General features: G+C 42.8%; 1 protein-coding gene across 1 annotated transcript; it reads left to right on the top strand.

Annotated features, from left to right (window-relative positions):
• Window positions 1–14,474: 14,474 nt before the first annotated feature.
• Window positions 14,475–49,120, top strand: TEKT3 (tektin 3). Its single transcript, XM_019982548.2, has 8 exons — window positions 14,475–14,596; window positions 22,892–23,499; window positions 26,741–26,824; window positions 31,984–32,054; window positions 36,809–36,952; window positions 38,583–38,805; window positions 40,905–41,059; window positions 47,258–49,120. Exons 2-8 carry the CDS (start codon window positions 22,921–22,923, stop codon window positions 47,472–47,474), a joined length of 1,473 nt encoding a protein of 490 aa, XP_019838107.2. The 5' UTR covers window positions 14,475–14,596; window positions 22,892–22,920; the 3' UTR covers window positions 47,475–49,120.
• The last annotated feature ends 22,969 nt before the right edge of the window (window positions 49,121–72,089 follow it).

The following is a 72,089-nucleotide window of genomic DNA, read 5'->3' as shown; positions in this document are numbered from 1 at the left end:
ACCTGTAATTACATCCTGTCCTGTTGCGGTTCTGTCGTGAGAGGCTTCCTTTCCAGCGGGGAGAAAATAGCCGCCTGGGGCTGTGTAGGTTTCCAAACCCACCCCCCAGGTACCTCTCTCTTGTTCCACGGGAATGAGCGGGTTCTGTGGCTGGGAGGCAGGGACTGTTCCACCTGTGTTCTCAGTGAACCCAAGTAAGAAGCTGGGGAGTTGGGATGACTATCCCAACATTGCAGACAGGAAACCAGTGAGGTTTGCTGCATCCCAGAAGTTGTGGACCCGTTGTGCTTTCGTTTTTGTTTGTTTCTAGGTATTCTTTTATTTTCTCTTTGATTTCTTCAGTGATCCCATGGTTGTTGAGTTGCATATTCTTTAGCCGCCACGTGTTTCTGTTTTTTAGAGTTTATTTCTAATCTCATGGCATTGTGATCAGAAAAGATGCTTAATATGAATTTCAATTTTCTTAAATTTTACCAAGGCTTGCCTTGTGGCTGAGCGTGGAGTCAATCCAGGAGAACGTTCCATGTGCGCTTGAGAAGGTGTAGTTGAAACCAGTGAGATTTAAATGGCATGTTCATCATCTTGGACCAGAAGAGGCAGAAACAAAACTGCAGCCTGAGTCTGTCTCATCACTGAGCCCACGTCTTTCCAACACATCATGGGCCCACATCAGACAGAAAGACCTTTTTCATGGTTCTTCTACTGCTGGAGCACGCAGCTCCTGGCTGGGGCAGGTACCAGGAGGGGACGTAGCCAGTCGCTGCAGGTGATGCTGGGATCTTTAGGGATGCCTGGCAGATAGGAGTCCTGAGCAGCGTTACCCAACCCTTTCTACATCAAGGCTCAAAGAGAAAAGGAAAACGTGTATTCTGCAGTTATACAGTGGGAGCTGGCCAAGGCTGGAGGCCAGGGGCCCTACCTTGACCTGGCTGCTGAAGGAGGCACCCTGCCTGCGTGCCGGGTGCTGACCCACCAAGCACGTCATAAGGGAACCACCGCTGTCGACAGCGGGGCCTCTGCAGAGTTGCGCCCCTTCACGGGATGAGCCATGGGTGGTGCCTTCTTCACCTTTAAGAATCCCCAAATATTTTTATAAAGATTAAAGAAAGGGCTATCTGAACAAACGTAAGATCTGGTATGGTTGCCCAAATCCAAGTAAAGCCCTTCTCTGTTACAAAGTTTGCCTGGATTTCCAGGCCCCACCCTAGACTTACTGAATCAGGTCCTCTGTGGATGAGGTCCTGAAATCTGCATTCTAAGAGCTCTCAGGGAAGTTCCGATGTGGCCTGTTCCTCACTGGGGAATGTTCTCCCAGAGTCACAGCGTCCCTGTGCTGTGACTGGTGAGCTAATTATTGGCCTATGTGAAGAAGTTAGTATTTTTATGAGCATTCCGGGGAAGTGTGGGGTGGGCGTGGAGGAGCTGATGTTGATTCCAGGCGAGCACAGATCCTGTTTGTTTGCAGGAGTCTGAAGAGGGCTGGTCTACCATCTCCTATATGGAGGGTTGCAGCTGGCATCTCTCTTCTCTGCACCCCACCTGACAGGTTACCCTGAAGACGGTTCAACCTCCATTTCTGAACAAAGATGTCTGCCTTGAGCTCCTGCCTCTTTGGGGGCCCTGATGAGCCAGGTTAGGTCAGAAGTTCCTTTTTAAATCTAGTTAGAAGGCAAACCTGGAGCAAGCCTGGACAATGAGCCTCAGTCTCCACTGATCCCTAGAACTCACATGCTTTCTTAAGCAAAAGGCAGCAAAAGACTCAAAAAGCACCTCCAAGCCAAAGGCCGCAGCATCCCTGATTTATAGGGTTTCCTGGTTTATAGCCTTCCCATTCTTTCTTTTTGCGATTTCTCTCTTCCTTATGTTGAGAGCCTCACCTCGGGAGAGAAGGGGCATAGAAGATAAAGGGGAGCCAGCTGCTTCTTCTACTTCTGCTTCACCCCAGTTTTTTTGTGGCAAAACCAACCTGTGGTCACCAGGGGACCAGTTCTGTGTAGGTAACCAGATGGCTTTTTTTCTCTCAAGCCAGCATCTCCCACTGACCAAACTAAACCCCCAGTTCTGGACTAGGGCAGAGGACTTGCCTCACCTTCTTCCTGGAGTAGACACAGGGACAAACACATGCTGTCCTGTCACCTTTTTTGCCTCCTCTTTGTGCTTTGCAGGTGACACACCTTCCTTTGGCCCCTGGTTTGGAAAAAAAAATTCATGCTCCTGGCCCACGTTTATGTTTTTCCTACCCTTTCTATTTCATACGTTCTCATACATTTAACACGTAAAACAGACTGTGATATTATTATTATTGTTGTTGTTCCATCTCTGTCTTGTCCGACTCTTTGCAACCCCATGGACTGCAGCACACCAGGCTTCCCTGTCCTTTACCGTTTCCTGAAGTTTGCTCAAACTCATGCCCATTGAATCTATGATACCTTCCAACCATCTCATCCTTTGTTGTCCCCTTCTCTTGTCTTCAATCTTTCCCAGCACCAGGGTCTTTTCCAATGATATTATTGTTACATAATGCGATGTTATTACATCATAATAACATTGTGATGTTATTATTACATACTGTGATTTTAGTGTTACATATGGCACCCCACTCCAATACTCTTGCCTGGAAAATCCCATGGATGGAGGAGCCTGGTGGGCTGCAGTCCATGGGGTCGCTAAGAGTCAGACAGGACTGAGCGACTTCACTTTCACTTTTCACTTTCATGCATTGGAGAAGGAAATGGCAAACCACTCCAGTGTTCTTGCCTGGAGAATCCCAGGGACGGGGGAGCCTGGTGGGCTGCTGTCTATGGGGTCGCACAGAGTTGGACACGACTGAAGTGACTTAGTAGTAGTAATGAATTAAAATTAAAACAAAAATGGCATCTTGATCCAGGGCCCTCTCCTCCAGCACAGCCTCTGCCGGCCCTGTGGCTCTGGCAGCAGTGTCGGCGAAGAGGTCACTGGAGACTCCCTGGTGGTGTCGGGCTGGGTGGCAGGTGACCCAGTAGCAGTACCCTGTGCAGGTAACTACTCTGTGTATTGCTTGTGCAACTTCATCTGCCTCTTCCAGCTTTTCAATATTGCGTACAGTTTCCTTCCATCTTCACTACTTGAGTGATATGAATAGTAATTCGACCTCACGTTGCTTCTGCTGAATCATTACAGCCTCCACAGTAGTTTTCAGGACCCTTTCCCTAAGAATTTGACAATGAGTGGCCAGGAAATTGGGTCCACCAGAGGTGATTCCTTCCTTGTGTTTTAGGCTCTTTGAGAAATAGAGACAATGATTACCAGCAGGATATGAAGAAGGGGATGTGGAGAAGTAAGAAATCTCTTGGAAGATTGTTTGGAAACTGGGAAGTCACCGAGGAGACAATAAGGTTCCAATGACAGGGTATCTGGTGGCTCCCAGGCAGGCCAAGTGTGTGATTCTCGACCAGAATTTTGCAACATCGAATGTGATGACTAGGCTACTCTCTTGATGACTCAAGATTAGACTTTCTAAGAGAGCGGATCTGCTTAGAGCAGCCTGGGTGACAGCTCCTCAGCGTGCTGGCCAAACTGCAGACAGGCTACCTGTGCCCACCTGTGGCCAGTCAGCTGGGGCCGTGAGTGCTAGACGGAGTGAGGACCACATGATGTGGAATGTGGCCATTGTCTTAGCTTGAGTTCCTCTGAGGATTCATGTGGAAGTGATTGATCAGAGGATGTTCCTGTGGAAAAGCTGGTGGAGAAACAAAGCAGTGGGTCTGGAAGGGAAGTCAGGAGAAGCAAGAGTGTGATGGCAGGGAAAGTCCCTGTGGTGGGGAGTTGGGGGTGACTTTGGTTCAAACCTACAGGGGAGCATTGCCTACATCAGCATTGTCTGATTGTCTAATTGCTCAGCATTGTCTCAGCTGGACTCTTTCCACTCTTGAACTTGGTCTTTGGTTAAGGGCTGGCGTGATGCATGTCTTCCCATCTTTTCTGGTGCAGGCAAGCTAGATTCTGGAGATCCTTCTTCAGGGAGAGGTAGAGTCCACTGCTAGAGGGAAAACCCACCAGACACCTGTGCTCAAGAATGGTCAAAGAGTCCGAGGTTGGGGGGATTGGGGCACCAATAGCACCTCTACAGCCCCCCAAATAACTCTCTGGAGAGGCTTTGTTCCCCAGGCTCTGAGGTCATGGCTGATTCCATCAGCTGAAAAGTCTTTCCTCTATGGCCTGACTATGACAAGAACAAACCCAAATAGAAACTAGGAGCAGGTTGTAGCAGGCACCTTCAGTTTTCTAGTAACTTTGTCCACAGCGTGATCTCAGCAGAAGCGATCGACTGAAGTGGACAGAAATCAGACAAAGGCCAACACCAGGCAGACCGCAATCACCACCAACCACACTCTGCCTGTTTCTAGTTTACAAACAAGCGATAACCTATTTTCAGTCACATCAACAAAAATAAATTAACTTTCTCATTAAGTTATATGAAATGCCATTTCAAATATCTCATACACATATAGCATGTCTATGTATATCCAACTCCATTTTTATTTCCACACACTTCTCAGTCTAAAGAGCTACATGATTTTCCATGTAACCTGTGAACCAATCTTCCAGGAGTCCCTGGATGACTGCTGCTTTGCCCTGTCAGAACTCCAGATTGAATTCCTTTCTAACACTTCTCACCACCCTGGAGCCTGCACCACAGGCGTTTTGCCTGGGTCCTGCCAGATGATAATCTCTTTAAGGATAAGCACAGGGGCCCACTTCCAGTGATGTAAACATTTAACAGCTGGCTCTCTTGGGAAAATGTCTGTATATATAAACACATAAGTTTACTACACGTTTTACTATACAAAGATAGATATTAGTAACATACAAGTTATAAATAATTGCAAAAATCACAGGGCTCTGGATTGTAAGTTCCACACAGCCAACTGATTTTCACCACACACTTTTATTGATTTTTCCTACACTCTTCTATCTCTAGCCAACCCTGCAACGATGACCAAGAGTTTCAACTTGACCGTTGGTCAATATTTTCCTTTATGTTAATGAATAAGACAAAACTGGAGATATATCCCAAAATTTCACTTAATAAAATGAACTGCTTCTTTGCTGAATCAGATGTTTGCCTTCAGTAAGAAGAATATAGCTTCTTTTTTTGTTTGTTTGTCACAATGTAGGGCTACAGACACAAGACTTTTCTTAAGTTTCATCAATATTATATAGCATTTTTTTTATGATGTTCTTGAGTCTAGACAATCAAGAAAACAATAAATCAATCCTTGATTTATAGCTTTTAATGATTTTCATGGTTTAAATACTCCCATCATGGTCAATTCCAATTTACCAATGTGATATCACTGAACTTAAAAATGGGAATGGATATTGTCATTATGTATTGATTTTCTACCGTAACAGGGCAAGAGATGAAAATAAACTCGAAGGGATTTCCCTGGTGGTCCAGTGGTTAGGAACTGGAGCTTTCAGTGCTTGAGGGACCAGGTTCAATTCTTGGTTGGGGAACTAATATTCTACAAGCTGTGTGGAGCAGCCAGAAAACAAAAACAAAAATAAAAAAAAAAAAAAAAAGAGAGAGAGAGAGAGAGAAAATAAACTCAAGAGGATGAAAAATAGTAAAGTGCTATAAAAGAATTAGAAAGTGATGTTTTGAGTATTTGTTGCCATTGTCTCAATACAATTTATTTAATTATACATTGATATAATTTAGTTTTTAATAATGACTATAAAACAACAGGCTTAAGGAATTCCTGAGAACTTAACCAATGGGCTCTTGTGAGCCAGTATAAACCAAACTACAGTCAGTTACCTAGTTCACTGCCTTGCATGTGCAGTGTTAAAAAACACTCCGGTAGCTTGCGTGATCTTGGTCCAATAAATTCGAGACACTGACTGTCTCTGTTTGACATGGTCTATCGCTTTCACTAAAGTTTAAAACCTCTCAGTGGTAGCTGAGTTCAGAAGCTAATTTTTCTTTTTTTTTTTTACTTTTTATTTTGTTTTGGGGTATAGCCAATTAACAAACAATGTTGTGGTAGTTTCAGTTGAACGGTGAAGGGACGCAGCCATACGTATATACATGTATCCATTCTCCACACTCCCTTCCCATCCAGGCTGCCACATAAGACTGAGCAGAGTTCCCTGTGTTATATGGTAGGTCCTTGTTGGTTATCCATTTAAGTATAGCAGTGGGTACATGTCCATCCCAAACACCCTAACTGTCCCGTCACCCCATCCATACTCTTGGCAGCCATAAGCTCGTTTTCAAAGTCTGTGAGTTTGTTTCTATTTTGTGAATAAGTTTATTTGTATCATGTTTCTTTAGAGTCCACACATAAAGGATGTCATACGGACCTAGAGAATGTCATACTGAGTGAAGTAAGTCAGATAGAAAAATATTGTTATGACATCCCTTATATGTGGAATCTAAAAGAAATGATACAGATGAACTTACTTAGAAGCTAATTTTTCTTAACTGATAAAGGGTCATCTAGATGAAAAATGGTGTATCGCTGCTTAAAAACCAGCCTACTCAGACCTATTAGTCTCTTTGCTTGTAACAGTCACATTTAAAAAATCATACAGTCTCTGAAGAATCTTTGCAAGAATATTACAAAATGGCTTCAGATCTTAAAACATCAGATCTTTTGAGTAGCCTTGATATAGTCCTCTGCTTGTTCATACATAGCATGAAGTATAATTGACAACCTAACCTTTACCATTGTATGACTTTGAACAACTTTAAATGGAAAGTTCCCCCACCCCAACTGTCCTGTTTGTGCCTTTGCTTCTTCCTTTAGATGGCCAGGACCTCCCCTCAGTTCAGTTCAGTTCAGTCGCTCAGTCATGTCCGACTCTTTGTGACCCCATAAATTGAAGCACACCAGGCCTCCCTGTCCATCACCAACTCCCAGAGTTCACTCAGACTCACGTCCATCAAGTTGGTGATGCCATCCAGCCATCTCATCCTCTGTCTCCCCTTCTCCTCCTGCCCCCAATCCCTCCCAGCATCAGGGTATTTTCCAATAAGTCAACTCTTCCCATGAGGTGGCCAAAGTATTGGAGTTTCAGCTTTAGCATCAGTCCTTCCAATGAACACCCAGGACTGATTTCCTTTAGGATGGACTGGTTGGATCTCTTTGCAGTCCAAGGGACTCTCAAGAGTCTTCTCCAACACCATAGTTCAAAAGCATCGATTCTTTGGCACTCAGCTTTCTTCATAGTCCAACTCTCACATCCATACATGACCACTGGAAAAACCATAGCCTTGACTAGATGGACCTTTGTTGGCAAAGTAATGTCTCTGCTTTTGAATATGCTGTCTAGGTTGGTCATAACTTTCCTTCCAAGGAGTAAGCATCTTTTAATTTCATGGCTGCAATCACCATCTGCAGTGATTTTGGAGCCCCCCAAAATAAAGTCTGACACTGTTTCCATTGTTTCCCTATCTATTTGCCATGAAGTGATGGGACCAGATGCCCTGATCTTAGTTTTCTGAATGTTGAGCTTTAAGCCAACTTTTTCACTCTCCTCTTTCACTTTCATCAAGAGGCTTTTTAGTTCCTCTTCACCTTCTTCCATAAGGGTGATGTCATCTGCATATCTGAGGTTCTTGATATTTCTCCCAGCAATCTTGATTCCAGCTTGTGCTTCTTCCAGCCCAGTGTTTCTCATGATGTACTCTGCATATAAGTTACAGCACTTAAAATGAGTCATCTTTGTTGTTGATGATGATTACTTGATGATGTTGGCCTGCCAATAAATACCAGAACATTGTACATGGAACTTTGAATTTTAGAGGCATCCCAGATCATATAAGACTTTAGGTTATGGAGATAAATAAACTGTCTAGCCATCTCAGCTGCTGATTAATACTCTATAATGCACATCCCCTGATAACTCCAATCTGGGTTGCTCATCCCTAGAGTTTCATTTCTTTAGGGAGATGGGGAGGCAGCCCAACTGGCCCTGTTGAAGTGGTTGCCATTCCCCTTAGATGAGCTAAGTACCCTTAGCTTTTCCAGAATCACTTGTAAGTGAGCATCTGAATTTCAATCTGTTTTCTGGGAAGAGTTTCAACAGAGCATAGGATTAATACTCCTCCTTTCAGGGCCATGAGGCATCATTAGCCCCATTCTATGGAGAGCTACAACAGACCTGGGGTGTTTTCAGGGTTTGCCCAAGACCACGTCATCAGTAAGAGTAGGGGAGAGAAGCTGATCCTTCTTTTTCCAAGCGCTCATTCATTCTCTCAAGAGACACACAGTGGTAAAGAATCTGTCTGCTAATGCAGGAGACACAGGAGAGGCAAGTTTGATCCCTGGGTCAGGAAGATCCTCTGGAGAAGGAAACGGCAACCCACTCCAGTATTCTTACCTGGGAAATCCAATGGACAGAGGAGCCCGGTGGGCTATATATAGTCCATGGAGTTACAAAGAGTTGGACACACTTGGGTGTATGCGCGTGTGTATGTGCGCGCACACTCACACACCAAGCTTGATGGTGTGCTGAGGCTAGAAAGGAGAATATACGAGAAGGAATATAGCCACTGGATGTAGAGGAAAGACTGTGGGGTTTGGAGTCAGACAGACCTAGATTAGACTCTAACTCTAAGACCTCTTGGCTAACGTGACCTTGGTCAACTTATTTAACCTTGGTAAGTCCCTGCCAAAGGGGGATCATATCATCAATTTTATGGTGATCATATTTTATGATGAAGGTCATAGAGGATGTGTATGAAGCTGGCACAGAGGGAGTGCTTCCAAATGGTTCCTGTGACTAAGGAACCATTGAAGAATATTGTCCCTGTCCTCCCAGGGATATTGTCTGACGGGGAAGGCAATACGTGCAAACATACAACAATGAGATCACAGAGGATGGGAACATAATGAGTGAGGGACCTGCAGCGTCCACTGTTTTCTACTTGATCCTAAAGCAACGCAAAAATGTGACCCTGGGCATGTCACTTAGCCTCTAGGACACAGTTCCTCACTTGCTAAGCAAGGGAGCTAGAATGTGATATCTAAACTTGATGGAGTCAGTGTACCTTGGCTCTCTGGAAATATTCCCAACAAGGTGTGCCCTGCAATTTCATGTCATTGAAAACAGTCATTCAGTGAAAAAAGCTGATGGTAAAACACACCCCTATAGATAACCTAGTAACATAAGCAAAACATAACAGTGACAACTGCTATTACCTTTCTGTTGTTGTAGAAGATAAAATTCTCAGTGAATGCATCACACACTCAAGTTGCCAATAAACCCTCCATAAAGTGCTTTTCTGTAAATATTAGTGTTATATTCTGTTCATGAAGGCCACTGGGATCCCATACACAATGATAGATTAAGGAGCTCACAGTCCAGGGAAGTTCCAGTGGAGGGTTGGGACAGCTGGCTTTTCTGCATGCAGTGTGTCAAACCAGGCTGGACTACTGGACTAGGGATGTAGACACAGATTCTGACCATTAGACATGGACCTTGAGCCCATGGAGACTGGGATAGTTGTGACATCAGGGAGGAATTCTGCGTAGAGGCCATGTGCATAGATCATTTATCTAAGGATTTGACAAGGCAAGGAAGGGCAGTATAGGTCAATAACTCAGAGAAGCAGGAACGCCCAGGGGCTTAATTCAGTACCAGCCATGGTTGGGTTGTGTTGGAAGGTGGAAGGGAAGGTCCTGAGGGAGGAAGAGAAGTGAAAGATGCTGGAAATATTTCAGACATCTGAGTGGAGGGAGGCAGTGTGCTTCTGTGAAAAATCTTCTTTCTTATTGGATGAGGGCTTCCTTGTTGGCTCAGATGGTAAAGAATCTGCCTGCAATGCTGGAGACTCAGGTTTAATCCCTGGGGTGGGAAGATCCCCTGGAGGAGGGCAGGGCAACCCATTCCAGTATTCTTGCCTGTAGAATTCCGTGGATGGAGGAGTCTGGTGGGCTGCAGTCCATGGGATTGCAAAGAGTCGGATACGACTGAGTGACAAACACTTTCACTTTTCTCTAATGATGAGGGTGTGAGTGAGAGAAGAGTGAGGTATGGAGGGTGATGAACAGGCCTTCATAGAGATGGAGGCTAAGCTTTTCATTTACCACGCCTCTTGAGCAAACAGGGGTGAAATGGGAGTTTTAGGACAATAGTCCTTCATGAATTAGGGAAAACTGAGTCAACAGATTTCAAATAGCATCAGATCTTAGACCAAACAGGAATGGCACTGATGTCCAGTAGCAGCAAATCTAAAGCAACGCACAACCTCAGGGTTTGAGAGGAGGAACAGAGGAGTAGGCCAAGGGCAGGCCAGCCGCGGGGGTGGAGACAATGGTGGGGATCCAGGAGTGAAGATGGAGGGACCACATGTTGTTTGTGAAGTAGAGCTGGGAAGGGGCTGATAGCATCTTTTTTAAATTAAAAAATAATTTTTTTTTGGCCTTGCCATGTGGCAGGCAGGATCTCAGTTCCCCTAACTCCCAAGCTGTAGAAGGGTGGAATTTTAACCACTGGACCTCCAGGGATGTCTCTGACTGATAGCATCCTTGAGAAAGAGTAAAGGGCTGAGTGATGGGAAGCCCCAGAGAGACAGGCGAGGAGGCTGGGTGGTTATGGGGCTGAGGGGATGAAACATAGCAGATATGGAAGTCAGAGGTAGAGAGGGCCTCAAGCAGTGTGTTCCTTGAGCAAAGTTAAAAAACAGGCACAATCTGCTTTATTGCTTGTCCTCCATACCTTTGATGATCTCCTATTGCTAATCATCACACACATCCTTTCACTTAACCAAAAAAACAAAACAAAACACCTCCCGTGTGGCTGGACTAAGCCACACGCTGCAGACACAGGGATGAAAAGAAACAGATACATCCCTGAGTTTCTGGAGCTGCTGAGAAGAGTGAGATTGAATCACAGAATGCAGGTTGTTTAGGTTTATTCTCCTTATAAACAGAGAAAAATAAGCAGTTAGAAGGTGTCTATTGTAAAATAAAGCTAAAGAGTGAGATAACTAACCTCTTAATTCTGGCAAAGACTTGATAATCAAGAAACAATTTTTTGGAGGGACGGTTTCTAAGTTATTTTAGGAAATCATCCAGTTATTTCTGTGGAGATCAGAGTTGATCAATAATTAGGAAGTTTTAAATTTCAGTGACTCAAAGTATCATGCAAAAGACCAAATCTGCTATCATTTTTCATATTTATTTTAGAATCAGACATTGACTGATTTTGATATTCAATTAGCAATGATACCAGGCATTTTGTTGTGTGCAGGCACAAAGGTTGAGTATCATCTCGAATGAGTTTGCAGGCAGTTAAGTCTGTTTCACGACTGCTGCAGGCCTTTCGGCTGGTGGCAATGACTTCATCCACAGCCTGAGGCATCAGAAAGGCCCATCCAGAATTCTGAGGATTAATACAAAATGCAACACACTGTGCATGGGAAAAGCAATAGAAAGGGTGCTTGTGTCTCCAGTCATATCCTACTCTGTAATACCATGTAGCCTGCCAGGCTCCTCTGCAAAGGAGAAAAGGAAAGATATACCCATTTGAATGCAGAGTTCCAAAGAATAACAAGGAGAGATAAGAAAGCCTTCTTCAGTGATCAGTGCAAAGAAATAGAGGAAAACAATAGAATGAGAAAGACTAGAGATCTCTTCAAGAAAATTAGAGATACCAAGGAAACATTTTATGCAAAGATGGGCACAATAAAGAACAGAAATGGTATGGAGCTCATGGAAGCAGAAGATATTAAGAAGAGGTGGCAAGAATACACAGAAGAACTATACAAAAAAGATTTTCATGACCCAGATAATCACGATGGTGTGATCACTGACCTAGAGCCAGACATCCTGGAATGTAAAGTCCAGTGGACCTTAGGAAGCATTGCTATGAACAAAGCTAGTGGAGGTGATGGAATTCCAGATAAGCTATTTCAAATCCTGAAAGATGATGCTGTGAAAGTGCTGCACTCAATATACCAGCAAATTTGGAAAAGTCAGCAGTGGCCACAGGACTGGAAAAGGTCAGTTTTCATTCCAATCCTAAAGAAAGGCAATGTCGAAGAATGCTCAAACTACCACACAATTGCACTCATCTCACACAATAGTAAAGTAATGCTAAAAATTCTCCAAGCCAGGCTTTAATAGTACTTGAACCATGAACTTCCAGATGTTCAAGCTGGGTTTAGAAAAGGCAGAAGAACCAGACATCAAATTGCCAACCTCCTCTGGATTATTGAAAAAGCTAGAGAGTTCCAGAGAAGCATCTACTTCTGCTTTATTGACTATGCCAAAGCCTTTGACTGTGTGGATCACAATAAACTGTGGAAAATTCTTAAAGAGATGGGACTATCAGACCACCTGACCTGCCTTTTGAGAAATCTGTATGCAGGTCAGGAAACAAGTTAGAAGTGGACATGGAACAACAGACTGGTTCTCAATAGGGAAAGGAGTATGTCAAGGCTGTATATTGTCACCCTGGTTATTTAACTTATATGAGAGTACATCATGAGAAATGCCGGGCTGGATGAAACAAAGGCTGGAATCAAGATTGCCGGGAGAAATATCAATAACTTCAGATATGCAGATGACACCACCTTTATGGCAGAAAGTGAAGAAGAACTAAAGAGCTTCTTGATGAAAGAGGAGAGTGAAAAAGTAAGCTTAAAGCTCAACATTCAGAAAAGTAAGATCATGGCATCCAGTCCCCTCACTTCATGGCAAATAGATGGGAAAACAGTGGAAACAGTGACAGACTTTATTTTTTGGGCTCTAAAATCACTGCAGATAGTGACTGCAGCCATGAAATTAAAAGACGCTTACTCCTTGGAAGAAAAGTTATGACTAACCTAGACAGGATATTAAAAAGCAGAGACATTGCTTTGCCAACAAAGGTCCATATAGTCAAAGCTATGGTTTTTCCAGTATGTATGGATGTGAGAGTTGGACTGTAAAGAAAGCTGAGCTCCAAAGAAATGATGCTTTTGAACTGTGGTGTTGGAGAAGACTCTTCAGAGTCCCTTGGACTGCAAAGAGATCCAATCAGTCCATCCTAAAGGAAATAAGTACTGAATATTCATTGGAAGGACTGATGCTGAAGCTGAAACTCCAATACTTTGGGCACCTGATGTGAAGAACTGACTCATTTGAAAAGACCCTGATGCTGGGAAAGATTGAAGGCAGGAGGAGAAGGAGACAACAGAGGGATGGTTGGATGGCATCAACACCTCAAGGTACATGAGCTTGAGTAAACTCCGAGAGTTGGTGATGGACAGAGAGGCCTGGTGACTGAACTGACATGAACCGAGGCTCCTCTGTCCATGGGATTCTCCAGGCAAGATTACTGAAGTAGGTTGCCATTTCCTCCTTCAGAGGATCTTCCTGACCCAGGGATTGAACCTGAGTCTCCTGTGTGTCCTGCATTGGCAGGTGGATTCTTGATCACTGAGCCACCTGAGAAGCCCCAGTAAAAAGGGAGAAGTGAAAGTCATTTAGTCATGTCTGACTCTTTGCAACCCCATGGACTATACAGTCTATGGAATTCTCCAGGCCAGAATATTGGAGTGGGTAGCCTTTTCCTTCTCCAGGGGATCTTCCCAACCCAGGGATCGAACACAAGTCTCCTGCACTGCAGGCAGATTCTTTACCAGTTGAGCCACAAGGGAAGCCCAGTGAAAAGGGTAGCTCAGGGTAATTGTTTTTTATGCCAGATATAGAAAGAGTTGCTGGTAAGGAATATGGGAAGGAAAAGACCCTGATGCTGGGAAAGATTGAAGGCAGGAGAAGAGGGCAGCAGAGGATGAGATGGTTGGATGGCCTCACCGACTCAATGGACATGGGTTTGGGTGTACTCCGGGAGTTGGTGATGGACAGGGAGGCCTGGCGTTCTGCGGTTCGTGGGGTCGCAAAGAGTGGGACACAAATGAGCGACTGAACTGAACTGAACTGAACTGAATACGGGAAAATAGGATGACGCTGGCAGGGCGCTGGTAAGGATCTGGGAGCCTAGACTTGGTTTGTCCTTGCCTAAGTCAATGAACTTTACCAAGCGTGAGTAAGTAATGGAAGGTGCATGGATGAACCCTGATGTAGGCAAGACACGTGGCCCAGACCTATCCAAACAGCGAGGACTCCTATTTACAGAAGCTCCAAATCATTTCCTGAGAGTGAGGAAATGCGGAAAGCTCGCTGGATAATCCCTTCATGGAGCGAAGCAGGTGGAAATGTGGGCGCCTGTCAGCATTCCTAGCATGGACCACCAACATCTGGCGGGGAATCCCTCACCCCTTCACCCCTCCCGTCTCGAGGTCTCCAGGGAGCCGTGGTTACTACGCGTCAGAGCGTCCATGGCAACCATCACCAGCCCGCCGGGTTTCCCTCTTCCCTCCACCTCCCACCACCCGCCTCTCTCTCTCCACCGGCCAATCGGCTGCCTCGGCATGCCCTCAGCGGCGGCCGTTGAGTGGTCCGTGGGCGCTGACGTCACAGGCGGGATAGGCGGGGCCAGGGCGGGGCCGATCCTCGGAGCCTCAGCGGGTTGTAGGTGGTGGGGCTGCGACCCCTCCCACTGCGACCCCTCCCGCTCACCGCCCACTTCCCTGCCCCTGGTCCGGCACCCCTGACAGGTGAGTGGTCCCGTGGGCTCCTGACTGCCTCTGGGACGACCCCTACAGCGCCCCCGCCCCGATTCGCACTCCAACGTCTAGCCTCCGAATTCGGGGTGAAGTCTTGGAAACCCTGGAATTCTCACCTCCCCGTCCATCTTCACTTCTCTCCTCCCACCCTTCCAAATAAAAACTATACACACCCACAGGCACCCTTACCCACTCCCCCAAGCCTTCCTAATGCATATTTCTGATGCTTTTCAAGGATTGAGAAGTTATTTCTAAATGCAGAACCAGGAAGGGGGCGTCAGAATCCCAGGCCCTAAGTATAATATCTTACATCTGTTACCTGTGCGGTGCCCCAACCTTGGTCCTTGTTCTCCCGGATTCCTTACCCAGGTCTTCAGAATGCAGACAAGGCGGGGGCTGGACAAGCACTCACCTGGCCTGTCAAAGAGGTGCTGAAATTCAGATCATGGCAGTTGCTCACTGTCCATGGCCTTTTCTGTTTAGCTCTAGCTATGACGTGCTCACTTGTATTTTGACAGTTTACACCAAGTCCCTTTTTTCTCCCTGGATTCTTGTGTAGGTGTAGGTAAATAAACATTTTGCTGCTGCTGCTAAGTCGCTTCAGTCGTGTCCGACCCCAGAGACGGCAGCCCACCAGGATCCCAGGTCCCTGGGATTCTCCAGGGAAGAACACTGGAGTGGGTTGCCATTTCCTTCTCCAATGCATGAAAGTGAAAAGTGAAAGGGAAGCTGCTCAGTCCTTTAGAAATGGATAAAATTACTCATTTGGCTATTGTGAAAAAAGCAAGCAAATTGTTTGACTTATAGGCCAAGTGTTTTGATAAAATCTTTTTCTTTTTAAAAGAAAGTATTTCACAAAATAAAGTGTTCAAGCATGCATGTACGCCTTGTTTAAAAAAATAAAACAAAAAACCAAACAGCTGTTACAGACACGGAAGAGGCCGCTTATGTGTCCCTTGGGAATTTCATGTCCTTTTTCTCCTTCCCCACCTACCAGAATATAGTGTTTATTTATACTCTGCATATTTTTATACTTTTACTCCTTAGGTATTTATCCAGAAACCAATATATAGTGTCCTTTTGAACAGTTATATAATGATACCATTCTATGCATGCTCTAGGTCATTGCTTTTAACTGTTGTGTGATAACTCTGGCATGAATTTACTACAAATTACGCATGCATACTCCTATTGATGGACTTTCAGGCTCTTCCCTTTTAAAAACTACTAGAAGCATATTCTTGTACATTCTGATTGTATACAAACTTGGGTTTTTGTATTTATGTGTGTATATATAATATATATTGAATTTTGGTTTTTAGAGAATGCGCATTTTCCATTTTAATAGATACTGGCCCATATGTAGTTCTTCAATGTGTAGTGATTTATACTCTCACGAGCAATGAAGAGAGTTTCTTATCAAGCTTTTATTTTAGAAGAAAGAGTTATTAAACCTTTCCTGCATTCTTATTTAATATATGCATAGGGAGAAATTACTTAAACATTGAAATATGATATAATTTCTTCAAGTCTGGTACTTATTAATGTGTTAAGGGCAGTGTTTTATTTCTGTTTCAGCTTGAAATTGTAATTAAATACATATGGCCAAAGAAACAGGTTTTGTGTGATTCTTTCAAGCCTGTGCTGGGCACTGATCTGAGACAAGGTGTGAAACAATTCATGGAAACTTTCTGTCCTTGTCATGCCTTCTGTAGACTATAATTTATAGGTTTTTATACATTAAAATATTTATGATCTTAAAGCCTTGCCTAAATGTGCTAATGTTTTTCTCCAACTTGAGGCCACTTTTTGGGTTTTAAATAGAGCTTTCCCGGACTTACAATCTCTGTTGGATTAATTATATTTTAGCATGTTAATATTTATAGAAGACTATTATAGCATTTTTCCAGTATGTAAATAACTATTGACCCCACCTTCAGTGAATACAGTCAAATACTGTATTTGACTTTGTAACAGGTCTTATTTCTTAAAATGCCTTTTGGTCATGACTAAAAGCAAAAAAAAAAAAAAAAACAATTGCATGATTTAGGGGATGAATTTTTCCACAGCTATTTTCAGTCATCTTCCCAAAGAATTTGTTTAGTTTGCTTGCAAATATGAGATATTTATAGCATCAGTTAATGATCTTAGTATGTGCTGCTCATGGCCTCTTGGGAAGAGGCTGAGTTAGAACTTAGAAAATAATTTAAATATTGTGAAAGGCACATCACCCAAGTAAGTGATGGGCTTTTAAAAACTGATATTATTCCTTAAAACTTTGGTAGAATTTATCATTGGACCCATCTGGGCCTGAAGTTTTTTTTGAAGAAAAATTTTAAGTTACATATTCAATTTCTTTAATTCCTATATAGCTATTTAGGTTACCTTTTTCTTCCAGTTAATTTTGGTTGGTTGTGTTTTTAAAGAATTGTGTCTATTTCCTCTCTGTTGTCAAATTCCTTGGCATACGGTTGTTAGTAATAGCACCTTAGTAACTTTCTAATGTTTGCAAGGTCTTTAGTAGTATTCCCTCTTTCATTTCTGGTAGTACTTTGTCTTCTCCTTTTTAAAATCTGGATCAGTCTTGCAAGAGGTTTATCAATTTTACTGTTAAGATTTCATTGCTTTCCAAAAATTTGTTCATTTTCTATTTCATTGACTTTTATTACTTCTACTTTGGGTTTACTTTGCTTTCTTTTTTTTTTGCTAGCCATTACGATGAAAGTGTAGATCATTGATTTTAGCTCATTATTTTCTAGTATAAGCATTTAAAGCTAAAAGCCTCACTCAAAATACACTTAGCTGCATTTCATAAATTGGATATGGTCTGTTTTTTATTCTCATTCAGTTCAAAATATTTTCTAATTTCCTGTGTGATTTCTTCATTGACCCAAAGGGTATTTAGAAATGTGTTGTTTAGTTTCCTACTTTCTGAAGATTTTCCAAATACCTTTCTACTATTGATTTCTAGTTTAACTCTGATATGGTCAGAGAACATATCCTGTAGAGCTTTAATTTAATTACACTGTTGATACTTATTAGAAATTAAAATTGAGAAATTAAAAATACTAACTCTTTAAAAAATAATGACGAAAGCCTCTTAGTAGCATAAATAACACTTTCCATTGAAAAACCATGTTTTCTGAAACAAATTGAGAAGAGTGGTGTTGTTTTACATTTTTGGTAAAGTTTTAAAATTACTCTTATCCGGCTCTCATATCTATTTCTGTATTGTCTGTCGTGATAGCACATATAATGTCACTTCTGGAAACCTCTAGCGTACGTTTGTGAGAGAACAAGAATGAAAAAGGCAAATTGCATCTGGGTATTTTCTATAAAAATAATTTTGACCTTGTCACCCCAGAGGAGGTCTGAGGCAAGCCTATGGTTTCCTGGATCATGTTTTGAGAACTGCTGCTCTAAAGTTTACAGTATGCATTTTTGATTTATTGCAGTATATGTTTAAATAACATTATTCCATTTAATCATAAGACCTTACAGTAGTAGTTTTCCATTTCAGCTCTCCCATCATTTGTGCTATTATTATCATACAACTTTTGTTTTTTTATAATAAACTTCACAGTATATTTTTTATTATTTTTACTTTAAACAACCATCTTCTAAAGAAATTTAAGAGTTAGAAAAGGTTTTTTTTTTTTTTTTTTCTATTAGCACACATACTTAACATTTCTGACACTTCATTCCTTTGGGCAGATTCAAGTTTCCATCTGGTATAATCTCCTTTTGCCTGAAGAATTTCCTTTACCAAGTCTCTTACTGCAGTTCTGCTGCTGCTGAATTTTCTTGGCTTTTGCTCTTTTATTAAGAAAAACTTCTATTTTCAACTTCATCTTTGAAGAATACTTTCACTGGAATAGAATTCTAGGATTACAGTTTCTTCCAGTCCTTTAAAGAGGTTGTTTAATGGTCTTCTGGCTTGCAGAGCTTCTGAGAATTCTTCACTTATTTTTTTTCTTGCCTACCTAATGTGTTTTTTCCTCTGATTTAAAAGTTTTCTCCTTATTGTGGACTTTCAGAACTTTTATTAAGATGAGCCTTGAGGAGGTGATTGTAGTGGTGGTGTGTGTGCACACACACAGGCATGTACTTATTATCCTCTTGGAGTGTGTGGAGCTCCTTAGACCTAGGGGTTTATAGTTTTCACCAAATTTGGGAAATTCGCTGCCATTTTTTCTTTAGATATTTTGTCTCCTCTCCTCCCAATATGACATTCCGAGTACATGATGTTAGACCACTTGATATTATACCATAGTTTACTGAGCCCCCTTTCATTTTTTTTTCAGTTAATTAAAAAACTCGGTGATTTGGTTTGGTTAGATTTAAGCTCACTAATCTTTGCTTCTCTGGTGTCTATTGTGCAATTAATCCAATCCAGTGAAATTGTGAAAATATATATTGTATGTTTTATCCTTAAAGTTTCTTTTTAAAAAAATTTATTTGCTTTAATTGGAGGCTATTTACTTTACAATATTGTAGTGGTTTTTGTCATACATTGACATGAATCAGCCACAGGTGGACATGTGTTCCCCATCCTGAACCCCCCTCCCACCTCTCGCCCCATCCCATCCCTCTGGGTCATCCCCATCCCCAGCACCAGCCCCGAGCACCCTGTCTCATGCATTGAACCTGGACTGATGAATCTGTTTCACATTATCCTTAAAGTTTCATTTGGTCTTTTTTAAGTCTTCCATATCTCTATTACGTTCTCATCTTTCTTTAAATACTTGTACATAGTTTTCTATCTCCATCACATTTCCTCCATTTTTATGCCTGTTTCTGTTGACTGACTTTTATTTATGGGTCACATTTTTCTGCTTCTTGGCATGTCTGGATGGTTTTGATTGGGTGCTGGACGTTGTGATATTATATGTTTCAGCATCTTGGTGTTGTCAGGCACTTTGCTTGTGGGTTAGCTTCAGTTCTTTGAGGCCTGTATTCAAGCTTTGCTAGAGTCTTTAGTACCTTCATTCTAGAGTTATCAGTCCCATTCTAATGAGTGACCTCTCTGGGGTCTCCACCGAATGCTGTAGGTGATCACTAACAGGTTTCTACTCCAGCTGGTCTGGGTTCAAAATGTCTCTGTGCTTTCTCTGGCTCTAGGAATTGTTCAGCTAACAACACTGCCATCATTCTTTGCTAAGGTCTGTGGAATGTGTCTTGATGTCTGTACAGTCTATTACTCAGCAAAGACTCAAGTGGACCCTGCATAGATTTATGGAGCTCTGTTTCTGCATAAATAATTTTATTCCAGAACCCTGCATCACAACTTCCAGCTGTCTCAGACTTTCCAAATTCTGACCTCTTCCTAAACTCGCAAATTGAGGTCAGAGCGTCCAGGCTGTTTGGTTTTCATCTGTTTTCCCCGTGGTCTGGAAATTGCCTCCAGGTGATCAGAGGGCTCACCGTATTTGTTTCTCTTCTCTCAGGGCTTGGAGTCCTGTGCTGCCTGAAAACAGTTGCTGCGTATATTTTGTCTAGTTTTTTAGGTGGAAGAGGCTAAGTCTACTTTTTATTGCTCTATCCTGGTTGAAGGCAGAAATCTATTTTGAGTTAAGTATTTTATGGGCCATGAGATTCTTAATTTTCTTGGCCAATGTGGGGAAAAAAATTACCATGCTGTTGTCTTTTATTAGGCCTTCCTAAATGACTTATAGGGCTTCCCAGGTGGTGGAGTGGTAAAGAATCCACTTGTCAATGCGGGAGACACAAGAGTCATGGATTCGAGCCCTGGAGTCAGGAAGATCCCCTGGAATAGGAAACAGCAACCCACACCAGTATTCTTGCCTGGAAAATTCCATGGGCAGAGGAGCCTGTCAGGCCACAGTTCAGGGGGTCACAAAAAGTCAGACACGACTGAGCAATTGAGCAGAGTCATGACTGATAAGATGGCCTACTGGAGTTAGAATATGGAATATTGGAGTATGGAATAGAGAGAGAATATTGTCTCTCATGTGAAACTTACTGCCATATGTGAGGAGCTCTATATCTGGGAACTTTTTAAACAACTGAGTTTATACTGCAGATTCCAGGTTTTAAATTATATCCCATCTCTAATTGTAAAATATCACTGGATGCTTTTTCAAGCCATATTGATTTTCTTGATTCATAGGTCTTCTCTGGCTTGTGAACCTCAGCCTTTCACATATCACCCTTTGGAGTGGATGACTCATGGTCCAATATTTGACAAACATGGATTGAAATGCCTTAAGATTCAACATCAAAGGTGTTGATTAAATACATGTAGTAATTCTACACCTGGAATTCCATGGCTGAAGAACCAAGTGTGACATTAACTTTTCGATTCATTGTCAGTAATTAAAAAAAGCCGGTCAAGAGTGGTCTAGTCTTACTTGAAGCTTCTGGCTCAAAGGAAACTGACCAGTTTATTTCTATATGGGACTTGAGGAAGAGGTTGAAACTAAAAGTAGCCACGAGGACCCTAAGGTCTCAAGTTACTTTGAATTTGCTTTTTCAAAAAGCAGTGTGTTTCAAACAGAGATTCACAATGGAAAGTGGTTGTTAAGGCTTTTGTTTTTTCTGTTGTAACCTCAGCTTGGCCAGTATAAGGCATTTGGGGGCTGAGGGAGGGGAGAAGTAGGAAATAGTCAGGGAGCTAGTGTGGCGGGAGATACCACCTGTGGCGGCGGGTAGCTGTTTCATCACATGTGGTCTGAGTGGATTTTGATTTAGCTACAGTTTGACAAATAGATCATTTTGTGGTTTGGGTAGGAATGGTGTCAAAACAGCTATTTAAAGAATCGTTGAACTTGTTTTTGTTTTGTTTGTTTGTTTTTTTTTTTTTTTTTGAGCAGACTACAAAATCAGATCTGATATTATTTTTTATTTTCAGTAAATGAGTCCATAGACATTAACCCCCAAGTAGAATGACATTTAGATGCTGAAATGTATGTCATAGTCTATGGCATCCTTGGCTTTGTGGACTGACAGTGACCTCAAATTCCAGACAGTAGAATACTTTTCAGCTGGTGAAAAAGGGTGTGCTAAGTGGCTTCAGTTGTGTCCTACTCTTTGCGACCCTATGGACTGTGGCCCTCCAGGTTCCTCTGACCATGGGATCCTCCAGTCAAGAACACTGGAGTGGACTGCCATGCCCTCCTCTAGGGGATCTTTCCGACCTGAGGATCGAACCTGTGTCTCTTACATCTCCTGCATTGGCAGATGGGTTCTTTACCACTGGCACCACCTGGGAAGCTCCCCAAAAGGATGAAGTGCATCTATATGTTTTAATAAGGAGAGAGATCCAAAATACATTTATTTTAAAAAATGCATGTTATTGGAATATACATATAATGATTACGATAATTCAGTTTTTGTATTAAAAAGCCCTGTGCGTATGTATGTTAGGAGATGGATATAGATTTTAAAGTAGTATATGTGTTAGTATAAGAAAAGGAAAAATCTGGAAAGATGAAACTATTAATGAACTATTCACAATGTATACTTCTGAAGAGTAGTTTTTTGATGGGAAAGAATGGATAAACTTTGTTTATTCCTCTACACTAGTAGTTTTTAAAGTTAACATTTATTGAGCATTTACTTTGTGCCTGGAACTGTGCGAAGTATTCCAAACACTCAGCCTTGTCCTCCTCAATCCTCATAGCCCTGCAGGGGCTGAGTTACATGTCTATGTATATTGGAGGTGGCAAGTTGCCAGGAAAAGGGTATCAGGGTACTTCCTTGACCTGTGTTTCCATACTTGCCATCGCTTCTCTGATTGCATGTTTATTTAGGAAGCTCGATGCGGGCTGGGGCAGGGGAATACTAAGTAACCCCTTGCTGCTAATACTGCTCACAGGAATCCAAAGTAGTGATTGCTATTATTATTCCCAATTTAGAGATGAGGCACTGAGAGGTTAAATCATTTGCACAAGGTGTCACACCTAGTAAAGAGCTCAGCCAAGATTTGAACCCAATCTGTTAAAAAGCATGGTTCAGGCTCTTGATTTGAATCTGTTACAAGACAATGTTACTCTCATAATTAAAAAAAAATATTTCAAAAACTCAAATGGCCAATCTACAAAAATGTGATTTGAATACAGTCTAGAGATACAGAGATTAAAAAAAATTGGGGTATGTTATCACTAGTAAAGGTGGACATTGAATTAAAACAAATATCTAATACTTTATCACTGCTAATTATAGTAAGCCAGATGTGACCTTTTATGTGTAAGTTTTTGCCTAAGTTAGTTTATGTAACTATCTATTTTTGCTCCCCACCCCCACCCCCCGACCTCTTTTAAACAGGAGAAATTTACAAATAGTGTTTGAGCATCATGGAGCTTCTAGGTTCTACCTTAACAGCAACTTATGCCCACCCTAGACCAACACCAACCAACTTCCTACCAGCCATCAGTACCATGGCTTCAACCTACAGGGATCGCTTTCCTCACTACAATTTGACCCATAGCCTGAGCCTGCCTTGGAGACCAAGCACATACTACAAAGCAGCCTCCAACTGGCCAACCTTGGACCCGTACTGCACCAGATCTCAGAGGGTGTCCGAGAGCACCATGCTACCTTTTGTCTCCAACAGAACCACCCTCTTCACCAGGTATACACCTGACGATTGGTACAGGTCCAACCTAACCAACTTTCAAGAGTCCAACACTTCCCGACACAATTCAGAGAGACTAAGGGTGGACACATCTCGCCTGATTCAAGACAAATACCAACAAACAAGAAAAACCCAGGCAGACTCCACCCAAAATTTGGGAGAACGAGTCAACGACATAGGGTTTTGGAAATCTGAAATCATTCATGAGTTGGATGCAATGATTGGAGAGACAAATGAACTAACTGACATTAAGAAAAGATTGGAGAGGGCTTTGATGGAGACAGAAGCCCCTCTTCAGGTAAATATAAGACTTTATTAAAAGGATTATAACCCAGTCATTGAATTGTCAAGATCATTTATCTATTGCAGTATATTCCACTTAACCTGTAGGTGCCAAGCCCCTATCAATATATCTGTAACAGGTTTCATTGATGATAAAACCACTGCTATTTTTCACACATTTTTCAGAACAGCATTTAAGTAGAAAGAATTTGGGGATTCTCTGGTGGTCCAGTGGTTAGGACTCTGTGTTTTCACTGCTGAGGTCACTGGTAAAACCCATGATTAGAGAACAAAGATCTCCTGCAGGCCCAGTGGCACAGCCAAAAAAAAAAAAAAGAAGAGAAAATTCTGCATACAGGCTAATTAAAACAACATTCTTCAGTTCAGTCACTTAGTTGTATCCGACTCTTTGTGACTGCATGGACTGCAGCATGCTAGGCTTCCCTGTCCACCACCAACTCCCGGAGCTTACTCAATTACATGTCCACTGAGTCGGTGATGTCATCCAACCATCGTATCCTCTGTTGTCCCCTTCTCCTCCCCGCTTCAATCTTTCCCAGCATCAGGGTCTTTTCCAATGAGTCAGTTCTTCGCAACAGGTGGCCAAAGTATTGGAGTTTCAACTTCAGCATCAGTCCTTCCAATGAATATTCAGGACTGATTTCCTTTAGGATTGACTGGTTTGATCTCCTCGCCATCCAAGGGACTCTCAAGAGTCTTCTCCAACACCACAGTTCCAAAGCATCAATTCTTCAGTGCTCAGCTTACTCTATGGTCCAACTCTCACATCCATACATTACTGTATCTCACATCCATCCATACATACATGTAGTCCAGCTCTCCCACCATATGTGGTGGAGAGATCTGACAGAATGTGGTCCACTGGAGAAGGGAATGGCAAATCACTTTAGTATTCTTGCCATGAGAACCCCATAAACAGTATGAAAAAGCAACATTCTTAGGACACACAGTATTTTATGGTGAAAATGCCATTTTCCCATCTCTTAAATAGGCTGCTTGGTCATTGCTGTCCATTGTATAACATAAACATTGTTTGAAAGGAAAAAGATAAGCTGTTCTTTTAGTCTATGTCATGAAACACATGTCATGAAACACACATGCCTTCGGTGTGCATGTGGTGATTCCACTTTGGGGCACAGTGAAATGATCAAATGAGACCTTCTTAGGAGATGGAATGAGTTTGATTAAATAGAGAAATGGGATGGAGGTTGAGCCAGTTGTGGTCTTGGAGGCAGCCTTTCATCTGGTTACTGGCCTCTGATTAGGCTTCTGAGTGGAGATCCAGTTACCACTAACCCTCTGAGTGTATGTTGCTCCCTACCCCGCCCGCCCCCCGCCCCCTTACCCCAACCCCATTCTATCCACTACCATTGAAAGAAAACATTCTGTCTTTGAAGATGTGCAAATGATAAATTATTTGAGAAGTTGTATGTATGTGGATGGACAAGGCTAACACCATTTTACTCCATGTTTGTATAACTCATTTTCCAAGTGATAAGCATTTCCAGTAGGTCTTATTTTATGGCATCTGTAGTAGAAGAGATTAGAGTATTGAGGAGCTAGAAGTCTAGTGGGTTGGAGGGTTTGCTGGAGACCCCTCCCCCACACTGTAACTTCTCACTGTGCCTCCTCCCCACTGAACACAAGTGCACACAAATACACAGAACCACAGAAACGCTGAGAAAGGTCTATAGCACGCTAACGAGATTGTTTTAAATGAACTTATCATGAATTGTTTTTGGGGATCAGAAGTCCTTCTGTACTTTCTCTGAGCTCTGGATCATTTTGAGAATTTCTGGTCTGTTTTACATCCCTCGCCACTCCCACTTTAATGAACCCTTAAAATGATAGCCACTTACTTAATTCCAGAGAAGATTAAATTTCTTCCCTTACCATTCCTTTCAGTAATGACTGATTTCCATAAGATGGGTATAATTTAAATTTCTTTTCTGCAGTTTTTTTGGTCCAGATATCTTGTGTGTTTAAACATTTACAATTAGCACAGTAGCAGAAGACCCTAATTAAAATGAGAATTAGTCACGTGACAGATACATCTCAAAAGATGATATACTGATGGTCCACTGTATGTAAGAAAAAATATTAAAACTCAATGATAAACATCCAAGCTGAAACAAATGCAAGCTAAGGCATGAAGTAAACCTCTTTGGCTCATTCAAATTTGCAAAAATGAAAACTGATAATGTATAGGGTCAGCAAAAATGTAGAAGACAGATACTCCATATATTGTTAGTAGACTATGGATGAGTATAAACTTGCTGGAAAGCAATTTTGTGTAATACATATTAAAATCAGAGTTTCCTTCAACCCATTAATTCATCTTCTAGTAAGTGTACATTGTACTATTAAAAAATTAGAGATTCACTCCAAGATTTTGTTCAATGATATTATATCCAGATTATGGTATACATACTATTATGTTTTATGCTTTAAAAAATTTTAACATTATACAGTCATCCCATGACATGAAATACTCTTTGAAAAACAGTATTTTAACACATAAAGTTCTTTCATACATAATTTAGTTGTTGGCTACCTAAGCTGTTTTCTATTGGAGTCATTAACATACTTTGTCTCAAAGACAATATTTCAGGTCTACTATTTAATATCGATCCTAAAATGTAAAATTATGAGGGCATTATAACTTCTGTTTTGTTAAAAACAAACACAGTGGTGATAAGAGTATGAATAAAATTTTCAACTTCTTTTTTTCTAATGATTAAAGTGTATTTTTTTATAATTAGGAAAGCAATAAATGGTACTTAACAATCACCTGGATTTTTGGCTACACAAATGTTTTGGTGTCTTTAAATAATCACTTGTTTATTCCTCTCACTTCTCAGTAGAAAATATTTAGAAATAATATCTTGAAGACTATGATCTGGGTTATTGAACTATTCTCTAGAAGGAATTAATGCCAAATAATTTTCTCAGATGATCTGTGAGGATTAAGTAGGACACCATCTGCTTCATTTTGTCAACTTCCCAAATAAGTAATTTTTCAAACAAGTAATTTTTCAAATTCTTTACCTTTTCACCAGCAGTAAGGATTCATTTAGTTGTCACAGTGAGTTTCTTGTTTGGTTTCCACCAAAATGGCTTGAAAAGTTGGTATTGGGAGTATTTATTGACTTGTCTTAGAAACAGGTTATTAGAAGCGCTGGTCACTGATTTCAGTCAGTTTGTATTCGTTTTTCCCATTATTTCTGTGTCTGTAGGTAGCCCGAGAATGTCTATTTCATCGAGAGAAGAGAATGGGAATTGATCTAGTTCATGATGAAGTGGAAAAAGAGCTGCTGACGGTAAATATGGGGCAAATCCTTCAATAATAAGAAACTTACTTGCAAATGTGCATTTACCATTTACTGTATAGAAACAAAAATGATGTTACATAAAGACACTTATAAGTATGGAGTTGTAGTATCAGATATTTATAGCATTTAGAAAAAAATACATTTAATTTTTTTATTGAAATGTAGTTGATTTACAACAGGCTTCCCTGATAACTCAGTTGGTAAAGAATCCACTTGTAATGCAGAGGACCCTGGTTAGATTCCTGGGTTGGGAAGATCCGCTGGAGAAAGGATAGGCTACCCATTCCAGAACTCTTGTGCTTCCCTTGTGGCTTAGCTGGTAAAGAATGTGCCTGCAATGTGAGAGACCTGGGTTCAGTCTCTGGGTTGGGAAGATGCCCTGGAGGAGGGGAAGGCTACCCACTCCAGTACTTCTGGCCTGGAGAATTCCATGTACTATATATATAGTCCATGGGGTCACAAAGAGTCGGACACGACTGAGCAACTTTCACTTCGTTAGCTTCTGGTGTACAGCAGAGTGATTCATATATGAGTGTGTGTGTGTATAAAATATACACATGTATATATTCATTTTCATATTCTTTTCTATTATGGTTTTTTACAAGATATTGAATATAGTTCCCTGTGCTATGAGTGTTATTTTTTTTATAAAGGTATATTTGGGGGAGGTTATAAAAATAATAGATATTTCCTGAGGGAATTTGAAAAATGCAATAAATATAAAAATAGATAAAGAAGATAAAAAAAGAAAAGATAAAAATCACTCAAAGTTCAGTTAGGAATGACTATTCATTTTAGAGTGTTTTGGTCTTTTTCTTAATCACGCTTAGATAGATGTCACCCAGTCTGAAGACACACAAACGTATCTTCAAGATTAGAATTATACTATATCTATGAATTTGAACAGTGCTTTTTTTGGTGGGATACACGCTCAATGGTGTTTATTCTTAAATGTAGATTTGGAAAGGCAGTGCTACTTTTTAAGACAATGTTTTAGAGCATTTTTAGGTTCACAGACAAATAGAGAGAAAGGTACAGAGATTTCCAAGTGGCCCTTGCCCTCGTACAGGCACAGTATTAATAACTGTATGTATTTCTGATTATTTCTTTAGAATACATTTTTGAAAATCCAATTGATTTGTCAAAGGGGACATGCAGCAAAATTGCCATCCAGAAGCTTATAGTTATATCTGATGTATGGTGCTGGTCCTCCCATTAGGCTCTCTTCCACCTTCCACCAACTAAAGATGATTTTGTTCTCCATTCTCTGACCTTACCTCCTAGGCTCTCTCTCACAAGGTCTCTGCCATTCCTTAAAGGTTTCAGCTCTTATGTACCTGGTACTCTTCCCGTTTCTGTTTTTCAGTTTGCATACTCTATTAAGCATTCATTCTGCATCCCCAAGTGCCAAACATATGTCTGTTGGTAACTCATTTTTTCGTTCATGTTCATGAAGCCTGAAAGTGAACTGTTCTTGGACCATGATGCCTTCTGCCTTCCCTTCCTATTGAGGGGCCTGTTACTGGTTCTATGACTCTGTCCAAGGAGGATTCTGCTCCGAGACAGTATTGAATAGAACCTTGATGCCAGCATGGAGAGAATGTCTGGCTGGGTTCTCACCACCAGTAGCAAGACATGCCTTCCCTATCTGGGATTTCCGCCTCTAAATAGGTTGGGGGACTACAGCCCCCTCACAACTAACCGGGTGATGGGTCAACTTCAAGTGATGGAGGAGCAAATACTGAGAATGCAGATCTCTAAGGAAACACCTTCTGCATCCCAAACTCAAGGATACGTGAGAATTTGAGAGTATTATCATTACAAAACACTGTATATAGAAACCCTGGTGGTCCAGTGGTTAAGACTCCACACTTCCACTGCAGGGGGCATGGGTTTGATTCCTGATTGGGAAACTAAGATTCCACAAAACAAAACCCCCAACAACAACAACAAAAACCACAACAAAAACAACCCCACAAAGAAATGGAGTGTCCACTCCTATAGGTGATATTTGCCGTCATCCAGATTCCAGATACAATCGGACTTACAATTTGATTTTTAAAGTTTGATTTTAGTAACTGTCTGTTAAGAGCATGTTATGACCCACTTTCCCCAAACTTAAAAAGGCTCAGTTAACGTGGATACATAGAATGACAGTCCGCTAGAAGCAGGGTCTGGGTTTAACAGTGAGGTCCCAGAAATGACTGTATGTCCACAGTTCAGGCTGTAGCCGAGTCAGCACACAGCCACACGTGTGGTCAGCATTCAGGGTTCTTGTGACCTGGCCGATGTCCCTCAGCTGAGAATAGGGCGGAGCCCACATTGTGCATGAGGATCAAGTTGTAAGTCACGCACTGTGACCTATGTCATGTTGTAAGGTCCACGTCTTATTGAGAACTTTTCACCTGTGAGGCATGTAATTATCTACCCTGCAGCCTAGAGAGGTAAGTGTTATCTCCCTTAGTTTATAACTTGCCTTTGGTCCCAGCATCTGCAAAGCCAGCCTTGGAGCTGGGCTAACTGATGCCAAAGTGTCTTTAACCACTATCCCACCCAAGACCCAGGAGTGTGAGGCAACAAGGCAGGGTTTTGCTTGAGGTGAGGGGAAGCCAAAGGCTGTGAAGTCTCTGTTCTATCCCCCAACCCCTCTCCCCATCCCGAGACTATATAGCTCCCAAGAGGATAACTGTAACGAGATGCCTCGCAAAGGTTTCACCTGCTCTAAGAGTAGGATTCATTCGAGATTCTTCAAATGCCTGGATGTGTCTTCTTGTTCTCTTTCCATCTTAAGGCACAACATATTCATTCTGATCACTGAGACTGAGAAATGCAGAGCAGTCACCGTGACCCTTTTATTCATGAGGTTTATTGTTCTTCCCCAAGTTCAGGATCCAGAGGGAGTGGGCCCACTTGCCAGGCTCCTAGTATGCTGTTCTTGGGTTTCCTGCCATGATCTCTGTTTGCTTCCCTGGGTGTCGGGCGGTAGCTATTGATCTGATTACATTTGGGCTTTTCTCATTTCTGCCCTCTGTCTGTGTCCACCATCTTCTGTACATGTTCTTTTCATGGGTGGTTGAGGGGATATGGCATTTGACCTGCATTTGCTTCCACTGGGAGCATTGCTGGAGGCCCATGTATGAGTATGGATTAGTAGGTGTTAGCATTGGGGAACAGGTTCCAAAAGTCTTTGGTTTCAGGCATTCCCTATCCCCACGAAGCCTTCTACCTCCAACCATGATGTTCATCATATGACATTATTTAAATTCAGATGTAAAAAATACTGCTGAAGGATCTCATAGCAAGTGTCTCATTAAATGTAGTTTTTTTCCACTTGAAGTTCCAGGAATTCCCTCTGTGTGCATTGTATACACATAGCATAAAAGCTCGCTGAGATTTTGGGTTTCAAGTGGTGTTTTCTCAGCAGTATTCCATGGATCCTTGGTCAACACCTCTGTGAACTAGCTATACACACACACACCAGGTCAGAGAGAAAGATGAAGACTGCATAGTACTAAAAATCAAAGACACGCACAACCTCCGATGAGAACACGTGAGACATCCTTGCTGCCTGTAAGAGTCGGGGAACTTGGTCACATGTTGTGGGAATTTAGCTTTTCATTTACTCCAATCATTCAGAGGATCAGAGGATCAGGCAAGAGGCTTATCACTGAAATAAGCTCTAGGCATAATATTTTTATGTTCACCAATTAAGCAGTGAAAGAATAAGAAGATTATATGGTTGAGTAATAATTAACATTGAAGAGAAAAGGACTTTCAAATCAAATTAATGAAAGCAGAAACCCAAAGGGGGAACTTTTAAGAGTTTAACACCAAAGAAATCATAAATGTCTGTATCAAAAACACTACACACAAAATACAAAGGCAAGGACCAAACTGGTAAAAAAATATTTTATGACACATATGTTATACTTGTGACATATAATGGGAAAAGATTGAATTATAAACATAAGAATATTTATAAATAAGAAAAACAGCAGAAAAGGTATACAAGCACATGAACAGGTGGTTCACAAAAGAAGAAAGTCAAATCATGAACAAATACATAGTCATAATATTAAAATGCAAATCTGGACAAGTGTGCTTTTATGTGGGGGGCTTGTCACGTCGGCAAAGATTGAGAGCAATCATAGTGTCCGCTGGGTGTGAGAGGTGAGGAAATTCACCTTCATTTATTGCTAGATTAAGAACTGGGGCTAACTTTTCTGAAGGGCAACTTGGCTGCACTTGTCAAAACCTTGAAAAAAGGCATCCCCATTAGTGGTGTCTACGTGTTTTTGAGGTTGTTTATCACAGTATTGTTTTATGTCACCGGAGAGTGTTCAGGAGTTCATTGTTCAATAGGATGGTGCGATCGTTTTTCACTTGAAAAAGTGGTAACAGTGCTTATGTGCACTTCTTAAATGTCTTCTTGGTGCTATTTAGGGTTCTGATATGTGAATATGAAATTCAAAGGGAAGTAAATATTGAAACAATCTCTGCTACAATGTATGTCAACAGTGTATACATACATTCTAGCAGCATCAAAGTACCACGTGTGTGGCCAAGCAGATGTGAGGATAGTGCAGCTTTTTATACCAGTATAGGAGCTGGGCTGAGGGCAGAGGCTGGGCGAGGGAGGGCTGGCCTCCCAGGGTGGAGGTTGGGCTCTGTCTGGAACATACAGCTGGGTTATTTGAAAGCCACATGCACTTTCAGAGAGAACTGCCTTTTAGGCTCTCCTTTTCCCTCCCAGATTTGCTTTTCTTGGAAGAGTACTTAGTACAGAAGAAGCCATGCATTCAATTCAACCTTGTGCATCACCAGAATTTGATTCATTGATCCATTGATTTAATTAAAGACCAGCAATAAAAGATAAAGAAAACTCCTAAAATTTTACCCCTGTCCCAACTTGTTCCATAATATAATTTCCCTATAACCCTGTAAAGGATGAATTTCAGTCTACTATTGAGACAGCAATGTCGTAGGGGCATATAGGTAGATAAGGGGGTATCAAATTATTTTCTTATTTTATGTCACAATTCTCCCAGTAACAAGGTTTTCCTCATTGATGTTTTGTTACATTGTTGACTTTGAACGTTATGTTCAATAATCAAAACATTAATGTTCCTTTTCTTTCAATTGAGTAGGAAGTTGATATTATTCTGTGTTGTCAAGAAAGGATGAAGCTGTATTTGGACAAGGCCATTGCCCAACTGGCGTAAGAACTTTAACTTCTCTATACAATTAAAAATATCTATCATGAAGCTATACTTCCCTGCCTCCCAATCAGATTTCTCTTAACTTCTTATGTAAGGATTTCTTATACATGGACACACATCCATATGCACATATGTGTTTTTATTTAGAGGTTAAGATGAATACTTGGGATATTTACTTTACATTTTTATTTTAAGAAATATTTTTTCACAATGGTTTAGAAAGGATTTTTTTCCTAAATTGAGGTATGACCAAGGTTTCTTTTAACTCAAAAGACTTTATTTTTTGATAAGAGATTGACTTGTACATGCTCAGATCAACAGCTGGAAAAGTGATGACTTTTTTATATTTACCCCTGGAAAAGGCACTGGCTACCCACTTGAGTATTCTTGCCTGGAGAATTCCGTGGACGGAGGAGCCTGGCAGGCTGTAGTCCATGGGGTTGCACAGAGTCAGACACGACTGAGAACTACTTTCACTTTCACTTTTATATGTACTCTGCTCCTCCTTAAAAACTCAGCTTTCGCTGGTTTCCTGCAACCCTGGTACATGGTCCTTGGTGCTGTGATGACATCTTTGCATTCACTACATCCATGGCATTGCAATCATTCATCCATCCTCCTCTCTAAGCAAATACAAATTATTCTTCTCTTGGCAATAGTAGATAGTTCAGTTCAGTTCAGTCGCTCAGTCGGGTCCAACTCTTTGCAACCGCATGGACTGTAGCCCACCAGGCTCCTCTGTCTGACTCTATAGTAGATAGTAGGTACTTAAAATTTATAGTGGAGTTTGAGGGCAAAGAAGAATAGTCAAAGGAGGGTTCGAAGCCTTGATAACAACTATCAGCATAGAAAAAGTACTGGCTGAAAGGACTAGAAAGATCAACATGCATTTGGTGATGACCATGGAAAGAAGTAGTGTGGAATATGTCACACAAAGGGAACGATCATTCTGCCTGTACTGATGTTGTCAGCAGTAATGTGTGATGCAGCCAAGGGAACAGGTGCTCTGAAAGTGGTGGTTTTTCTCAGTCTGCTGACCTTCAGGATGGATGCTGTGAAGGTCAGTCAGGTTCAGGTGGCTAAGGTGTCTCTCAAGCTGTGATTGAAAGGGCTTTTTAAATTCAGAAATAGCTAAGGACTGGTTATGGATGGCTGACTTCCCATGGCTTGGTTAAGTAAGTGGACAGTTCACTTAAGCTATAAATGCAAGATACAGCAGCTGTGATATTAATTTCTGGTTTCTGCTCCTTGGAAATTGCAAAATCAGTTGAGTGTGGTTCCAATGATTGTTCTGTTTTCTTCTGGTCCAGTTCCTAATCTTCATTTTTTTTCATAATCTAAAATCTGCCACCCATCTTCCATATCCTCTGCTCTTTAATACACAGTGGCCAAAATGCCCACCTAATTTCCTGGGATGGTTTCTCCATCCAGGAGATGGGGGCTGGAATCCCTAACATGGTTACTGGACTTGGTCTAGTAGAGGCAATGGGAGAGGGGTTTCAACTCTACTTGTCTTGGGAGGAATAATGAATGAAGAAACGAGACCAGCAAGGATCTCAGCTGAGAATGGAGTCTCATTAGGAACCAACATGGCAGCATAGATCTCTCCTGTCTTGGGTGCTAGGGTGGTGGATGGAGGGAAGACCTTCCTAAGGAGGTTCTGAAGTCAGGTCAGAGGAGGTCAAGGGTGTCAGCCCGAGAGAGGAAGCCAGGGGAGCATCTTGGTCCCAGACGACAGATGAGGAAGGTCTTCGAGTCCCAGAGATTCAACCCAGTACCTGAGGCGAGAGACTGGACTCGGGAAGCAGCAGGAAGGCAGCTCCCTCTTCTCTCATCCTGTGAACACGGATGCACTGACTTAGAACTCACAAAATACAGATGACCTGCATGCCGCTATCATTTCTACTTTACAAACCACAAAATTTAGAGCTCTGACAGGTCTGGTGAAGTACCCAAAGCCACAGGCCAAGTTAGAAATCAGCTGGTTGAGTCCCATGCAGGTTTTCCTGGGTGGCTTTTCTGTGCTGAGACCAGAATTCAGAAATGACTAAGATTATCCAGTTCTTTGCGTCTTTCAGGTGCTCTCTGTATGTGATTTATGCGATTGCCTCCTCAATTTTTACTCTAGCCCAGAACTTTCTCCCCAGTTCCAACAACCCACTTCATATCTGTACTTGGATGTTTAATAGACACTCAGACATTAAGCAAGACCTTCTGTGTTCTTCCCCACCCACCCTCAATTTCGCCCACCTCCACTGATGGCTTCCTGCTATTCCAGTGACTCAGCATCAGGTTTTTTTTTTTTCACCGATGTCTGATCTCCTAGGAGATACCCCTGGTTTTATCTTTAAAGCATCTCCAGAATCTAAGCCTTGCTCTCCTCCTCCCCGTCCCCCACCCCCGCCCTGTTGGTCTAAGCCACCACCATGTCTCACCTGGGTAACTGCACGTGTCTGCTAATGGGACCTCTCTGTCCCCTGAAGTCTGTTGTAAACCCCACATCAGAATGATCCTGTAAGAATGTGAGTCAGTGGTCTCTCATTCCATCTAAGAGAAAAACCTGACTCCCTCCAATGGCCAGTAAGGCTTTGTCTGGTCTGGTTCTCCCTCTGCAAGTCTTGGGTCAAGCACCACCTCCTCTAGGAGTCCTACCCTGACTATCCTGTTTAACATCATCACTCACATTCCTGGCCCCCTTTTCCTGCGTTGTTTTCTGAATTGTTCTGCTAACAAGCCACAGGATTTGTCTATTCCTTATGGGGACTGCCTGTTGCCTTGCAGTAGGATGTATGCTCCTCTGGGGAGGAGACCTTTGCTTCGTCCACTTTGCTTCCTGGGTGCTGAGTAGGCACTCTGTGATTATAGCATCTCAGAGCTCCCCAAGGGCTCCTCCTTCCCAGGAGGGTGGCCGCTGGGGCACGAGCTTGGGTACCGCAATTCCTGATCTCTTTCTGCACACTGGCTTCTACCAGGGAGGTTCATTTTGACTCTTGGTTTCTATCTCCTGGCAAACCTCTCAGACCTGCGGTGACCACACACTGAGGTCATTTCAGATGGAAGGAGGCTGACTCTGAATTCCTAATAACTCCACAGGGGATTGCTCTCCAGGAATAGAAGGGAAAGGTGTCAGGATGTAGAAGAGGAAAAGGAAGAAGGAAAGGGAAGCACAGATGTGGACAGATTGCTCCAAGCCAGTGTCCTGTCTGGGGTGGTTTGTGTGTTAGGAAGATGGGGGGCAGCCTGAAGGGCTGCAGATACCCAGTTATGTGTGCTCACACATCTTCTGCCCATAGCAGGGGCAGTCTGGACAGCGTTCTCATCACTCATATGTATGGACATCTCCAGGGGAAGCTCCTTTTTGTTTTTCAATTAGAGGATAATTGCTTTACAGTGTTGTGTTGGTTTCTGCCATACAGTAATGTGAATCAGCCATAGGTATACATACATCCCCTCCCTCTTGAACCTCCCTCACACCTCCCACCCATTCCCACCTCTCTAGGTTGTCACGAGCTCCCTGTACTATAGAGCAGCTTCCCACTAGCTAGCTATTTGACATATGGTAATTCAGAAAACGAAGATCATGGCATCCGATCCCATTACTTCATGGGAAATAGATGGGGAAACAGTGGAAACAGTGTCAGACTTTATTTTTGGGGGCTCCAAAATCACTGCAGATGGTGACTGCAGCCATGAAATTAAAAGATGCTTACTCCTTGGAAGGAAAGTTATGACCAACCTAGATAGCATATTCAAAAGCAGAGACATTACTTTGCCAACAAAGGCCCATCTAGTCAAGGCTATGGTTTTTCCTGTGGTCATGTATGGATGTGAGAGTTGGACTGCGGAGAAGGCTGAGCGCCAAAGAATTGATGCTTTTGAACTGTGGTGTTGGAGAAGACTCTTGAGAGTCCCTTGGATTGCAAGGAGATCCAACCAGTCCATTCTGAAGGAGGTCAGCCCTGGGATTTCTTTGGAAGGAATGATGCTAAAGCTGAAACTCCAGTACTTTGGCCACCTCATGTGAAGAGTTGACTCATTGGAAAAGACTCTGATGCTGGGAGGGATTGAGGGCAGGAGAAGGGGACGACAGAGGATGAGATGGCTGGATGGCATCACTGACTCGATGGGCATGAGTCTGAGTTGGTGATGGACAGGGAGGCCTGGCGTGCTGCGATTCATGGGGTCGCAAAGAGTTGGACACGACTGAGCAACTGAACTGAACTGAACTGAATGAACGTTTTGGTGCTACTCTCTCGATTCGTCCCACCCTCTCTCCTCCTCATGCTTCATCCACAAGTCTGTTCTGTACATCTGTGTCTCTATTCCTGCCCTGCAAATAGGTTCATCAGTACCATTTTTTTCTAGATTCCATACATATGCCTTAATATACAATATTTGTTTTTCTCTCTCTGACTGACTTCAATCTGTATAACAGACTTCGGGTTCATCCACCTCAGTTCAACTGACTCAAATTCATTCCTTTTCATGGAGTAATATTCCACCACATACATGTACCACAACTCTATCCATTTATCTGTTGATGGATGTCTAAGTTGCAGGGGAAGCTCCTTTTAATGGAGAAGCTGGATATTGTGTGAAGGAGCAGACTTTCATGGGAGGTCATGGGAGGGAGTGGGTGTGGGGATGGGGGTAGGGAGGGGGTAGGGGTGGTTCCCCACCCAGAAGGGCAGTCACACTTCCTTGTGTGACCTTGTTTCCTAAGCCTGAAGCTCTGTCTCTTTCTGCCTTTTAGAGCCAATAGAGCTGCCCAGCACGAGCTGGAGAAGGACCTGAGTGACAAGCAGTCGGCTTACAGGATCGACGATAAATGCCACCACCTGCGAAACACGTCGGATGGCGTCAGCTACTTCCGTGGAGTGGAGAGGGTGGATGCCACGTAAGTAGGCACAGGCTGCCTGTGACTTCCACGCCACTGAGTCCATTCTCTCCGTTTTCCAAAGGATGCAGCATACAGGTTAGTTGGAAGCCATGGGAGGACGCAGAAATGTAAGACTCAGCTGCTATGGACAAGTCTTCAGTAAGCTCACGTGTTCTGTGGCCACTTGTATCCTGTGATCTTTTGTAAAAGAATTATTTGTTGTTTATAATCCTAAGTATGAAAATAGCACCTGCTTGAGGCAGAAAACCTAGAAAACACAATTAAGCATAAAGAAAATAAAATGTTACCAGTATATTAGATGCCCTGAATGGGGGGGGGCGATAGGAGTAGAAGCTGAAAAATAGCTGAACGTTGAATAATTTATTTCCCCTCTTTGTTAGACTTGCCCTGTCCATGGTTTCTTTGCCAGGCCCCTGGATGCGATCTGGGATGGATGGTCTCTTCTCTGAGAGGACCTGTCTCTCTGCATCTTGATAACCCTGTGTTACCTTTGTGTGTGTGCTCAATCACTCAGTTCTATCTGACTCTTGCGACCCCATGGACTGTAGCCTGCCAAGCACCTCTGTCCATGGAATTCTCCAGGTAGGAATACTAGAGTGGGTTGCCATGCCCTCCTTCAGGGGATCTTCCTGATCCATGGATTGAACCTGGGTCTCCTGCATTGCAGGCAGATTCTTTACTGTCTGAGCCACCAGGAAGATATCTTAAAAATTCTCATCCTGAGTAAAAGATTTGTAACTGTGTGTGATGCTGGATGTTAGTTAGACTCACTGTGGTGGGCATTTTGCAATATATCCATAAATCAAATCATTATGTTGCACATTGGAAACTGATGTAATGCTACATGTCAATTCGAAGTTTAATTTCTGGGTTATGACATTTGAGAGACTCAGTTCACATTGCTCTCCACCAGGCCTGTAGCAATTCAACATTCCTACCTACAGGATAGGGCTTCCCTGGCGGCTTAGATAGTAAAGAATGCCTGCCAATGCAGGAGATGCAGGATCAACCCTTGAGTCAGGCAGATCCCCTGGAGGAGGAAATGGCAAACCCACTCAAATATTCTTGCCTGGGAAATCCCAAGGACAGAAGAGCCTGGTGGGCTACAGTCCTTGGCGTTGCAAAGAGTCTGACACAACTGAACGACTAACGCATATACCTGCAGGATATGAGCGAATCTGTTTCTAAACATGCTCACTGGAAAATAATTGTTTTCTTAGCTCTTTGCTGTTCTGACAAAGGGTCATTAGCAAGCTGTTTTCAGCAGTACTTCTTTGATTAGTCCTGAGGTTGAATAGTTTTTCGTAACACTTATGGGGCTGGTGAGACACCTTTCTAATGAATGGACATACTCACACCCTTCAGCAATCCTTTCTCCCCCTACCTTGGTAGTGAACTTAATACATGCTGTGGCTTTCCAGAGTAAGCAGTGAAACAAGGAGCAATTAAGACAGGTTTAAAAGGCGCTTTGCTCTGCCGTTTACACTTCATGCAATAAAACCAGAATCAAGTGATTTGGTTTTTGTTTTGTTTTTTTTTCCTTTCGCCGGATGGACGATTGCCTGCAGACCGTCTAGGCTGATGCATCATTGTTTCCGTTGTCTGGATCTGTTTCCTTTCTCTTCAGGGTCTCAGTGCCCGAGTCCTGGGCCAAATTTACCGACGACAACATTCTTCGCTCCCAGAGTGAGCGAGCCGCCTCTGCGAAACTGAGAGATGATATCCAAAACGTCCTGGTGGTGACAGCCAATGAGATGTGGAATCAGTTCAACAAGGTGAACTTGGCTTTCACCAACCGCATTGCTGAAACCGCGGATGCGAAAAATAAGATTCAGACTCACCTGGCAAAGGTAAGCCTGGTACTGGGGGGTGGGCACCACGGCTGACCTAGAGAGACAGGGCAGGGGCCCTGGGACCACAGATCTCCACCATAAGGCACACGACTTCCTGGCCATACAGGCTAAAGAAAATGAGAACCAATAGGAAGCACACCATTTATGTTAGCCAGGTAGCCAGGTGTCAGAATGAAATTGGAATCCACCAGTTTGGGGAGCACAAAGAATGCACTATATCGTGAAAGGCTCCGACTATTTAACAGTTACAAAAATATTATTATTAAAGTTTAATGAATTACTGTATGTAACTAGCAAGTGAATTGGTAGGGATGTTTTCTGTTAAATTATTTCAGCCCCCTTTTATTTCTGGAATATAAAACCAAACACAGGAAACTATTAGGTGGTTCAAGATGTTTCTGATATTGAACTTTTTAAAGTGCTTTTGTTTTATAAGGACAATAAAATGAAGGATTTAGGCAGAATTCGTGGGTTTCAAGATAAACAAGGAGCTCTTATATTACTTAGTTTCGGGCTTGGAGCTCTTATTATTTCTGTGGATTATGCTGTATATAGTTTTCTGTTTCTCTTTTTAAGAATCTTACACTGTTGGTTGTGTTTCTCTAAGGAGGTACTATTTGATTGAGGTCGCCATTCTTCCCAGGCTGTAAGAATTCACCTTCCCTTCTCACAGTGAATTCTTTGGGCCACAAACATTTGGGCCAGACAGCTTCTACTTCGGAGAAGGGCAGAGAGATGGATGAAAGGTAGTTTTTGTTCCAGGAAGCTTATATTTGTAGAGAAGGTGTGTGTAACTTGAAAAGCTCACACACAATTAAAAACAATAGAAAATTCCAAGTTGTGGTTGCCAAATAGCCAATAAAGAAATTGTTTTCGGGGTTTGGAGAAAGAAGCGAACATTCAGGTGGGGCAGTATCATGAACAAAGCCTCGAGAGGGGGCAGATCAGGGGCTGAGTCAGGTCTGTAAAGAGCCTGGTCTGGCTGTCATGGACAGTGTGTGTCCTGAAAGAGAAGCTTGGAAAACTAGCTGGAGCCAGACCGTGGATCTCACTGATGGGAAGGGTTACGACTCCCTGGGCATCTAAAGGGGAGTGAGAGGTGATCTAGAGGCATGGTCCCCTGGCCAGTGAGAGATCATCTAAAGGCGTTTTAGAAAGTGACAGGATGGAGTCCCTTTGTTCAACAGATTTTTATTTACCGCTGTATTAAGTTTGTTCAGGCTGCCATAACAAAGCACTCAGACAGGGCGGCTTAAACAACAGACGTTTATTTTCTCACAGTCTTGGAGGCTGAAGTCTGAGGTCAAGTTATCAGTAGGGTTGGTTTCTTCTAAGTCCTCTCTCCTAGACTTGTAGATGGTCACTCTCTCCCAGCATCATCACGTGGTCTCCCCTGCATGCATGTCTGTCTCAGTCTCTTCTTTTTATAAGGACACCAGTCGGACTAGATTAGGACCAACCCTAATGACCTCATTTTAACTTCATTACCTCTTCAAGGGCTTCCCAGGTGGGGAGGGATTCAGGTTTAGGTAACTGGGGCAACCCTTTTCTAAGGCAAAATGAATATAAATTTGGGCTTACCAGACTGCCAGCGCTCCTCCCTTCCATGGAGAAACCCCAAAGCTTGACCTTGACTTGCTTCAAGGCAAATCCTCCGTTGGCAGGAAAACCTCTTTAAGATTAGTGAGAAGAGACAGCAGGAAGATAAAGACTTAAGGGCATACAAATTTGGGAGGGAAGTGGGTGCCCTCAAAGTTCCTGGCCCCCCTTTTCTCTGGGTCACGTACAAATGTGCACTAGTCAATGTCTAACAGCCCGTGATCTGGGGAAAGGAGGACAGCGAGCTTGGGTTTGCAGCATTTGCCCATTTCTGTGGTGTCAGTGTTCACATGCCACGTCTGGAGGATGCTCTCTGGAGGGTGCGAGCAGGTGCCGTACCTCCCACCACAGGTCCCAGATGGCGCTGAAAGGAGGAGGCCCCCAGAGAACCCCTGTTCCCAGCAGAGGACAAGTCTGGGTCCCAGATGCACAGGGTGGGAAGCAGGTTGTTGGTGGCTTAGCACCAAAGCCTCAGGCATTTGCTTCTCTTGGTACAGACTCTGCAGGAGATTTTCCAGACAGAGATGACTATTGAATCCATCAAGAAGGCCATCGTGGAGAAGTCTGCCTTCCTGAAGGTGGCTCAGACCCGTCTGGACGAGCGGACCAGGAGACCCAACATAGAACTGTGCAGAGACATGGCTCAGCTGCGGTGAGTGGGTGGCAAGAGGTGGGGAGGACCAGGCTGGGGTCATGGTGATGGTGGGGGGCGCCTCCTGGGTCTGCTTGGGCTCTTCTGGGGAAGCCCCCAGCCTGCCTGCAGCTCTGAGCTGCTTTCAAAGGCGTGTCTGCCAACTCGGGGATGTGGGGGAACCTAGTGATGGTCGTGGTGCCGCAGACTTTTTTGTTGTCATTGTTGTTCAGTCACTAAATCATGTCCGACTTTCTGTGACCCTATGAACTGCAGCATGGCAGGCATCCCTGTCCTTCACCATCTCCTGGAGGTTTCAAGTTCATGTCCATTGAATTGGTGGTGCTATCCAACCAGCTTGTCCTTTGCTACCCTCTTCTCCTTTTGCCTTCAATGTTTCCCAACATCAGGATGTTTACCAGTGAGTTGGCTGTTTACATCAGGTGGCCCAAGTGTTGGAGATTCAGCTTCAGTATCAGTCCTTCCAATGAGTATTCAGGGTTGATTTCCCTTAGCGTTGACTGATTTGATCTCCTTGCAGTCCAAGGGACTCTCAAGAGTCCTCTACAATACCACAATTCAAAAGCATCAATGCTTCAGTGTCTAGCCTTCTTTATGGTCCAACTCTTATATCCATACATGACTACTTGAAAGACCACAGCTTTGACAGGAGCCTTCTTTAAAGTGTCAGTAATGGTGTTAGTATTTGCAGCTTGAGATGATGATAAGTTCTCGAAGTGCAGAAGTTGGTGATGGATGCACAAGATTGTGAGGGTACTAATGCCGCAAACTTAAGAGCTGGGATGGTAAATTCTGTGTTATGTATATTTTACCATGGATAGAGAAAAAAGGAAATGACATCAACGCTACATACAAGAAAAGTGTTAACAAACATTTAGCCTCCTTCAGCAGATGGAGGACGTGCTGGGTTCCTTTACATCTGCCTAGAGTCTCTGGGGTTTCCAGATTCCTGTCTTGGAAGCAGCTCAGAGGTTGGCCACTATGAGCTTCTCAGTCCCCCGGACTCATAAGAAAAGGGACTTTGGGCACCAGCTCCCCAGACCCCATCTGTCTGCTCTCACCGCTGCTCTCTTTCACCACTTTGGGGAGCTAATACCTGCCCTGGTCCTTCAGAGCATCCTTAGGATTCCCTAAACCTCAACAGCTCATCTCAGCTCATTTCAGTTTGTTCTTGTTCTCAGTAGAACTTGAAAGCAGCTGGTCTTCATCAAGCATCTCCCACATGTGCCCGGACACTAGGTATATTTTATTCTTATCATTTTAACTTGGAAGATTCCTTTTAGATGGCCTCATGTGGACTTGGCCACCCTCACCCCCATTCTGGCTTTATTTCTAATTTCTCAGTACCAGTCTGTCTGCCTCTTTCTGGATTTCATTATGGCTCTTCTTAGGTCTTGAAACAATTTGTGTAGAAGCAAGTCAAATTTATAGCAACTGGAGGAGCGATGGGGCAGCACTTGAACTTGTGCAGAGGGGAGAGGCCACTGGCCTTGTCATCTGCCCTGCTCCATGATAGAGTTCCCTTCTATCTAGGGACAAAAGGACTCTGAGCTCTTACCCAGGGAACAAGCAGGAGGGTGAGGCTGTGTGTTCCCCGGAGCGAAGGAAAGGGGGCGGGTCTTTTTTATTTTTTAATTGAAGGATAATTGCTTTATAGAATTTTGTTGTTTTCTGTCAAACATCGATGTGAATCAGCCGTAGGTATACATATGTCCAATGTGGGGGGGGGGCAGTTTTGTGAGGCCGGAAATGATGAAGATGATAAAGGTGGTGATGCTGACAATCACCATGAAAAGTGTTAGTCACCCAGTCAAGTCCGACTCTTTGCAACCCCCTGGACTGTAGCCCACCAGGCTCCTCTGTCCATGGAATTCTCCAGACAAGAATACTTGAGTGAGTCGCCATTTCTTTCTCCAGGGGATCTTCCCGACCCGGGGATTGAACCCAGGTCTCCTGCATTGCAGGCAGGTACTTTACTGTCTGAGCCACCAGGGAAGCCTGACAATCACCAGGGCCATTGTCATTTATTGATCTTATTCTGTGCTGGGCGCTGTCCTGCACACTTTACCTCCTGCATGATCTTCACCTTATAAATAGGGAAACTGAGGCAGACGTGAGCTGAGTGACGTGGCCTGGCTGGCACCTGCTGGAAGGATAGTTAGAATCCTTGTCTGTCTGCTGCTGAGCTCCGTTCAGCCAACCCAGCGATTTGCTTCTGCTTCTCTTTCATTGGGTGGGGCCCCTGGCACCCCCAGTCCTAGGCCTGAGCTCCTCTGGCTTCTGGATTGCCATGGGATATCTTAGCCGAGCACAGGCTACATCTGGCTCTCGGAGAAGATGATGAACCTGAGGCTCACAGAGGAAGCATCACTGCAGAGCCCCCTCCACGGGCAGCACGCATGTTGTCTGTATTGGATACTGAGAGACGGGCTCTAGACCACATGCCACTGGCTTTCATCTCCCGCAGCAGCTGCCTTTCTCTCAGTGGAGGTGTCGTCTGGCCATCCCTTGGAGGAGGCCACCCACCCAGGCCACCTTTATCCAAGTGGGTTCCACAGAACCCCGACTCACACACAGCCCATCTCGGAGGATAAGTGGGCCTCCACTCTGGAGGCAGCCAGTCGGAAGTGTCTGCTTATTACAGGAACCTGGTAGTGAGTGGGGTCACACCCATTTGGCCAGTAGATCATGAATTGTGGTTTTATGCAAATATTATTAGGAAAAGCTGAGCTGCAGTTTCATGCTCCGACAATTTCTGCAAAGTCATCGAAATAGAGGCGGGGCGAGAGAAATTGTCCAGGCTGCCATCAGACCAGCCAGGGTTGCTTTCTAGAAGGGCTTGGGTCATGGTCAAATTTGACTTTGCAGTTATCAGACAGTGAGGTGTTTACAGCCACTTCTAAGATGCTGAATGCATTTTCCTCTTTTCTTGCCCTTCCTGGCTGAGCAGAATTTGCTTTTTTTTTTTTTTTTCCTTTACTTCCTGGCGACCCTGCCATGTGTCTATTTCCTCTGCTCCTTTACCAACTTCAGGACAAAACCTGCTTTTGTTTCCATAAAGATTTCTTGTTAAAATATCGTTGCCAAAAATATGGTCCTAGAGGAACAACTGTGGGATTGAGGATGATTATTGAGGGAGGGGATTATTTTTCTTTTTCATCGAGCATTCTGAAAGCAGCCTTTGGCTGTCTGGGTGAAGAAAACATAAGAACCGTGAACTCAGGGGAGTAGGGACAGAGAAGAAGTGCTGTTTTCATTTCAACACTTTGCTTTGCATTTGAAGTTTTTCTAAATGGGTTCTTTCAAGAGCAATTCTAAACATTCTTGGCATCCTTGGTGGCAGGCCAGACCAGGCTCTGCTGTACTTCATCTTGATTTTTTTTTTTTTTTTCAAACGATGGTAGTTTTATTTGTATTTGAATGCAAACTGTTTTTCAGTTCTGTGATTTCCCCCAGAAGGAGTGGTTCCAGCGGAATGGCTCTCTGCCATCTGCCAAAAAAATAAGGAAACTGAGAGGGGAACGTGGCCTTGAAAGAGGAGGAAAAATGTATTTGTAATGGCGCAAGTTGAGAGAGGCGTAATACCTCTGCGCTGCCTTCACACAGCAATAGGGAAACAAGGATGCTAGCTGCCTGCATTCTAAGTATCTTTTTAAGAAATTGTATTCCTTTTAAGAAATTGATATTTTAATGTGTCTTTCTTCAGAAGATCTCTCACAGATAAATTTCCCACTAGACTAACATATTTGGCTTGGAGGAGTAAAGACTCATATAATCCTGCTCCGTCCCTACCTTCGGGTTCAGAGTTCCTTTTGAAGCAGTGAAAACAGTTCAGTGAAGGATGCGAGACGAGAAGCAGGCCGGTGTGATTATAAACAACGGGCCCTCGTAAATCCTACCACCAGCCCTATCCAACAGTCTCTCTGAAGACCTGTTTCTTTGCTAGTGGTATTGTAAACCCTGGGATCTTCAAAAAATAACTTAACTTTTAAAATCCAACTTGACCTTAACAACAGCAACAAAATATGCTTTTAGCTCTGTTCTCAGATGCTGCATTTACTGATTTTAGACCAAAGGAAACTTTGGCACAAAAGTTTAATTCCTCCCCTCCCCCTTGCAACATAAGAAAACAGGTTAGGTTCTCAGATGAAGTCATGGTGTGGGTGTGCACAGGCTTGTCGTTGCCTCCATGAGCCTTTTGGGGGTGCTTTGCAGTGACCCCAACCTTGGGATGGCTGCAGGAGGCTCCCAAATAGCTTAATGTTTTCAACCAACATTATATTCTGAGTCTCTTTCCCCATGTGCATGCATGCTCAGTCACTTCAGTCATGTCCAACTCTTTGGGACCCCATGGACCGTAGCCCGACATGCGCCTCTGTCCATAGGTTTCTAGACAAGGGTTGCCATGCCCTCCTCCAGGGAATCTTCCCGACCCAGGGATAGAACCCACGTCTCCTGCATTGCAAGCTGATTCTTTACCCACTGAGCCACCAGGGAATCCCAAGGCAAGAACAAATTCTTTTGTAAAAGGTATGACTGTGTAGTACCCCATCATCCAGCTATGGTGTCTGTTATCATCAGACATTGATGTTATTTCTTCTTGTTCTCACTTAATATTATTCAACACAAGTTAACACAATGAAGAAATCATTCTTTTATCCTTCTATGTCAAACTCTTCACTTTGTTCAAATTCATGAGTAGGAGAGAGTGCAGAGGCCAACTTCCCTGCTCTCTGCTTCTGGATGCTGAGCGGGTCGGGCAGGAAATGGGACCCAGTTCTTTATTATGGTTGTCAAGTCCCCTGATTTCCTTCCATCTTCCTGGATGACCGTGCTGTGTATAAACATGGATATGTGCCTGCAGGGAGGGCAGTTCATCAGTCCCTGGGGTGTTTAGTTTCTTCAACTGTAAAACAAGGAAACGTGGCTTAATGACCTCTCACATTTATTTTTCAGTTGCAAAGTTCTGTGGAGCTATAAGATGGCCTTGGTATAACGATTTAAACATGGTCTAAATATTCTTCTATGATCATGAGATCATTTTCTAGCTCCAGGGATGTCCCCATCCTATTTGTTTACTGTCACTCTTCTCTTTAGATTATGGTACATTTTAGTTAATTTCATGCACTCCAGTCTCCTGATAAATGAACCTCCAAATAAGGAAAACTAGCTTTTAATCGCTGGTCAAAATTTGATGAATTTGGAGTTGGTGTTTTCACTGGCTTCCCAGGTGGCTCGGTGGTAAAGAATCCGTCTGCCAATTCAGGAGACACAGGAGATGTGGGTTTGATCCCTGGGTTGGGAAGATCCCCTGGAGGAGGAAATGGCAAACCACTCCAGTATTCTTGCCTGAAAAATTCCATGGACAGAGGAGCCTGGTGGGCTACAGTTCATGGAGTCACAGAGTTAGACACAACGGAGTGACTGAGCGTGCATGCGTGTATATATATATATATATATATACACATACACTAATGCAGTCAATAAATTAATTATCATTATTATTGTCATTTTGTAACCTGTTTCATATTCTTTCTCTTGACTGACCATGTGGTCATATCCTTTGGATACTATTGGCCAGGTCAGACTGTAAAGGAGTCCTTGCTTAATTGTTCTTTGGGAAGAGAAAAGGCTTCTAAATATAAATACAATAGAAGAAATCACAAAGACATCTTACTAAAAATTGAAATCTTACTTTTAACAAAAATATCATAAGCTGATTAAAAGTCAAAAACAAATTGGGGAAAACACTTGCCAAATTGTTTTTGCAGAATTGCAAATGCCCAATAGACATTGAAGAAAGGTTCACTGATAATTAAAGAAATGAAAATGAAAACAATGTGGATTAAAATAATTTGAGAGGGAGATGCTAGATTTTTTTTTAATATAAAATCATGCTTTTTTTCCTATCAGTCTTAAGGAAAATGTTTCATGTTTTTCATCAGCAGCACAATCAGAACTGCAACTTGTTTCATGGCTCATGTAGCTGATTTCATGCATTGTCATTTTCATGTTCTCTTGGGTTTTGACATTTCCTCCTGGTCTCATGCAACTGCGCACCGATACTGTTTCCCGTGTGACGTGAAGTAGTTCTGAGGTTGGGGTGACCGGTGGGAATGCAGTAAGCACACACGCCCCCGGTGGAGCAATGACCAGCCTGACCTCTGCTAACCTAACGGGCGCCTCTTCCCCACGCAGGCTGGTGAACGAGGTGTACGAGGTGGACGACACCATCCAGACCCTGCAGCAGCGCCTGAGGGACGCGGAGGACACGCTGCAGTCGCTGGCCCACACGAAGGCCACGCTGGAGCACGACCTGGCAGTCAAGGCCAACTCCCTGTACATCGACCAGGACAAGTGCATGAGCATGCGCAGAAGCTTCCCCAGCACCCTGCGCCTGGTGGGCTTCTGTTAGGTGCTCTCCCCGGACCAGATGTGGCGCTCCCGGGACCAGGCGGGACCAGGGCCCTGCGCCTGCGCTTATGCAAGGGATGATCTGCTCACTTATTAAAGGATCGTATTTATAGATACGTACTGGGGTCCTGTCTTGGAGAACCCTTTCTTTGCATCCAAACCTTCATTCTCTAGATTTACTAGGCTCCTGAGCTAGATAAATACAATGTAACAGACTAGGTAAGAACATTTATTTGTATTATTCCTCTTATTCTGTGTAACATGAATGGGCTGGAAAGGAGAAGTGTATTTCCTCTGAGGCGTGGGGACAGAGATCCTGTCCTGGCAGGTGGGTTTTGAGAGAAGGAGAAAGGTTTCTGGGAAGGTGGTTGTCCGGGTTCTTGGAGCAAAAAGGAAGCTGGAAAAACAGAGTGCCTTTGGACAATAGTAAGGGGACAGTTGGCTGTGATTCCTAATGGAGGGCGTGTATGAAGAAATAGGATGGGTGAGACGCCTGGAAGTGTTGGGGGAGGGTTTCAGTTCCATGTCGATTGGGGGAACAGTGGACATCTCTGGGTGGGGACATGTCCTTGTGAAAGCCATGACTGGGGAAGGAGAGTCTTGAATTAGAGAGATGGCCGTGGAAACCAAGAGGGGAGAAACGCCAGACATGGTGCAATGAATCAGCAGGACTTGCTCACCTCACCTGTGAGTGCAGAGCGTCCAAAAAGGTGACAAAAAGGTGCTGATGCTGGATGGACCAGTAAATGGGACATCACTTACATTGTAGGAGGTCCTGCCTTATCTCAAGGGTTGTGTATTTTTTAAAAAAACTTTTTGTGTATTACAAATGAAAAACATTTGCTGAATACCTGTTTTGGAAAATAGGGAACACACACACACAGAACCCCTGAAAATTGCTTTATTTTCACAACACCCAGAAATAATCACTGAAGCTTGTTAGCATTTTATGGTACATGTTTCCAGTCCTTTTTCTATTACAATATATGTACATATAAAATTTATTTGCATATATAGGTAATATGCAATGTTTATGTTTATTTACAAATATGTATAATATGTAATGCTTGTATTTAAATACATGATTAATAACATTTTGGATGATGCTGCTGATTGGTAATCTCATTTCCTTATTCAAATGGGTTTCTGTCATTAGCTGTTAATATACAGCATCATTTTTTAAAACCTTGCCTCAGTGTCTGTAAAAACAATAAATACCACTCGTGGAAATATCAGAAAACACAGACAAGGGATAACAGAATATTTCCCTTTCTATGGCTGATTTATTTCACTATGTTATCACTTATATGTGGAATCTGAAAAATAAGACAAACAATGAAATTAATAAAACACAAACAGACTCACAGAGAATAAACTAGTGGTTACAAGTGGGCAAAGGCGGGGGGAGGAGCAAGAGAAGGGTAGGGGATTAAGAGGTACAAACTATTATGTATAAAATCCATAAGCACAGGGAAATATAGCCTTTATGTTATAACTTTAAAGGGATTATAATCTGTAAAAATACTGAATCACTGTCATACACCTGAATCTAATATAATTCTGTAAGTCAACTATACTTTGATAAAAAAGAGAAAGTACAAATGAGCAAAAGAGAAAAATAAAAACCTCCAATTACTTTTAAACTAACTAGATGTTTCGATATACATATATTTTATTTCTGTGATTTTGTGCACATTTTCCATTCAGAAATGGAATTCCCAATAAAGGAGCCCTTATAAAGCTGAAACTTATTATGTGACTGACTCCATCCCCAGAGCCTTGCTCACCTCAACTCATTTATGCTTTTTCCACTTGAAAATGTATACTCTTTCCATGTCATTTAATCCCTTTCCACAGCATCATTTTGATGGCTTTTTAATATTCCATTGTCTTGAGTTTTTAGAACACTTTATGTCCTATCCCCCATTACTGGATATTTTTATTGTGGCTGACTCTTCTTTTTTAGTTTATTTTTTAATAACTGTTTTTTTTTTTTCTCTTTTCGTTCCACTGTGCAGCTTGTGGGATCTTAGTTCCCTGACTAGGGATGGGATTGAACCTGTGCCCTTGGCAGTGAAAACATGGAGTCCTAAACCCCTGGACCTCCAGGGAATTCCTCTTTATAAAAAGGAGCTTTTCTTTATAAAAAGGTAGCCATGACTGAATCTTGTTAGTGAAATGTCTGCAAAGTTGCAAACATCTTTAATATTTCCCTTAAGTTAAGTTCCTAGATATGTAATCATTACATCAGAACTCAGGCACACATTGGGAAAGGCTTTTACGGTATTTTGTCAAATGGTGTTCCTGAGAGAATGTGTTACTTAGCATCCCTACCACCAGCGCATGAGAGGGCCTGACTTTCTGCATCTTTCCCATCACAGGAAAGTGCTCCTATTGCTTTCACATCTCATCTTTGGAAAATGATGACGTAGGACATTGTTTATTGGGTCCTTGACTTTCTTTGGTCAATTGCTTGTCCTTGTTATTTGCCTGTTTCCCTCAAGGATTTATCTTTTCTTCATTTGTTTTTAAGAGTTCCCTGTATATCCCGTGATACATATTTTCATCCTATGTGCTGAACATATTTTCTTTTGGCTGCACTTGCTCCGCGGTTTGTAGGGTCTTAGAACCTGGGCCCCAGGCAGTGAAAACGCTGAGTCCTAACCACTGGACCACCAGAGAATTCCCAAGAATATATAGTCTTTTTTAAAAAACTTTAAACTTTTTACTTTGTATTGGAGTATAGGTGATTAACAATGTTGTGGTAGTTTCAGGTGAACAGCGAAGAGACTTAGCCATATACATACAGAACATACATTCTTTATATGCCTCTTGTGTTTACATTTTGCTTATAGTTTTTAAAGTTCAGAGGGTGAACTGTGTAGATGTCTCCATTATGATTTATTTCTTTGGAATTACACCAGGAAAGCTCTTTCTCACCGCAGGATTATTTACTTATAATTTCTTCTAATTCAGTTCGTGACTTCTTAAGTTTCACTTAACCATCTGGAATTCAATTTGATATGATGTAGAGAGCATGCTAGCTTTGAATCCTTTGATCTAGAAACTCTGAAATGGGAAGATGAAATTATGGGGGGTGGGGGTTGGGGAAGGACGTCTCTTCTCTCCTGTTTCTCGCTACTTGCGTCTTGCATGCCCATCTCTCTCTCTCATTAGCATCTTTTCCTGCCTGAGTTCTTTCTGCTCTGTCCTAACCGCTGTCTACTAACCCCAAGTCTATTTCTCTCTCTCTCTCTGTTTCCTAAAGTTTTTCCTCCAGCAATTCTTGGTTTAGTCAACCTCACAAAACGTCTCAAAACGCTAGTAGGATTGACATAAACATGATAAGCTTGTCCTCGTGTTATTTTCGTAGTCCCAGTATATCATTTTAGACATCAAATTGTAGGTTTCATCATCCTCCTTTTGCTTCTAATGGAAACAAAGATATATGCGTGCCACCAAACACTTAGCAATTAGAGTAATCAAGTGTTGGTGGTCATCATTTTTAGACAATGGTGAGAAAAAACATAAATTCCACATGTCTCTTATTTGTTGTGTGTTTCGGGAAAAGTCTTGCCTACTTTTTCCATGAATTATAATTTGTTGTATTTTTTTGAGGAATGTGTGAATATGGAGTCCTTTTACTTAAACATATGTTCCCAGGATTACAAGAATGTGATGGGAAGAAGACGCAGTTCAGACATAGGAAAAGGCTAGTTTTCTTGTTATTTTGGTAAAGTGTGGGCAAGGCAAAATTCCACAAATAAACATTTGGTTTCTGGTCTAAATGTCACAACTACTTCACCAGGGCAAATATTCAAACACAAGGACCCACGAACAGCCAAGACTCACAGAGCGTGATCTTGTGTAAGAATCCCAGGTCTGCAAATATCAACACGTGATCTGGCCTCGTGTCCTCAGGCTCAAACTGTCTTTAATATTATGTGGCTTTAAGAAAGGCTGTGGAATGTTAAAGGCTTCCACCCAGCCAAGCATCATTCCGATTTAGAAATGTGTGTAACTGCCCCTAAATAGCCAAGTCACCTATAATTTTAGTAATTTCCTTTTATGTCCCTGGAGAGTGTTGTCATAAACACCTCGCCAGGCATTTTTGAGTCTTGAGTTCATGCTGTAAATAGCTGATGTGGGGTCTAGTGCTCAGTTATAATTTTTGTTTTGCCCTGAAAACGGGGCTGGAGTCCTTCCTTTTGTGTGCGGGGCTGACCCAGTGCAGGAGGAGGTGGAATGGTTCTCATTGATGTGTCCCCTTTGACCTTGTCAGTGTCCACTCCTCTAGCCCTGGCCCTTCAGCTGTTCCTAGTGGTGCTAGACCCAGCATTGTTGAGATTACGCACCCAGCGTTCTACGCAGGGTGCCATGATGGTATTTCCTGAACCCTATACCTTCATGCATTCATGGGGAAAAGAGACAATACTTCATCTCTTCTCCAGGGGTGGGAAGTCTATCTGATCTTGAGGACCAGCTCTAGACCACAGTTGTGCTTACTCAGAATGTTGAGAAGGATTCTGGGGCCACGTGTGTGTTCACACAGGTAAGAATCTAGACGTCGGAAGGGGAGTCTAGCCTGCAGGGGCCCAGGATGAAGAAGCAGCAGCACAGACTCTGCAGCCTCTGCTCTAACACTTCTGACTTCTCCCTCAACCCAGATCTTTCTCTTCTGACATCAGAAGGATTCTGTTTTGTGATTGATGGCTGGTTCCCTGGGGACCATGCTGTTCACTCATTTTGCTGGAAGCTAATAGAAGACCCTTTCCGCTGCCAACTCTTTCCTTTTAGCAAAGAGCTTCTAAAGAGCTCATCAAGACCAAAAAGCAGCTCCAGTGACACCATGGTAGAGTGAGGAGGGAACTCTGACTGTTTAGAATAAATTAGACGTTATCAAAGCTTGTGGTGGTTTAAAGAAAATTATTTTAAGACCGACGTATTATTTTTCCCGACAGATATTCATGAGGATATAATATTTTGAACAATCAATCTCATCAATATTAGTGAATTAATTTTGCCAAAATATTGCAAAGTCCTAGATCTAAACTTCTTTGAGTATATCTTTAAATAGAATTTAAGAACCATATCTGAGTGTATACTCTGTTTTACAGATAGAAGGAAAAAAATCTCAAACAGCTTGACAGAAGGTACTCAGTTCTAGGAATCAAGCTCTTCTAGCATCCTGTTGGCAATAGCCATTGATACTGATGGACTGTAGAACTGCCCTCCATGTGCCTGTGTCTTTGACAGCATGTTTTTCCTTAAGAGTGTTCAGTTGCAAATGGAAAACGATTGTGTTTTGTGACACCGGCATTTTAGTGCTAGTTAACTAAAATAGGTTCTTTCCCGTATGTGTGCATTTTGGACTGTCTTCTTGAGCTGGAGTTATAGCAACAGAAATAGCTAACTTCCTCTAGACAGAAAAGAGAATTTAGAAGTAGGTCCCTCCCTTTCTCACCTTGGTTTGGTTTCTGTTCATCTTATCTTGAGGATTTTAAGACCCTTAGCTAAGGACACATTTTTCTTTGTTTGCAAGGAGCTGAGGATACACAGGAATGTATTAATAAAATGGGTACTAAGCAGTGTGGAATAGCAGTGTTAGGGAATGTAGAAAGGGCTCTAATTATGAAATTTAGAGATAAGGAGTCAACAAAAACCTCAAACCTACCGATGCAGAGCTACCTAGGGAGAATTTCAAGAGTCATTTGAGTTCTGGTTGGTCAGTTGAGTAATTACCTTCTTAGAGAAGTTTTGAGATGTGTTTATTGTTCAAGAAAAGAAACAAGGTACAAAAATTTCATGGTCTAAAGGTATTGAAATCATAGAGTCTGTTCTCTTATCACTGTGGAATTATGTTAGAAATCAATAGCAAAAGTTCAATAGCTAAGTTGAAGATCTCTCAGTAAGTGGCACATTGCACTTGCAAAAAAAGAAAATATGTGGGTTATTTGCAGTTCATTCTTTATTCATTCACTGAATCAATAGATTTCTACTGAGTTCCTTCCATGTGTTTGTGCTTATTGAGCTCTGGAAATAAGACAGTAAACAAGATTGACATGGTCTTTGCCCTCATGGAGGTGACAGCCCAGTGAATTTGACGGGCCACCCAATCAAATTTAAGAATTAAGAACCCTTAGTTCTTAACAAAGAACTAAGCTAATTATGACAATTTATGAGAGGGATTGAACCTTGGGAGGCTGTCTTGAAATTGTGACATTTAAGCAACTATCTGAAAGGGACAGGATCAATGTGCAATGTGCTGGGGGTGGGAGAGCCCACAGTGGTACAGAGAAGTGCATTTTCAAAGACCCCGAACATTTGAGGAGCTTCATACAGGGCTTCTCTGGTGACTCAGACAGTAAACAATCTTCCTGCAATGCAGGAGACCCGGGTTTGATCCCTGGATCAGGAAGAAGCCCTGGAGAAGGGCATGGCAACCCACTCCAGTATTCTTGCCTAGAGAATCCCAGGGACAGAGGAGCCTGGTGGGCTATATAGTCCATGGGATCACAGAGTCAGACGTGACTGAGTGACAGCACTAACATAAGAGAGTTACAAATGGGCAGGGCTGGCTTCATAGGCACGAGACCTGCACAGTCACTCAAGGCCCTGGACTCAGGGGAGCTCATGCTTGGGCCAGTGCTCTGCTGTCACCATCTTGAAATTCTTAATAATTTTTGAACAAGGAGCCCTGCATTTTCATAGGTGGTCCTGGCTGTGGGAGTTTGATCTTGACCCTACTTGTGATGTGTAACCATTGGAGGGTGTGACTCAAGGAGGGTCATCGTCTCAATTCCTGAAGGATGCTCTGGTTGTGATGTGAAGACTGGAGGGGAGTGGTGTCATGGTTGTTTCCCTTTAGAAACTTACAGTACAGCTGGTACAAAGAACCTGGCCAAGGGGTGTCCTTTGAAGAGGATCCTGAGAATTGAACAGAGGGTTAATAGGTTAACAGGACATTTCTGAGTTGGGAAAGGTATCATTTCTCATATGTGTCCTCCCAGTCTTCTTTTCTCTGGGCTAAACTCCATGTTTTTGCCTCCCAACTCAAGCTCAATTTCTTTCTTTTCTTTCTTTTTCTTTTTTTTTTAACTCAGAGAAAGATGTATTAAAAGCCATTTTTGAACTCTAAAGTACCATACAAATAAAAGGTACTGTTATTATGTTTCAGATTATAAGAGGAATAAATCTGATTTCTTCCCAGAACTTCCTTCCAACTTTCCAGTTCTTCATATCCTTTTTAAAGCACAATGCTTCAGAATTTAAGATGTTATGCTTCTGAAGATATTGGCCTTCTTTCTATCAATTTGATTTTTATTTTTAGGCATCTTTTAGGATTTTTTTCCCCCAGTAGTTGTTACAGCTAGAATGCAGGCATAGGACCTTGGTTCTGAGATTAGATATAGGAGCTGGAGAATTCATTGCATTTGTGAAGAGTCTTTTCATGATAGGCTGTGTCCATTCACTCTGCCTCCTGTGATCAGGCTTCCATTTCTGTTACTTCACCAAAACATTTCTGTTTAAGGCCAGTAATCACTTCCTTGCATTCATCAAGCTCAATTTCTTAAATCGATTAAGAAGCTTAAAGATCTGAACACCACTGTTTCCCATTTGAAGCCTCACAATACTTTGGGGGAGCTGTGCCATAGCTTGAGTTTAATGCTGCAGACTCTCACATGAGGTGGGGCCACTTTCCCCTCTTCCTCCCTATGACTCAGTGAGCTCAGATGACTCCCAGATGGTTCCGATGAGGTTTCTCAGTTGCTTTTCTGAATCTCCGCTAATCTAATTCCTCTGAAGCCCTGGAGTGCCTCTCACAGACACTGACCATCTCTTCCATTCAATGCAGCCGTGTTTCTGCTGTCCGTGAAGCTTCTATTCCAGGCATTTCCCATAAAGATTATCTTATGACATGTCTGCCAGCCACAGCATCTTCTTCTTGTGCTGTATTAACTCTCAGCACTGTCCAGTAGAGGTTTCTGCAATGATGGAAATGTCCTATGTCTTCTCTGTCCAAAAGAGTAGCCACCAGCCACATGTGACTCTTAAATACAGAAAATTAACACCACTTCAAATGAAAATGTAGGGCACTGGAACTCAGGAAAGCTATTTAGTGGTTCAGTACCACAGAATTGGAAGAGGACAAATCCAGATGAAGCTCAGACCTTCTGACTCTCAGGGATCTTTTCTCTGTGTTGTGGCCATGTGGTCTCTATTTATTTGCAAAGCTTTATAGAGCATCTATTAAAGGTAATTGCAGGTATGGGGATGCCAAGAAATAAAATAGTTTCATTGGGTCAAAAAAGGGTGAGCAATGAGAAAAGAGAACCACTTGGTGACCTCTAAGAACACAGAAGAAAAAGGGAGGGTCCCAGTGTTTACCTCCAGGAGCCTAGAGGTGTTGCCACCACCACTCTACAAGATGGGCCGTGTTCTGCATGTGTGCTAAAGACGGGGCTCCCAATCCCGCAGGTTCCTCACTGTCTGACACACTCAATATCCCACTGGCTAAGCCACTTCCTGGTGGACTTCAGGGTTTGTAGGGAGTGAGGCTAAGGGCCCAAGATCACACAGCTACTGAAACCCAGACCCTTTCAGGCCAAATGTTAACTAGGGTGGCAATGGGTATGGATGCTGCCAAGTAAGTTTGTGCTCTTACTCTGGTGGTCCTGAGTGCCAGGCTGAGAGATTTCGATTTGAGCTATTGGCAGCAAGAGGCCAGAGAAGCTTCTGACGAACTTCTCAGTGGAAGGTACCGAGGAAGAAGGAAGAATACACTTGTGGTGGTCAGAATGGAAAGATGGGAGAGCTTCTAGGAAAACCACGTGTTGAGGTTTTTTCTCATTAAGGGCTCCTTTCTCCCACACCCAGAAGATGTCCAGAGCTGCTGGGGACAAAGCAGGAGTGCAACACCCAGAAAAACACAAGAAAAACACAAGACGGTGCAAGTTTCTTCAAGATAGGAAAACGTTGTTCACGTTTGCAAGTATAGAGAAGCCAAGGAAGAGAGGAAGAAATCAGACAGACTGGAGGAGTCAGATTGCGTATATTATCTTCTAAAGAGATGAGTTACTTGATAACAATTTTAAAGTTACTCTAAGGTAAGACTTCTCTAAATGTCCTTAAAAATCTTTCAGCTATTTTTATTTATTATTACAGAAGCAGCATTTTAAAACTATAGTAATTAAAGCTGAGATAGGCAGACAGATCACTGAAACAGAAAGTCCAAAATCATGCCCTTATATATGTGGATCTAATAAAATCGATGCTCCATAATGGTAGGAGGGAGGATGGATCATTCAATAAATAGCAATTTGCCAAAAAAATTAATTTAGGTTGTAATTTAGTAAGACAAATTAGTATAAATTCTAGATGACTGTAGATTTTTAAGTATCATGAAAGTATACACTCTCTGTATCTATTCAAACATCCAGAAGAACAATAAAAGTGAAAGTCAAAAGCTGGGAATGATCAGTGAACATTTTCTCATGCACTTTTTGGTTGAACTGAGTTTTTAAATTTTTCTTTTTTTTTCTTATTTTATTTTATTTTATTTAACTTTACAATATTGTATTGGTTTTTGCCATATATCAAAATGAATCTGCTACAAGTATACATGTGTTCCCCATCCTGAACCCTCCTCCCTCCTCCCTCCCCATACCATCCCTCTGGGTTGTCCCAGTGCACCAGCCCCAAGCATCCAGTATCATTCTGTGACATCATTTTGGTTGCAGTTTTAAGATGTTGTCTACCCAACAATGTCATCTCTCTCTTCCTCTAATAATGGAAAAAAAATCAACAGGTATTGGGAAAGAGTCAAATTCTTTGCTATTAAGTCATTTATACCAGGAGAAGAAAATGGCAACCTACTCCAGTATTCTTGCCTGGAGAATTCCATGGACAAAGGAGCCTGGCAGGCTGTAGTCCCTGGGATCGCAAAGAGTTGGACCTGACTGAGCGACTAGCACTCACTTATTCATTTATACCAATTGTCCATCTCCTGAAAAATCCTCATGAATTTCCAAATATATAGTGTGATCAGATCAGATCAGTCGCTCAGTCGTGTCCGACTCTTTGCAACCCCATGAATCGCAGCACGCCAGGCCTCCCTGTCCATCACCAACTCCCGGAGTTCATGCAGACTCATGTCCATTGAGTCGCTGATGCCATCCAGCCATCTCATCCTCTGTCGTCCCCTTCTCCTCCTGCCCCCAATCCCTCCCAGCATCAGAGTCTTTTCCAATGAGTCAACTCTTCGCATGAGGTGGCCAAAGTACTGGAGTTTCAGCTTTAGCATCATTCCTTCCAAAGAAATCCCAGGGCTGACCTCCTTCAGAATGGACTGGTTGGATCCTCTTGCAGTCCAAGGGACTCTCAAGAGTCTTCTCCAACACCACAGTTTAAAAGCATCAATTCTTCGGTGCTCAGCCTTCTTCATAGTCCAACTCTCACATCCATACATGACCACAGGAAAAACCATAACCTTGACTAGACGAACCTTTGTTGGCAAAGTAATGTCTCTGCTTTTGAATATGCTATCTAGGTTGGTCATAACTTTCCTTCCAAGGAGTAAGCGTCTTTTAATTTCATGGTTGCAGTCATCATCTGTAGTGATTTTGCAGCCCAGAAAAATAAAGTCTGACACTGTTTCCACTGTTTCCCCATCTATTTCCTGTGAAGTGGTGGGACTGGATGCCATGATCTTCGTTTTCTGAATGTTGAGCTTTAAGCCAACTTTTTCACTCTCCACTTTCACTTTCATCAAGAGGCTTTTTAGTTCCTCTTCACTTTCTGCCATAAGGGTGGTGTCATCTGCATATCTGAGGTTATTGATATTTCTCCCGGCAATCTTGATTCCAGCTTGTGTTTCTTCCAGTCCAGCGTTTCTCATGATGTACTCTGAATATAAGTTAAATAAACAGGTTGACAATATACAGCCTTGACGAACTCCTTTTCCTATTTGGAACCAGTCTGTTGTTGCCCTGGGCATCACTGAGATGGGCTTAAGAGATATTATCAGTGCCATGAAGTAATGTTTTTTAAAAATCCAAACGCTCATTCCTAAATTCAAATACTCATTTGAGTGCCTTTTACTCAATACAGTCTATTGTAGAGAATAAAATCTTATACCTCCTGCTGATACCTTCACACCCTGTGTCAAAAGGCCTATGCTGAATGGGCACCGCTTGATTTAAATTTCCAGTTTGAGCATCTTCCCTGCTTTACTGCGTCATGATTAACACACACACTGGTAATCCCAACATTTATTTTCACCAGCTCCTTCTCTCACCACACCTACTTAGCTAGTGTTCCCAACGCACATTTTCCAGTCCTCAGCATGACTCACACAATAATTGCTCACTAAAATAAATACCTCTTCTGTACTATAAGTTTCCAACAGAAAAAGTTGTCAGCTTTTTCTTCCTTGAGATATTCACTCATATTTCAAGTGAGTTCAAAAGTTGGTACACCAGGGTTTTATCCAACCACAAACCAAAAACAAACACAAGCCTTACCACCAGCCTTCATGACGTTGCTCTTTCACATTAGATGTTATTAATACAGGGCATCATCCATCTGGTGTCCACTCATGTATGGATGTGAGAGTTGGACTGTGAAGAAGGCTGAGCACCGAAGAATTGATGCTTTTAAACTGTGGTGTTGGAGAAGACTCTTGAGAGTCCCTTGGACTGCAAGGAGATCCAACCAGTCCATTCTAAAGGAGATCAGTCCTGGGTGTTCTTTGGAAGGGATGATGCTAAAGCTGAAACTCCAGTACTTTGGCCACCTCATGCGAAGAGTTGACTCATTGGAAAAGACTCTGATGCTGGGAGAGATTGGGGGCAGGAGGAGAAGGGGACGACAGAGGATGAGATGGCTGGATGGCATCAGCGACTCGATGGACATGAGTCTGCATGAACTCCAGGAGTTGGTGATGGACAGGGAGGCCTGGCGTGCTGCGATTCATGGGATTGCAAAGAGTCGGACACGAATGAGTGACTGAACTGAACTGAACTGAACTGATGAATAAATCCCATCACTACACATCAGTCAGGTTGAGCTAAGTTATGCTGCAGTAACAAGTGAGCCCCTGATCTCACTCAGCAAAGTTTGTGACTGGCACGAGGCAGTTGAAGACTGCTGTACATCATCCTTACTCTGAGATCCAGGGTGGCGAAACAGCCACTGCTGGAACATGGACAAGTCCTGGCAGCAGGCTAGAGAGAACTCTGAAAATTGTTTATCCACCCTTTTTTCCAGACTGAAGCCGGTCATGTGGCTGTGCCTGACTTCAGAGGCAGCTGAGAGATGCAGTGCTGTCAGGCACGCAGGAGGCAGAGAACTAGCAATGGGTAGTGAATGCCCTAATGATTTCCACATGCTCATTTGACTTACTCTCTGAGTACAAATGTGTCAAAGGCTATGAAATTGGTTTTGTGAACTTTGGGAAAATATTTTGACTCAACCTGTTGATGCTTTGGAGAAGGCTTTGAATGTTGGCTTTGAAGTTTTAGACTTCTTAGAGAAAAAGATTCCATTGAAGACTGGAAAGCAGTATTTTGTGGTCATTCTAGAAAAAAAATTGCTCAGTGGGTTTATTAAAGAGGTCACTGGTGAAAAATGATGCAAAATCTTCATACTCCTATTTAGCGAAGTTTCTGATCAGGACAAATCAGTGCAGAAATAGAAAGAAAGAAATTCCTTCATCCAGTGAAATCCAATTTAAAAACTCACTTGTCAGACTTTTTATTCAACCCTCCAGTTGGAGTTGTTTGTAGGAAATCTGTTTTCCTATCACGGCTCTGGCGCATGCAGATTCATAGTCTATAGTTAAACTGTACTGGAATCCTCTTTCCTATTTATATTTATGATGCTATTCTGAGCTCTAGTATTTACATTACTATTTTCAATATACTCTTATTCTTAACAAACCACCTTGGAGCCGTTGATTCTTTTCTGTGAACCGAGGATTTAAAACAGCAGAGTGATAACAAAAAACAATGACAAATTTTTGAAAAAAAAATTTAAAGAGAAAATAAAATGAAGTTCTTAAATGAATTAGGTAGATGTCCTTGAACAGGATGTTCAGTAAAAGTTGACTTGTGGAAATAGTATAAGCAACACTCAGTACCCCTAGAGACAGATAATGTAGAAAACTTTCTGTCTTTATTTTTAGGAAATGGGGACGATCTGAAAAGTTCAAAGCTTGTAGTTCCTCAGAGAATATGATCCCCCATTCTATCAGACAATGTCCTTCTCAATACCTCCAACCAATTTGTGGGGGTTTTTTGGCCTTTATTGCAAGAGATGCCCCAATTATTTTAATTAATCCTCCCTTTAACCTTCTAATTATCATGGTGTGAAAAGAGGTTGGGAGGGACATTCTCTCCTCCTGCTATTTATTATATACACAGGTCTCACTAAACAACAGAGAAACATTTTCATTTGCATGCTTCCTTTTTTAATGGCATATTGAGTACACCAGTTCAGAGCCCAATATCCCAATGCAAAGTGTGGGTAATTAGAAGAGGGTTCTCAAGCTTGGGATCAAAGACAGGGGTCTCTCACTTCCTGGCTTTTACCCCAGAATTGAAATCTGGGACCACATTCTCAGATGGCAATGGAGAGAGAGAGAGGCACGGCCTTGAAAATTCCTGACTCAGTTACTGACTTTTCCCGCCCTGTTCTATTTTATTTACGTGTTTATTTGGCTGCTTTGGGTCTTAGGTGCAGCACATGGGATCTTTCGCTGGGACACATGGACTCAGTAGCGGCAGTGTGTGGGCTTAGTTGCCCCCTAGGTATGGGGGATCTTAGTTCCCTGACCAGATATTGAATCCACGACCTCTGCACTGGAAGGTCTGTTCTTAACCACTGGACCACCACAGGGAAGTCCCTCAGCTACTGTCTCTCACCCAGGAGTGAGGATAACTAGCTGGCCTTACATATAATCCCCTGAAAATACCACAGTGTGGGCCCATGAGCAGTGGTCTGAACCCAGTGACCCCAGTGCCATGAATGAATTTCATGTTCGATGGGTCAGTGATCCCATTCTTACCTGGGGGAAGGACCCTGGGAAGTGGGAGAGAAAAGTCAGCCAGGGTCCCTTTAAAAGTTGTCTATAGGGAGGAGAGAGAAAGTCCATTCTTCTGTGAACCAAAGTATGAAAAAGTAGAGAAAGACATTCCTTCTCTCAGGCACTAGTGTTCACTGGCTTCTATGGTTTGAATATGTATGTCACCCCAAAAGGAAAAAGGAAGGAACCCAGAAACCCCAAGTCTCTTCCTTTGGGGGGAAGGGAGTTTAGGAGTGAAGCTCCAATTCTCTCCTCTCAAATTTTCCTTCCCTTTGAATAATTGCTCATTAATTACCAAGTCCTCCAACACTGTTCTGTGTAGGGATGTGGTATGGGCTGAAGTGTGTTCTCTAAAATTCCCATGTTCAAGTCTTAACCCCAGTACCTCAGAATGGGATGTATAAAGATACAGGATTCTTGAAGAGGTAAGTTACCATGAGGCCGTATAGGTGAGTCTTAATCAAGCATGACTAGAGTCCTTATAAGAGGAGGACACCTTAGATGTTGACATACATAGAGGACAGACCAGGTGAAGACACAGGGAGAAGGTGGCTGTCTTCTCTGGGGTACTTTGTTAGGGCCATCCTGGCAAATGATACACGATGGGTGGAAAGTGACTTCTTTTAATGTCTAAGAACATAGCTGAGAGCAAACATTTAAGGCAAGTTTCTGTAAAGTTTATTGTTGTCCAATTGTTAAGTTGTCTCTGACTCTTTGTGACTCCATGGACTGCAGCATGTCAGACTCCTCTGTCTTCCACTATCTTCCAGAGTTTGTTCAAATTCATGTCCGTTGAGTTGGTGATGCCATCCAACCATCTCATCCTCTGTCACCCCCTTCTCCTCCTGCCCTCAATCTTTCCCAGCATCAGGGTCTTTTCCAATAAATCGGCTCTTTGCATGGGTGGCCAAAGTATTGGAGCTTCAGTATCAGTCCTTCCAACGAACACTAAGGGTTGATTTCCTTTAGAATTGACAGTCTTGATCTCCTTGCATCCAAGAGACTCTCAAGAGTCTTCTTCAGCATCACAATTAGAAAGCATCAGTTCTTTGGTGCTCAGCCTTTTTTAGGGTCCAACCCTCACACCCGTACATGGCTACTGGAAAAAGCCTAGCTTTAACTGTTCATAAAATTTGCGACACAGCAAAAAGGAACCAGACACATTAAGGTAAAACTGGGTCATCCGGCTTGTAAGAAATGGCTTGCTTTTTAAGCTCACTAATGGCTCATCCCATTCAGGAAAGAATTGATGCCTCCTGCACCCCAGGGTCCAGAGCTGGATCCCCACCCACACAGCCCATTATTTTGTCCAGAAATCATGTGGTCACATGTGCTGAGAGCTGGGTTAGGACTCAGACCACAAGTGGCCTGTGGCTGGAGTTCGTGGTCAGGAAAAGAGTGGTAGAACCCAGCATCACAACCCCTGGGCTTGTCTGTAAGCCAGTGTGGACATGCTGTGAATCTGTATGGCTGTGGCATTTCCACATGTGCTCTGGGAGGGCCATGTAATGAACAAGGTGTCTATAAGCATCTGATTAAAACTATGTTCCCACACCCCTAGGAGGGCCTCAGAGCAGGGACGATGTTCTCCTCTCACTTGAGAGAAACCTTATAGGAACATTCTCTGGCAAAGGCAAGCCCCTCCACAGTGTGCTCCAGGAAAATAGTTCTGAACACAAGAACTGCCAGGTCTGGATAAACATAGCTCAGTCCCTCAGATGTTTTGAACATGACTGAATGTTCATACCACACAGCCTTCCATCAGAGGCCTCCAAATAGTTCACATAAAATCCTGAGCCTGTTCCAGGCGGCGGCTCGTCAAGGGTTATCAGATCCACTGTTAGAGAGACCGAGCACCATGAAGTGTTTATCCTTGAAGATAAAGTGAACCAGGAGAAAGTTGATGCTTGAGATGGAGCTGGTGGCAGGAGAGTCCAATTCTAATAGACTTGGACATTTCTTTATACTCAAAACCCCACTTTCCTCATGTTTAAAATGGGAATAATAAAACAATTCCCTGGTGGCTCAGATGGTTAAGAACTCGTCTGCAATTCGGGAGACCTGGGTTCGATTCCTGGGTTAGGAAGATCCCCTGGAGGAGGGTTTGTCAACCCGCTCCAGTATTCTTGCCTGGAGAATCCCCATGGACAGAGGAGCCTGGCAGGCTACAGTCCATGGGGTCGAAAAGAGTTGGACATGACTGAGCGACTAAGCACAGTGATAATAATAGTGTGTCTTGAGACTTCTTGGTGGCCCAGAGATTAAGATTCCATGATCCCAGTGCATGGGGCACGGGTTCAGTCCCTGGTTGGGTGACTAAGATCCTGCATGTTGGAGGGTGTGGCCAAAAAAATAAAATAATAGTGTGTCTTCATATACATGCTCTAGGTTTTTAGTCAGATTAAAAAGCAAAGAGGGTTCCTACTTTGTGGTGGGGAAGCTCTCAAAGTTCCTGCACACCTTAGCCTTCAGGAAGAAACATAGAAAATGATGAGAAAGGTGATAAATGCTAAAGTGATAAAGACCTTCAAGAACACATTCATCACTGCCCCAGCATTCTTGAGACATCCTACGATTCTACCGTACCAAAATCTATTTTCCTTAAACCCACCTTGAAGTCCAAGCAGCAGAAAGGATAGTTGATGAGCCAAGAGGTTGGAAATTTTAAATGTTGAAGTAACATAAATAAGTGAGTTGTAAAGCAACTCAAAGAAATATTTAACAGTCAGAGTGTGGTGCATATAAACAGGGGATCCCCACCTTCATGTGCAGATTTCTAGTGAAACACAGAGGTTTGGAGATTTGTATGTTTTTTCAAACAACCCCTTCATTCATACATGCAACAAATATTAATAAAGTGTGTATGTTATGCCAGGGACTGAAGTTAGCCATAGGAATGGAAGAATGGTAAGACAAGTCTCAGCCTTCCAAGACTAGAGCCTAGAAGGAGAACATCAATAAGGAAATTAAAAAAAGAAAGAAATGCAATAAAGTGTAATTAGATTCTCAACAGCTGGACTTGGTATTCACGGTGTCAGCAGTATCTGAGTAAGGACACAGGCCTGTGCCTTCCAGTGATTTTTTTAATGACTATTTTTTCCCCTTTCTTTTTTATTTTTTAAGTTGTGAAAGTGTGATAACACCTTTACAGCAGACTTGGAAAATACAGAACAAAGTTATATATAGTTCCACTATATATTACAATTATTTTTTAAGTAGATAATTTAAGATTTTTGGTTGGAGTTCAATATCAAATGCTCAAAAATTAATAGAATGAATATACAGAAAAGGACATACTAGACTCGAACAGCACCATAAGCCAATTCAAAATAATTAAGATTTATGCAATTTTCATACAACAGTAAGATAGTAATCGTATTTAAGTTCCCATAGACTATAAACTAGGAGATGTTGGAACATACCCAAGCATATAAAACAAGGTGCAAAAACTTCATGGTCTAAAGGTATTGAAATCATACAGAGTCTGTTCTCTTATCACTGTGAAGATAAGTTTAATGAGTATTTTTAAGACAAGTTTTAAGTTTACAGGAAAATTGAGGAAAAGGTACAGGAATTTCCCATACAGCTTCTACCCACCTCCCCACATACACAGCCTCCCCATTATCAATGTCCCCCACCAGATGGTATGTTTATTACAGTTGATGACTCTACAAGGACTCATCATAGTCATCCAAAGTCCACAGTTTAGCTTAGCATTCATTTGGTGGTGTACATTGTATGGGTTTAGACAAAGGTATAATGACATGTACCCATCGTTACAATACCATACAGAGTATTTTCACTGCCCTAGAAACCTGTACTTTGTTTCTTCATTCCTAGCACCCATGTTCAGAGAAGGTGATGGCACCCCACTCCAGTACTCTTGCCTGGAAAATCCCATGGTTGGAGGAGCCTGGTAGGCTACAGTCCATGGGGTCGCTCAGAGTCGGACACGACTGAGCGACTTCACTTTCACTTTTCACCTTCATGCTTTGGAGAAGGAAATGGCAACCCACTCCAGTATTCTTGCCTGGAGAATCCTGGGGACAGGGGAGCCTGGTGGGCTGCTGTCTATGGGGTCACACAGAGTCGGACACAACTGAAGCGACGCAGCAGCAGCAGCAGCATCCATGTTAGTCACTCAATCTGAGTGACTGACTGACTCTTTGGGACCCTATGGACTGTAGCCTGCCAGGCTCCTCTCTCCATGGAATTCTCCAAGTAAGAATACTGGACTGGGTAGCCATTCCTTTCTCCAGGGGATTTTCCTAACCCAGGGGTTGAACCTGGGTCTCTTGCATTGCAAGCAGATTCTTTACTGTCTGAGTCACATGGGAAGGCCTAACTGCTATTAACTATTCATCCTAACTGCTCCCCAAAGTCCTGACAACTGATCTTTTGACTGTCTCCAAGGTTTTGCCTTTCCCAGAAAGTCATGTAGTCTGAGTCATACAGTAAGTAGACTTTTCAGATCGGCTTCTTTTACTTAATCATATGCATTTAAGTTTGCTGTGCTTAGTTGCTCAGAAATGTCCAACTCTTTGCAACCCCATGGACTGTAGCCCACAAGGCTCCTCTGTCCATGGGGATTCTCCAAGCAAGAATACCAGAGTGGGTTGTCATGCTCTCTTCCAGGGGATCTTCCTGACCTGAGAATTGCACTGGGGTCTCCTGCATTGCAGGTGGATTCTTTACCAACTGAGCTACCCTCCTCCGTGTCATTTCAAGGCTGGATAGCTCATTGTGTGTGTTCAATAATATTCCATTGTCTGGATGTACCAGTTTATTTACACATGTAATGACTTTAATTTTGCTCGGGTGCAGTGTTACCTGGGTGGCTGAGGGCACAGTGTGAAATGTATGGGCAGGAACAAGTCACCAAACTAATGAGGAGACCAGCTGACTTTCCACCACTAGTTGACGCTTGGTTGGAGGGAGGGGTGTGGTGGTGACTGGCACAGTTACCTTCACAGTGTGACTGATGAGAATCTCAGTCACAGTGTAGTCAGAAACAACCTTAAGAAAAATCCAGTTGCTAGTGGTGATGATGGAGAAGAGAAGAAATGAAAGACCTCTAAGGACACGACTGTTGACAGTAACCATTGATACTGATGGACTGTAGGTTGCCCTCTGTGTGCTTGGGTCTTTGGTAGCATACTTCTTCTAAAGAGCATTCAGTTCCAAATGGGGAGCAACTATGTTTTGTGAACACTTACCAGCATTTTGGGGCTTCCCTGGTGGCTTGAAGGTAAAGAATCTGCTGGCAATCCAAGAGATGTGGGTTTGATCCCTGGGTCAGGAAGATTCCCTGGAGAAGGAAACGGCTACCCACACTCCAGTATTCCTGCCTGGAGAATTCCATGGACAGAGGAGCCTGGTGGGCACTTTGGTGCTAGTTAACTAAAATAGGTTCTTTCCCATGCTCAGAATGTATTCCTCATGAATAGAAAGGCTCTATTCTGTATGAAGTGTGTGATGGTAGACAGAAAGTGTTAGAAGCTTCTTGAAGGGAGTGACTTGGAGCAGATTCTTGGAAGATAAGTCATGCACTGACCATGTGACTAAGATCAAAAGTTCCGAAAGACCCTTGCCTGTTTGGAAAATACTGGGCAAAAACCAAACAAAAGGACTTCTGTTTCTGGCCAAGGAGGGTAGTAGGGATTTACTCTCTGACTAGAAACAACCCAAAGTGATCATGGCAAGAAAAGTTCATAAGCTGGTTGTTTGTCCTTGAAATATCTCCCCCCATAGAATCAGTTTTAAGTGACAGGTTCATTCCTGGCTGATGCACAAAAGCCTGTTTCCTCCACATGAGGGAATTTCAACTATACTCTCTGTTAAGTAGGTTTTATAGCCTGGTTTGAAGACACTGTCTCCCCATGTTATATGTTGTCTTCCTGAAGGAGATATTGGGGGACCAGAAGAACAAGGAAACAATGATCATTTAAATAGTCCTTTCACCTGCTGCAGGTGTCTGCTGAAATGGAAATGGAGAGGTTCGAGGACAGGTCTGGCCTCTGGGAACAGCTGGGCATTGTTTGGTCAGTGGATAAAGGTCTTTTCTAAGCGCTTGAGGCTTCCACCTCCCTGGAGAGGGCTGTCCAAAGCTCTTGGCTGCCCTGAAGGGGGAACTGGGGAATTATTATGGACCCAGAGACTTTCCAGCTTGATGCAGTTCCTTCTAACCCAGGTATGGAATGAGATGATAAGAGCAAATACATGTGTCTGGGTGGTCAAAGGGTCTGTGGATATTTAGCAAACAGAGAACATATAAGTAAAAAAAGACACAAATAAAAAGACATCTCCAAGGCAACAGAGAGGAGTGCTACTTGTGGGGATGTTGGCGTGGGGGGGGGACCATTGCAACACAGGGGATGCATTCCTAATAGGTCCTTTCAGGGCATTTGGGAACTTTCCAAGAAGTAATAGACTGAGAGCTGGAGGACCAGCACAAGTCAGAGTGGAGATGGAGGCTGAGAGAATTCCAGGCCGGGAGAAAGGGCAGGGCAGGGGTCAGAAGGCAGGACAGAACACGCCTGGTAGAGACATTACAGACTGCAGCCCACCTGTTGCCGAGCACAGCAGGTGTTGGGGAATATTTCAAAGCACCATCACAGCATGTTTTGTTACAGGAGAAAAGGATTTAAGTCAGCTAATAAATGGGCTTCCCTGGTGGCTCAGCGGTGAAGAATCCACCTGCTAACCCAGGAGACATGGGTTAGATCCTTGGGTCAGGAAGATCCCCTGGAGAAGGGAATGGTCACCCACTCTACTATTCTTACCTGGAGACGCCAGCGGACAGAGGAACCCAGCGGGCTACAGTCCATGGGATCGCAAATAATCAGACTTGACTTAGTGACTAAACAACAACAATAAGCAGGCTATAACCAGGTGTCTATTTTGTTCTGTTTTGATGTTTTTTTTGTTGCAGGATTTCTCAGAACCTTTGAAATTCTTCTAGATGCTCATATCCATCAAGAAATCCTCTAGTGGACTTTTCTCTCAAAAAACCATCAGCGTGTTCCACAGAGGCCTTGGTGGGCAGTGCCACCTCACTAGAGACACTCAGCTGAAGCTTTGGGACAAAGCCAGGATGAGAACATGGTCTCTGGAGTTAGAAAGATCCAGGCTTTTTGACTTCGATTCTGTGAGCAAAATGTTCAATTTTTCTAGCTTTGCTTCCCTCACTGAAATTCGGAATAATAGCTGGAATGATAGTTTTATTTTAGTTTAGTTTTATTTTGGAATAATAGTTCCCAAAATAATAGTTGTCAACAGTGGTTGCCCTTGGGGACTGGGAATTGACTGGAAAGTGGCTCAATGGAATTTTCTGGGTTGACAATAATGTGCTGTATTACTCAGGTGGAGACAGTCATCAAATTCCATCAGTGGTGCCCTTGAGAGGTGCACATTTTACTGTATGTAAATCTTACCTTAAAAATGTTAAGCATGTATTGCACTTTATTTAATGGTTTTCATGTCATATTACTTAAGAGTGAATAACCTGACATCTGCAACTAACTTTTAAATGAATAAAAAGTAAAATGGGTTGATAGATGGATACATATGTGATAGAGCAAATGCTGTTAAAAGGTAACAATTATAGATTCTAAGTGGTAGGAATTTGGGTGTTCATTGGGCCACTCTTTCAACTTTTTTTGTATTTTTTTTCATAATAAAATGTTGGGGAAAAGTTAATAATTACTATTTCTCAGGTCAATTTCAGTACAGTGAGTCCCCTACACATGAATGAGTTCCCATCCATGAGCACTTTTCTAAGTCCAATTTGTTCATAAGTCCAATAAAATCAGCCTAGGTACCCAGCTAACATGATTGGCTATATATTGATAGTTCAGTTCAGTTAATCAGTTGTGTCTGACTCTTTGTGACCCCATGGACTGTAGCACACCAGGCTTCCCTGTCCATGATTGATAGTACTGAACTGAAATAGGTTTACAATACTTTTCACACATGATAAAGAATCCACCTGCAATGCAGGAGACACGGGTTTGATCCCTGGGTTGGGAAGATCCCCTGGAGAAGGGAGTGGCAACATACTCCAGTATTCTTGCCTGGAAAATTCCACGGACAGAAGAGCCTGGTGGGCTAACAGTTCATGGGATCACAAAGAACTGGACAAGACTAACACACACTCCATAAAAAACAAAGAAAAATAAAATATTTTAAATTTTATAGTACAATAATCTTATAGACATAAGAACTAACTCATGTGATTGGACTTGCAAACACATGTTTGCATCTTTGAAAGTTGGCAACTTGGAGTTTCGTATATAGGGGACTTACTGTACTAGTACAATGTCGAGAACATAACAAGTTGGTGATGATGGTTATTTTTAATGGTCATTAGATAGTGACAAAGTGCAGGCAGAGAGAGCATTTGGCTTTGGCAGTAATTCAGAGAAATTAAACCAGGGCCTAAAATAGAGTGGTTGCCATGAGAATGAAGGTGGTGGAAACAGTTTGGAGATGGAGCTGCTAACACTCGGTGATCCACGGGTAACTGGTGTTGAGAGAAGGTGCAGAGTCTGGGGTGATGCCACAGCTTCCAGTCTTGACAACGGATGGTTGGATGCTGGTACCTTTCAGAGGGGCCCATCCTTTCCGGATGAAGGAGAGCAGGCTCTAGAATGTCCTGGTCCCGAGGCTGTTTTGTAGTGAAGGAGCTGCAGCAGCCCTGTTTGACAAGTCGGCTCCTCTTATCTTCCCCACTTCCACAGAGCAATGCAAAACGTGTCAAGCTTTGTTTCCACCAGTGAGAGGAATATCTTAATGCTGCAAGACTCAGCCTCAGGAAGGTGCTTCAAGGGACACTCTTTAAAGCACTTTGCAGATTTCTCTGGAAATGACAGCTCTATGGTCCTGGGGTCTGCAGGTTGTTAAGATAGTAGTGGCTCCGTGGAGGGGGGTGACCGCTCAGAATGTTCTAGAGTGTGGTTCCTGCAGCCCTGAGACCCTCGCCCAGCACTGTTGGACCAGTGCTCCGGGCAGGGCCAGCCTCAGAATAGTGCTGCCATCAACACTGTAGCTCAGGGACTTCCCTGGGTGTCTGGCAGTTAAGAATCTGCCTTGCAATGCAGGGGACACGGTCCAGGAACTAACATCCCATATGCCACGGAGCACCGAAACCCAGGCACCACAGCTACTGAAACCTGCACTTCAGAGCCTGTGCTCTGCCCAAGAGAGGCCACTGAAATGAGGAGCCGTGCACAGCAAGGAGGACTTGATACAGCCAAAAGTAAATAAATAAATAAATACTTAAAAAACAGACTGTGGCTCAGAGATGGTGGTGATAGAGCAATGCTTCCTGGTATGACTATTTTCTCTGGCCAAGGAAATGCTGAATGTTGAGAGTTATTCTGTTCATTATTCGGTGCTCTTCCCAAGTAAAGGTGCTGTTTTTCATAAAAACGTGCCTGTTACTTGATTTTCCATGGGCCTTGCTTTGGGGGTTGAAGACCTGAATCAGAGGAAAAGTGTTAATAGTCAGGTTTACGCCACAGATGAGAGCCCGTGGTTCCAGGCAGGGGGCTGTACGAGTTGCGGGGTTGGCCTCAGCTGTCTCCACGGTGATGCTGCTGGAAGCTTTGTGAGCACACAGCTCACCAACCGGAACAGGGCTGCCATGAGGAAGTACACATTGAGATTGAGACTTTAGAAGCTTTTAGAGAGATTTTACATGGCATGACACCCAGTGTGTGACCAGGGGACATGTCCCTCTGGCATATCTATCGGATCCTACAGAACCTTGGAGTCTTCTCAGTCTCTTTCTCTATCACTCTCATTCCTCAGAAATACAGCTGAGCCAGTGATTAAAGCCTGTCTTCTAGGCTCCAAAGAACCAGGAATGTGAGGAAGTCTATCCATGACATGGGTGGGGCCGGAGTGGGGGGTTGCAATTGCCTCTGCTGGCAGAGTCCTGCTTCTGATTATAACCTGTTTGATATGAAATCCCAACTCTATGATTCTTCATGTATCAGTTAGCTTTAGCTACATAAGAAATCATTCCCAAACTTTTATTTTTTTGGCTGAACTGTATGGCATGTGGGATCCTAGTTCCCCCACCGGATATTGAACCCTACATTGGAAGTTCAGAATCTTAACCAATGGGCCACCAGGGAAGTCCCCATTCCTAAACTCAGTGGCTTAAAATGACAATTTATTGATTTTCAAGATTCTGAGAGCTGACTGGGCTTTGTTTCGCATCCCTTCTGATCTGGGCCTGAATCCACTGTTCTGTCCAGGGTGGCTTGTGGGTCTGGGGTCTTTGCTGAGTTGGGTGGGATGGTTCAGATCGTGCTCCATGAGGTCTCCCCATACCCAGCAGGCTTCCCTGGGCTTGTTGTGATGATGGGGGAACAGTCCCCAGCAGTAGTGGATTAACCCTCAATGGGCAAGTGCTCTTTAAGCCTCCTAACATCCCATTGGCTAAAGCAGGTCTGCTCTGGATTCAAACGGTGCAGAAACAGACTGTACCTCCTCACAGAGGGAACAGAAAAGCTACATTGTAAGGAG

This window comes from Bos indicus, chromosome 19, assembly GCF_029378745.1.
Source record: "Bos indicus isolate NIAB-ARS_2022 breed Sahiwal x Tharparkar chromosome 19, NIAB-ARS_B.indTharparkar_mat_pri_1.0, whole genome shotgun sequence".
Lineage (NCBI taxonomy): Eukaryota > Metazoa > Chordata > Mammalia > Artiodactyla > Bovidae > Bos > Bos indicus.
The sequence above is the reverse complement of the archived record's forward strand: the minus strand, read 5'-3'. Positions and strand labels throughout refer to the sequence as shown.

What these genes read in the sequence shown, in the direction of transcription:
- TEKT3 (XM_019982548.2), top strand. Translation starts at nt 22,921, where the DNA reads ATGGAGCTTCTAGGTTCTACCTTAACAGCAACTTATGCCCACCCTAGA. An exon ending in AGACAGAAGCCCCTCTTCAG is followed by an intron (nt 23,500 to 26,740) that starts GTAAATATAAGA and finishes CTGTGTCTGTAG; the next exon opens with GTAGCCCGAGAATGTCTATT. An exon ending in GTGGAGAGGGTGGATGCCAC is followed by an intron (nt 36,953 to 38,582) that starts GTAAGTAGGCAC and finishes CTTTCTCTTCAG; the next exon opens with GGTCTCAGTGCCCGAGTCCT.